The sequence below is a fragment of the Ruditapes philippinarum genome, unplaced genomic scaffold, assembly GCF_026571515.1.
Source record: "Ruditapes philippinarum isolate M1 unplaced genomic scaffold, ASM2657151v2 ctg4142_1_1_1_1, whole genome shotgun sequence".
NCBI classification, from domain to species: Eukaryota; Metazoa; Mollusca; class Bivalvia; order Venerida; family Veneridae; genus Ruditapes; species Ruditapes philippinarum.
In genome coordinates, this window is record NW_026857850.1 from 124,908 (window position 1) to 181,740 (window position 56,833).

At 32.2% G+C, this 56,833-nt stretch overlaps 1 protein-coding gene across 1 annotated transcript; it reads right to left on the minus strand.

The window, feature by feature from the left end:
* Positions 1-18,833: 18,833 nt before the first annotated feature.
* LOC132751244 (C-type mannose receptor 2-like) lies at positions 18,834-54,561 on the minus strand (the record flags this gene model as incomplete). Its single annotated transcript, XM_060741404.1, has 7 exons — positions 18,834-19,078; positions 22,969-23,056; positions 40,985-41,067; positions 41,592-41,699; positions 47,065-47,286; positions 48,951-49,038; positions 54,445-54,561. Coding segments are annotated over 7 exons (885 nt in total), but the record flags the coding sequence as incomplete, so codon positions are not given.
* Between the last annotated feature and the right edge of the window lie 2,272 nt (positions 54,562-56,833).

Here is a 56,833-nt window from a genome sequence, read left to right on the forward strand (position 1 = left end):
TAAAGTTTAATGTATCGAAATTGTGTCGACTGAATTTTAACACATTTTTTTGCGTTTTGAGTGGACCCTCTGGTAAATAAAGCAGATATATATGTGAACCATATCAAGCTTTGGTTTTATGTAAACCCCCGATCTGCTAGATTTATAATTGTAGTTATATTGACAAAAAATGATAAAGTCTCATCTACTTCATATATAATTTGTAACATAAAAAATTATGTTAATCTTCAAAATGTTTTATTACATCTCACATTTCATATACGCATTTTTTTCTCATAATTGAGTGGAATATTGCCATAATAAGCTTCAAAAGCAATATTTTTGACAATAACAAGTTAAGAAATTATTAAATATCTTAAAGACGATACAACAACAACAACAACAACAACAACAACAACAACACATCTTTTATTCACTCAAACATGCATACAACATGTAATATGAGGATAATGTCAAAATGTTTAACCAGGCATTTATACAAATTGAGATCAGACTATAATTACTAAACAATATCAACATATCTATTACATATTATTTAATTATATGCATATTTTGCCTTAGAAACAATTTAACTTCTTAAGAAAGTGCAAACCTGAATTTTACAACATATAAATATTGCTTGAACAGAATGTAAGATATTTATTACTAGAAGAAAGTAGCTATAAAAGTGATATAATTTGTCATACAAGTTGTAAAATAAATAAAGTAGTATTTTAACTTCCATACAAAATACTATTTACTATACTTGTATTTATTTATACAAAAACAAATATTGAAATGAAAGATGATTCATGTAATAAACCAGTGATTAATCGTTTAATACTATAAAAGTACAGCAAAAACTTAGTCTTATGAGAAATGAAAATAAAAGTATATATGAGGCATAAAGGACCTTTGTTGTATAGTATGAAAGTGGTAAGTGAATAACATTAAAACAAAAATATATCTCAGAACAATACAAAATAACAACTGACTTTAAAATGAAAACATAAATATTTGATTACATTTTTACATTTCTTATAATTATCATTAAGAATTTGCATAGTTTATAAAATGCAGGCGAATCTTTCATTGTAAAAAGTTGTTCTAATTTATACATATTAGGACGTCTATAAAAATAAGGTTTTATAAATTGTCTTCTTTCATTAGAAAATATATTACATTAAAAAAGATAATGAAACTCATCACCGATTATATTTCTACAAAAAATGCACATTCTTTCATTAACAGGCATATTTGACCAATTTCCAGTTTCAACTGGTAATCTATGGTTTCTTGTTCTGAATTTGACATAATTAAAAATCATTGCATTTTGGGAGTATGAAAGATAAGGTTCAATTTCAAAAGACTTTTTAAAAATTTTGTAAAAAGAACTATTGCTCGATTCATTTATCTTTGAATACCATTCATTTAAGAAAATATCTTTTAGCTTATGTTTTACTGTTAATTTCAACCATTTGGTACCGGGAAAATTATGATCAATCCAAACATTGTTGATTCTGCATTTTATTAGTATTGATTTTAAATTATAAATCCACGGATAATTACGTTCAAAATCATTGTTATTATTATCTACTGTATTTCTTAGCATATGAAGATATACAACGTATGATAATTTATTTGGTATTAAACCATTTTCGTTCTGAAGGAGACGCGCCCAAAATGAAACTATTATTTCCCCGATATCTACAGACAAGGGCATGCATCCCGTTTCACCGTATATGAAATAACTGGCCGTCGAACGTTTAAGTTTAAGGATATGTTTTAAAAATTTGAGTTGTACGCGTTCAATAACGTCAAGATTACCGTATCCCCAGATTTCAGAACCATAAAGTAATATTGGTTTAACAGTTTTATTAAAAAGTTCAATTTGTAAGTCATTGGTAAATTTAATCTATTTGAATTTCTTATCAGGCTTACATCGATCTTGTAGCTTGTTCTGCAATAAGTGTCTTAGTTTTAGCGAAAGAACCACTTCTATTAAAAATATGCCGAGGTATTTATATTCATTTACTATTTCAATTTGTTCATTTTTATAAGTGAAATGATAATTTCTTTGTCTCCCTTTTGAAAATACAACTATCTTTATTTTAGAAATATTGACTGTAAGTTTCCAAATATCGCAATATCTTTCATATGTATTAAGCGCTTTTTTTAAGTCATTTGCTGTCTCGGCCATAATAACAGTGTCATCTGCATATAACAGAATAAAGATTTGTAAAAAATTGTAAAGCTCGTTTATATTCTGATCATTATGAAGCAAAATTCCACGTGTATTACTATTATTTTGAAAGAAATCTTTAAGATCATTTAAATACATCAATAAGAGTAAGGGAGAGAAATTTTCTCCTTGGCGAACAACTATATTACATGAGAAAAAGTTAGATAGTTGAGAATTTACCTTCACACATGATTTAATTCCTTTGTACATATTTTGTAAAACTTGCAGACATTTTCCTTGTATATTAGCATTAATTAATTTTTCCCATAGATCGTTTCTCCATACAGTATCAAATGCCTGTTTTAAATCAATAAATGAGCAAAATAGTTTTTTTCCGGTATTATTTAAATATTGAATGATATGGTGTAGAATGAATATATTATCTGAGGTTGAGAAACCTTTTCTAAATCCTGCTTGTGTGTTATTAACAACATCATTTGACTCTACATAATCAGTGATTCTTTTATTTAATATGCTTGTGAAAACTTTGCCTAGGCAACTTAATAATGTAATTGGTCTATAATTTTCTGGTTTAACAAGATCACCCTTGATTTTATAGAATGGATTGATGATTCCAACTGTCCAGTGGTCTGGAATTGGACCCGTATCAAGCACTACGTTGAATGATTTGACATAAACATGTTTCATCAAAGAGAGAGAGGCCTTAATCTGTTCATTTACTATGTTATCATCACCACTCGCTTTGTTATTTTTAAGATTATTAACTGCTTTAACGACTTCATTGATATCAATAGGCATATTAAGTAAGTTATTATTATTATCATTATCATTATTATTGTTATTATTATTAATATTTTTTTATTATTATTACTATTATTATTGGCACCTACATTGTTTTCACCTGTACTATAGTTTACTCCTTTGAAATAATTGGATAAATCTGTTATATTTGCTTCAGTTTTTTTTTTCCTTTTTGCCTTTTAGAATTTTCCAATATTTTCTAGAGTCATTGCCTTTTATTTTCCTTAACTTGTAAACATCAGAATATTTGTTTTTGTCATGGAATTTCTTCATTGTATTTTTGTATATATTTGCTTTTCTTCTAAGATTTTCTTTTGTTTCATTGTTTTTCCGAAGTTTATATAAGTATTTAGCAGTATGAAAATTTCTTCGAGCTTTCTTACATTTGGGTCCGAACCATGAGGGATTTAATTTATTGCTTTGTGTATCATTTGTATTATTATAATTTAATTTATAGGCAAACGCTGTACGTGATGTATCGATGAAAAGAGTTGATATTTCGTTAACTGACATATTTAGATCATTTTGACTGATGTCGTCACTTAATATAATGTTATCAAGACTGCTGTTTGACATTTGTATTTTATTTTGATCAATGATATTGATAAAGTTATCAGCCCTTTTTTTGATCCCAAAGCTTTACAGTCGGAGACTCGTCGCACTGTGTTTTGATTAGATTATTTAGCTTAAATGACAATTTCAGTTCAACCGAACTATGGACGTCTGAAAATAATGGGCAAAAATCACATACCTGTAGGGATGTGACATACTTGAATATTTTCGAGTTACAAATAAAATAATCAACTGTACCCAGGCCTTTACAAGTAACTTTCCCAGGCATGTCATTAGTAGTACGGCCATTAAGTATATATAAGTTATTAAGATTTAAAATATCAATAAGCTTACTTCCATATGCATTCAAAGTTTTGTCGCAATTTACCCGCAACTTATGTACGTATAAAGAACTATCAAATGTGCTCATTTCTAATTCATATTCGTCGGCGATATCATCTAAATGCTGACTTTCGAAAAGTTCGGTATCAAGCGTGATATAAATTTTTTAGACTTTTAGTTCGAGAATTGAAATCTCCAAACAAGCATATTAAATCATAACTTCTAGAGAATACGTTTAATTCTTCTTGAATTTCTATTTAAGGCTCATCTACAGCATAAATAGAATTATATGGTGGTATATAGACTACTGCGAATAACATGTCTGTTTCTAGATAACATAATTCTTTCAATATGGTAAACCATAGTGCCAATTTACTTTATGATTCTTTTATGTTAAAATATTTAGAGATATCATTTCTTACAAGCAGAGCAATTCCTCCACTTTTTTATTCATGATAGGCTTCCTATTTTTCATAATAACGTCAAAACCGGGAATGCTAACGTAACTCAAATCATCACATTTAGTTTCTTGTACTGCTACTAAACAATATTTATTAATATGGTCAATAAATTCTGGATACTTTAGTCGTGACATTATTCTCCCACGTTCATTGTAAGGATATTGATACAGTTATCATTATTAAACGTACGTTGGTCAGGCGTAACTTCCAAAAAATTATCCAATCGAAGTAATGGATTATCAAACTGAAAATTGCCGCTTCTAGGCATATCAGATGAATAAACATTTCGATACACTCTATTATAGTAGGATTTGACCGTAATTTCATAATAATTTTTATGTATAGGATATCGACCGAGTACGAGGTCTTTCTTAAACAGAAAGATCGAGTACGAGGCCGATATCCAACTTACACACCGTTAAACTATATTAGCTTGAGCAATGGCTTATTCGGAACATTTGATGAAATGCACTAATATTATTTTTAAGACAACGCATATACAGGTAAGCTTTTATCAACGTTCTGCTTAAATACAATATATATTTTGCATTTAAATTTGCTTTCCCCATTTAAATAAAAAAAGCTAAATGTGCATTTTGTCAATCATAAAGAGAGTAGTTCTATAATAGAAGGTATGTTAAAGAATGAATAATTATGTTGATAGTATTTCGTATCAGACAATGCAGACTCTAGGACATTTGCCTCCGGACAATTGCCCCATTTTTGCCGTACTAATTCAAATGTCACTTGTCATTTCGTGTATAGTTTTTTTTTTGTATGCCAATGGAAACATTTAAGTTTATTTATTTATGGATGCTATTTTGACTTTCACAAATTTGCACGGGAGTTTTTGTGTATTTAAGCACAATGAAGTTTCGACAATAGGCGATGAATTGTGGTAGCAAACAATTCAACAATAAAATATTTTTTAAAACAGGGAGGGGGCAAATGTCCGTCCCTTCCAAAGATATGAAGGGACCGCCACTGCAAAAAGGGGGCAAACTTCCAAGGGGGCAACTGTCCGAAGGGCAATGTCCGAATACCCAGCAGGCCACAAAAGACTTACATATGTATATTGGTGGCAAGTGTGAGATATATGAACCAAAACTATATTTTATACAGCAGATTATAAAGTGTTCTAGAATAAAATATGATCGTTCATCATAATTTTTTATACTAAATCACTTATAACTTTTAAAATCGGAATAAGTATGCTGTCATGTCTGCTATATAATTTAATTGAAGCGTCCATTTTGTTATATTAGGAACTTAATGACAGAATTACTATTACTTTAAAAAATTACGCTACTAAATACATGTTAAATGCTGTCTTCTCATGATCAGTTCATCCTAACTTTGATATGCTATCCATTATTTTGTTCAAAGAATTAATAAAGGTTATGCTGGAATAATTGCTTAGTTAAAAGGGTTTAAATTTTGGATTGCATTTCATGTTTTCTTTGTCTGCGCATAGGCAGGTCTATTTTTTCACGTGTATTTCATGACCGGGTCTGTCTGACTAGAACAGACCTGTGCACGTGCAAAAGATAGACCTCATAACGGCATTTCTTTTGTTTAAACAGGTCTATCTGAAAAATATAGACCTGTCACAAACAATAGAGGAGGTGTGTAAAGGTTAATATGAAAGAAATTAGTTGTACAACGCATAATTGTAGCTTCATAAAAACATGTATCTCTGCAGGCTATAAGGTATTAAAATAACATTAAACAGGTTTCGATAAGAATTCATGAAAAACGTTTGAAAATAAAGTAGAACGTACCATGATTTAATAAGTCCGATATACAAATAAAATAGTCCGTTACTATACCCATTGTCATGCACAAACGAGTCACAGTTAATATTTAAAATCCAGTTATAATACACTAAATGAAAGTTTTTTAGTAATATATAGCAGTATTCATACGGTAAATTTACCGAATGTCTATTGAAATCATACGCATACAAATTGTCTTGTCTAGTAATATGGGTCATTGTCTACTGTCTGGGGCCCCGCATAGGGGTCACTGGTCTACTCTGTGATTCGTCTTGTTCGTCAGCACTGGACGTCGGCAAAACGTTTGATTGGTAATTTTCACAATCGACGTCGTAAGTATCCGTATTTTGTCTTTTGTGTTCATCACTTTCAAGTGGAGAAGTATACGAACGTTTCTGGTTGGGTCGGTCAAAATCATCGCGAGCTAGTGCGCTAAATCGATTGGGTGTATGTGTTGATGATCTGTATGTTGACTGATGTGTATGTTTACTGGATTGGGTTGAACGGTTGATTTCATTTGAGTATTGATAGGGTTCACTATTATCACGTGAATAACGTCTGTCAATTAATCTGTATTCAGCATCATGGTGACCACGCGGATCGTATTGTGGTGAGTTCGGGTAGATGTGACATTGGCGACCGTACTTATCAGTATAGACACCTGTATTTATGTCATACAATTTGTTGTTTATGAAGAATCTATCTGTGACAAGTGATACCTTTTCTCCGTTATCACTCAGACGACGGACTATTGGATATAACGTCTTCCGTCACTCTTCAATTTCTTTAGGGAAATGTTCATAGATTTTCATTGACTTTGACACAGCATTGAGTTGGATACCTGCCTTGCGGACTGTATCTCTATCACTTATATTCTCGAAATGCGCTATGATTGGGCGCGGTCTGCCTGTATATTTTGCTTTTGCAGGGTTTCTAACACGATACGCACTGGCAAATTTCAGATTGTCACTTGTAACGCCAGTCCCCTTAATGTCTCCATTTTCAATAAGTTTTTCATTTAGGTTTTTAGTCAGAACAGTTTCTGTATTTTCAGGGATCCTGCTGTTCCTCTTAATCATATAATCTAAATGGTGTGAAAACGTTTGCCAAATAAAAATCAGAAACGTGTCATTGGTAATTAATTATCGGTACTTAACACCCGTAAATTAATTGGTGTTGTTGTGTCAAATAAAAAGTAGCTGCATTTGATTTTAACGGGGTTTTCTGATTAGGAATTGAATTGTTTTACGTAACATTCAATTTAATTATTTTATTAAAATATATTAACTTATTACATATTCATAGGCATACATTCAAAGGCGGCGGACAGACATGATAAGAGCATGACCAATGATATATCGATATCATGCATATTAAATACTATATAATATCATTAAATTAAAATGTATCTAATACAAATGTCACATGAAAAATGAATGAAGACGGAAAAATTAAGAGCAAAAACCAACACTTGTTGATGCGAAACAACGGTGAAAAATAAAGATGATCAAGTTTATCGTTGGTACATTAATATTGTACTGGTATTACTGATATTATGATTTTGCTTGTGCCTTCAGTGCCAGATAAGAATTTTTTAAATTTTTTTTAAATTTTAACATTACTTATTGTTTGGCAATATTGACCTAAGTCTGTATTAATTTTCGGAAGTTTTTTTGTTACTTTTCGTTATTTGATACGATTTACTTTTTGATTTGTAACGATAGAAAAGTTCTCGATACTAAAATTAATTTCATACTAACGTCCTCGGAAATATATTTTTATTTCATGTATAACAACACACGTACATGTTCTTTTCATTAAAATATAGTATTTAAAGAACCAATAAGCGTACGATTTCCTGATATTAGTAGTTCGATTGACACTATTTGCTTAGAAAAATGTGAATCAAATACTAAGCTGAAATGTTTTAATTCTCTATATTGGTGTCCTGCTACTCCGCTTTAAATTTGGAATGGATAAATAACTGGTTGGTGTTCCCCGTTCGTCTAATAACAAAAGCTATGAAACATTTGATTACCTGTAAAGCACAATCATGGTACACTTGTAGTATCAAATTTGGAGTCAGCAGTGTTTTGGCCTTTTATTATAAAACCTCATAATGGACCGTTTAAATATTTTATCAAGGATTTTGTAGAATACCAGAAGCCGACGAATTTTTTCACGGGGGGGGGGGGGCTTCCGCTAAAGACAGTTTTTTTACCGTTCCTCCATTTGTTAGGAATGTTCTTAAGATAAATGCAAGGCAGTTGTAGAGATATGTTGATTTAAATTATCAATATTATTCAAATATGTTAATATGTTAATTGTTGGGAAGTTGCATGTTACCTGTGGTGATTACTGCATTTCTTTAGCGACGACTGTTCGCTACCTGATTTTTTGTTAAAGCAAAAACTGTATTCGCAAATAGCATGATAAGCGAAAATTGTATTCGCTTTGTTTTTAAATTATTGTCAGGTCAAATCTTAATTATATGAATTTTGTGGAAGCGGTAAGTTATTAACATTTTGGTTCAGAAATTTGTCCGAAAAGAGCGATAGATGTGTTCGCTTTTTCATACTTTACGTATATGTATGCAAAGGGTGTGATAATTTGCATATAGCATTCGATGTTGTAAAAATCGAATTATTTTGCTATTCGCATATTATTTCAATTAAATAGAACAAATTCCCATGTCCAACTATTCTTTGATTGATTGGTATTTTGTTTTTTTTATAATTAAATTATAATGTATATACCATAAAACAGCAGCAAAAAAGATACCGGAAATTACAATTATCACGATTTAATGTTGGTTTCAAACAATCTGTGTGACAGCAAAATTGTGAAATGAATTTATACAGGTTCTAGAAGTTTGTCTTGTCAATCTGTTATTTAAAAGTCACCAGTGATGGTTGAAATTCGAGAAGTACGACTGAGATAGTACTTAATCACTTGAATCAAAGTGCTGAAGGCACTGCAGATGGGACGTACTAACCATTTTTTACTATTTCGGGGGCAGATAATACAATGAGTGAAGGTTGTTGCCGGTTGCACAATTCAGTTAATGAACAGTAGTTGACACAATTATTCTATGACATACATGTTCAAATATAATACATTTGTATTTAGGTAACATATACATGAAAGTCCATCACAAACCGTTATTGGCCCTTTTTGACAAAAGCAACAAGTGAAATAAGAGCTACCAGAGGAAACTGCAAGCTGGACCTTTTTTAACAAATGACATAATAAAGGGAGACAAACTCAAACCAACCAATATTGTAAATGTTGATGTATTATAAGAAATGATAATTGTAAAATTAAGCTAGGAACAATTATGGTACGTTGAAAATACACTTCCTTTCACTTGAATGTTTTCGCTGTGTAAAATTTTAATCAAATTCCATCAACTTTTTTCAAGTATTTCTCTTGGCAAGCAAAATTAAGTAAATGTATTATAAAGGGAGATAATAAAAAAAAACTAAGGAATGCAGTTATGGTTCTTTGACACTTTGGCAAATTCGAGTCTGTACAACTGGGTGTAGTTTCAGTGATAGTTTTTAACTTAAGGGAGATAATTAAAACATGAAGCAAGGTAGAGTTTTGTTTCTTGAACACTGCACTTCCTCTCAAAAGTCTTTGTGAAGTTTACATAAAATCCCTTCAATACGTATCTAGTTATATTCATATTCAGGACAAGAATGTGAAGGACGGATGTCTATCTAAGTTCACAATGTGGTTTTTTTTCTTTAATCATCTAAAATCTCAAAAACACTATAAGAAACATATTTTCCTCACATGACTTCCCCACAAACTTGTACAAGTTCCCCACAAGTACAAGTATGTATAGAATGAACACGGATATTTATCTATAATATCAATAGAGTCCATACAGACAGATGGTAAAGACTGCAACTGTATTCTCTCCCTTTTGGAGAGCATAAACTATGATAACATGCTAAATCTCTGTATGGTTCTATATCAGATACCAGTACGATGAACCTTGCTTTTGTACCTTTTGAGTAATATCAGAATTCAGATTTCATTGACATACAGAAAGGGGCCAGCCTTTAGTTCCCTTTTGGTGATAACAGAAGGGGACTAATAACAACAATTTATTCTAGTTTCAATTTTCAGGCCTAGTACTTTTCATTAAACCAAGCAAGCTTAGATACATGTTATAACTTATGAAGTATGCTAGCTCTGAATGTATTTACACAACATTGCTCAACATTAAACAATATTTTAATAAATTTTGGAATGTGCAGTCATATGTTACACAAGTCCCAGGAGCTTGAATTCATGGAAACTTTTTGGGAAAACAGTCAAAACATCACATTTAATTTATCACTGCTGGGTAAGTGTCATGGTTTTGTTTGAAGCCAAAACAACTAGATTTAACATTTTCCTTCAACACAATGTTCATGACTGGCCCTTTACTATTGACAGGGGATTCAACTGAAGTGCTAACTCAGACTACCCCTCTAAAATAGTCCAACAAGTCCCAAGTGTTCATATTGGTGCCTATACAGTTATGATTACTACATCTGGAAACTGGAGATTCCCTAAAGACTGTGGTGCTAATCTTCATTTGCTTGACAGTGACACATGTCCACCTTAAAAAAAAATGCAATAACAATAATATGAAGTGCAATAATTTGCAAAAAATGCTTATCTTATTTGTCTCTTCTTACATTTATAATACAAAGCACTAGATGTGTGTGTCTGTGATACAAAATGACTTTTTCTGGTCCTTCGGGATCATTGATGCCAGCAACATTAAGTGTTGAGAATTGAGTACCGCTCAAGCCGGTGCTAGGGGGCGTGAGGGATGTTGCGCTTATTCAGTATTCCTCATGTACAGACTCAATCAAACCGAGTCTGCAATGCTCTTGTTATTTTGCTGTGATTAATGCTTTCGAAGGATCACTTTGTTTCCAGATTTTTTTTTTCAATAACACTATTTAAATATATTTGTAATACAATTTCTTTAATAAATACTCATTGTAATACTGATTTCCTTTTTGTGATATTTTCTCTGTCACAAATGTTCAAACAGTATACAGTTAATTTGTTTAGACGGCATACAATTTAAAGGTATAATTATTTATTGGCTACAAATAAATGTTAATTATGGTTAGTTTGATAACCAATATGAATGTTTCAAAGATTATCCCTTCAAACTTCAAAAACAGCCTGTCAATTAAGAAGATCTTAGCAATAAGGCACACTAAGCAGAAAAAAAGTCAATAAAAGGGTAGGGAAACATTTTTATACATATTTAAATCATTGATGGGGAAACAATCACTTCACAGCTGCGCTTTGCTATTGAATATTTTCATTTGTTTCAATCTTGAATAATCAAATTGTAAACAATGTTCATAAGGATGAACTGTTTGTAAATTTTGCATAAATATTGAGGTCTTGATCAAGGCAACAAAACAGTATTGTAAATTTTGCAGTTCCTTGTAATGTTCTGTTGGATTGATTTGTACTACCTTAAAATAGACAAATACAGAATCCCTAAAGAAAGCCCAACACGGCAAAATTGAAAATGTTGCAGGCTCGGTTTGATTGAGCCTGTTCATGGACGGTACTGGAAAGTGCAAGTGACCGTCCACGCCCCCTAGCACCGGCTTGAGCAGAATTCAACATTTAAACGTGAAATAGTAAAATTTTGAATTTAGAAACATCCGTAGATGTGTTCATACGGCGGTTATCATGGAACCTTCAATGTGACACTTCCGTGCCATTCCATGAAAAGCGGCGTATGGTCCCCAAGTAATAAAAAGCGTGTGCCCTAAACGAGAAAACAATGGGCGGAACTAAATAAAATGGAATTTTGAAAGGGGATCAGAGGTTATGAAGCCTGCGTATCACAGATAAGACGTCAAAAGACAAATTTAAAAAGCAGGCAACATATCCTTAGGGTGATTCAACATTATTCAAGTAGGAATATTGGAACCACCCAACTAGAAAATGCCGAAAAGTTGAAACTAAAAAAACCACAAGCACAACGATAATGTCGTGCTGAACGATCTTCAAGGATCGAAAATATAACATCATTGATTAAATGTACGGGGAGACTTTTTACAGCCGCCACACGGCACAAATAACATAAATCACCATACTATGATATTTTATGTAAGTGATCATTTTCAGCATAGGAAAAAGACTGTCATAGGCAGTATCCTAATGCAAATTGAAAGAAAGTTTGAAGTATGTTCTTAACTAACACTATAATAAACTGTGAGCATGCACTGACACTCTTTTACTTTAGGCGGTACTATATATAAACAAGGCTCAATCAAACCGAGCCTGCAACATTTTCAATTGTGCCGTGTTGGGCTTTCTTTAGGGAATCTGTATTTATCTATTTTTTGGACTATTTCAGTACGTAGATTAGAAATGCAATCTAAACAATTTCAGTTTCAAGCCTTTTCCTAGACATTTTGGGAAAAATTTCCTAGCACAGGTTAGGAAATTTTGCATCTTAATTGGGAAAAATATTCAGTACCATGTACAAAGTTGTTAATCCAACAAATTGTATATCATTCAAAGCATAAAAATACATAAAAAATTGACAATGAAATGTGTTTTTGAACATCATCTGTCTGGTACCATATTGGATTGAAATGGAATGAAGAAAAATTGTCAGCTTTGATAACGGGAATTTTGACTCGATTATGATTTTTTTCTAAACTTGGAAAAAATAAGCATATTTGGCATTATTTGCCACTGGGAATGGGTCTGGTAATCTGGCCCGTGGTGACACTGGTAAAAAGGCATATGTTTTCATGAATAATTTTTGGAAAACAGTTTGATTTGTGAAATATACATCAAATATTATACAAGTACCTGTTGTTTGTGATAATCTTCTTGTCTTTCTTTAATCTTATACTTTTTTCTAGCTACATGTACCAGCCTTTCAAGTGAATATTGGAGTAAATGATCTTTTATGTCCCTGAAAATATCAATTTAGAGATTTCATCTTCAAAATTATCTAATTATACTCGCTTAGTGTGTGTATATACAATGTATATATGTGTATATACAATGTATATATATGTGTACACTATGATATGATTGTGTACAGCATGTAATGACAGAAAATTTGAAAATTTATGATAATAATATTTCATCATATTACTCCGCAATTTTACCACTAAAATAGAAAATGTTCTTATCATTTTATTATGATATTTATTTATTACATGCAGATATGTGAATAAAATGTGAATATCAGTGTTATCAAAATTTTTTAAATGTCTAATTAACACTGATTAAATTACTTCAACCATGTAGATAAAACAGGTATAGATCATTTCCAACAGCCTTGCTGTTGTGTTGGCATTTTCGCAACATGGTTGTGTGTCTGCCTTGTAATCAAGAAGTCTGGGTTCAAATCCCTTTCAGTGCCTGAAGATTTTTCAGGTAAACAATTATCATGATGGCAGTGTTTTTTTTCAATTTTCAAAACAACCTGTGGCTTTCTGAATGGTAAAATATAGCTTGATAAATCAGAAAAGAGGAAAGTCGAATTCCAACCACTGAGAATTGAATTTACCAATACATTAAAAAAAAACAATTTTATTTCAATTTAAAGGGATTCCACTGAGGTTTTTTGACATGATGGGACTGAAAATACTTTTTCCAGATAAATATACCATTTGATGTAAGTTTAGACCACTAATCTTTGTGCAAACTTTCAATTCATTCACGAACTTCGTTTTTCCAGAACAATAATTCAAATTGTAAAAAAATGATGCAAAATGAAAAGCTTTTAAACGCTTTTCCCTCAAATTGGGCTAAAAAAGCTGAAAAATATGTTCAATTTATTTCAAAGTATATTTCTTAACTATCTTTGCATATATTTCTGTTTAAAGTGCCCCAGCTCATTTATGTAAAAAATCAAATGTTATGTTTTTAGGCTTTTAAAGTTCAGTGGGGTTCCTTTAACATGCATGGTAATAGCAGAGGCTATCTATATAGGGACAGCTTTCTGTCTTATAGCTGATGTTAAGTCATCCTTCTAGTGAATAATGTGCACAGGGGTTTTAGGGGAAAATATTAGCATTTTCAGGGGAAAATATACCTATTTTGGGTTACTGGTTAAACAGCCTTTAAAAAGGGGGAAATCACTACGTGGTAAGGGTTAAATAAAAAAATGACAATAATGCTCGTTTGTCATTTGTGGGTATGAAGAATCAATTAGCAATCAATAAGAGTTTAGTCAGAAATAATAGGACAGTGCTTCTACCTCTAATATTGTCTGAATTACATAAGACCCTGCAGTATTTGCAGGGGCTAAATTTAACAGCTAAATGGGTCATATTGAGGGTTAAATCATTTTTCTAATCTTTCATAGGATTCCTTTATTCATTAAATAAATTTATAACTTAATGAATGTATAAACATGAAAGATAAAATAAAATTATTCTGAAATATTTAAGAATGTGCCCCATTTTGCAGACGTTACGGCCGTGACAAGACCAACAAATTGTAGGTGTATATGCCGGTTTCCCCTGTAAAGGCAGACATCTGTGTAAAATCAATTTGTAAAATCTGTCGGTTATGCAGTCTAAAATTGAGACTAGGCTATGGTAGGGTCGAAATGTCTTGGGGACGATAGACTCGAGATCTCCCAAATTACTTCGAAATTATTTACGAAAGTTTTAGTCCTCGGGAACGAACTGACATCAACAAAAAAACTTACTATTATTATTCATAAGATTCATAACATATTTTGCTTTTAAACTTACCATATGGGTAAACAGGCCGATATGCTTGTCAAGTAGGTCATAAAGTAAACCGGAAGTTGTCGGATTCATTCATAGAATTACTATGAACCAATTACTATTCCATTCATAGAATTAATCGACCTTTCAAATTATATCTGCTACATTTCTAATACCGTAATTCAAGCTCAATTGCACTTGATTTTCAAAAAATAAATTTCTTCTATTCACAATAAAAGTTTTCAGAAATACAGAGCACTATTTTTCACTCGCGGCGGTTATGCGTCGGTCATGGGCGTATGATCATTATGAATTCAACTTCCTTGAAAAATGTTAGAATACAATATAGCATATGTAGTGGTGATGAAACGTCACTGCAGTGGGCGTTCCCTGTATGGTTGGAAATGTCGGGTTTGTAAGTACACTAATTGGGACTACGTCCCAACTAAAAAGCGTAGAATTTGTACTATATGCATTCTTGGATTTTCAGGATTTATTAGATATGATGAAATAAGCCATCTTAAAATGAATCATTTATCTTTTAACAATACACTTGCCAGTGTTAAAGTTTCAAATAGCAAATCAGATCAGAAAAAAACTAGGTTCTGAAGTCATTAACGCAAAATTACAACAAAAGCTCTGTCCGGTATCTTGGCTTTTAAAGTATATTGCTTCTGTCTGGCTCAATTTTCATTCCGAAGAATTTTTATTTACTAAGTTGAGATATTTAAATAAAACTAGTTGGTACGGTATAGTAGATTCTAGCACTCCACTTTCGTACACTAGAGCTAGAGAAATGTTCAGATACGTTTTAGATAGTATAGGGGAAGACAAATTTAAATTTAGTGTCCAACGTTATTTGACATCCAATAAAAACGCTGTATTTATTAAAAATTCCGTGCGTGAATTTTCATAAAGGAACACAGGTCAGTACTCTATCGAATACCGTTCATATTCGATTTCTATTTTTCATTGTGTTTCATAGAACTGCGTTTGTTAAAATAGTCATTTGCATAAATTTGCACATGCGTGTTCGTGGGACGCTTTTGAATATTAATTAATGAAAAAGGACCTCAAAAAGTCAACCTACATTAATTTAAACGCTTTACATGCAGTTCAGATACTGCACGTGTAAAAGTAAAAACCAATACTAAAAGTCAATTAATATTTTTTGTTACGAATGTAAGAAATGTTTAAATTAATATGTAATTAAGAGAAGTCACATGTGTCTATTCACTTTTTATTTTTATTCGGTAGACAGAAAGTAAAAGTACATACTGTTTTTGGAAAATACGTTTCGTGACCTCATGTTGACACATGCCATTTAGTGTATTTATGTATAAATCATATCAGGTATTAGCTACTGAGAATCAGTTGTCTAACTCATTAAACATGTTTGTTGAAAATAAATATTTCCATATCGAGCAAATGAAAACTCGCATCAGCCATATTATGCCGTCCTCCATATTCCCAACTGAAACAAAACTTCATGCTTAGTGACGTAAATCTTGCATATTTATAAGGTCAAATTTAAACTCAACATTCAAGTAATTGTTTTATAAAGCGGAATGGTAGTGACGTTACAAAGTGATTATTAATGAGGCCAAATTAAGTTTGACACTAAATATGTTAACTAGTATTCATCCGTAGCTGTCGCTATCGCTCCCGTCGAAGTTTCTAATTTACGTAGAACAGCACGGATGAACACTAATATATACTTGGGTTACTCAGTCTATGAAGTGGACGCACTTCCGCCTTGGCTAACAGTTCACCCCGGTAGGATTGAAAATGTTATAAAAAAAAACATGGTAGATAGAAATCAGATTCCGCATCTGACGGTTTAGTCCATTATAATTTAGAAAAAAGACTTTTTAAGTTTCTTAATATTAGGATCTTAATACTAAAATACTTCTTTGCACTCGATCAGTTACGCACTGCATTCTGTAAACGTCAAACGTTTTGTTTTCTTTTACCAATTACCTAATTAAGAAATACATTATTTTCGGACAAGCGTAGCGAGAAGAAAATGTACACGTGTGTTGACTATATAATTTTGTTCTTTTTTTAATTCGAGTAATAAAATAATCGTTAACAAAAGATATCATGAAAACGAAAGTGATATAGCGTTTATCTGATATTCTCCTGCGCATCGGTCCGCTATCTCTCAAGAAGTAACATGAGTGTGATGCGCTGCGAAGTTGAGAAACTGGTCTCAATCAAATGTAACGATATTTATCATTTAAATTGAGTGAAATCAAACATATATTAGACAGTCCAAATGTCTAACAGGCATATCGTACATATTCACTTGTGATATTTTCTGTGGTTTTGAAAAAAGGTTTATCATACCATTTCTTACCTAATTGTAAAGCTTGTAACTTATTTAATTGGCTGATATGTCTTATATTCTTATTACATGTTAGTGTAAGGTCTAATTAAAGCTTTCCATGTTTTTCTTTTTTTTTATAGTGTAGTGTATTTGAGCCGAGCGGTTAATTTTTATACATTGACTCTAACCTCAGACCATAGATATGAGATTTACCTATATCTCAGGGCATGAAGATATATGAAGCAATTTTCCTTGATCCACTTAGCTGTTGATTTGTTTAAAATAAAATATATTAAAAATTTTCCTTAAGCTATCTGGCTTATTGATTTTGACAAATACTTAGGACAATGATTCAGCTTATAAACAAATTATCTTTAAACAAATTAAATCTAAATCAAACTATCGGACGCCACAAGTTTTATATTTATCCTTCCTGAAACTTTATAATATAATACACTGTGGTACTGTTTATTAACTGTTACATAAGTCTCAATTCCGTCTCAATATTTTGCTCGTATAGATACCACGACCCGTAACACATAGAAAAATGTCTTCGAGTATGTAGTGAGGCTCAGGTCTGATGCCTTTCTGAGATAGATTTACAACTAAGAACCACACGAGCATATCTTAGACAGTGGGTTTTCTTTAAGTAAGGATGATACTTAATTAGCAAGCTATAAGTATTTTCACTGTAGAAGGATTCCCTATATTATGTCTCTCTCTGTTAATAAATCCAATACCTTTTAATAATTACTACTTCTATTTATATTTCGATCTTCACATTCCGGCCTCCTACAACAAAGCTGATTTTTTATATGTGTGTATTTGCATTTATTTATACTCGCCACCGATTGCTCTTATGGGCAAGTCCTCCAGAAGAGTATTAGTCATATATTTTTTGAAGATAGTGCAAGATACAGAAAGATGCCCCAATTTCAGAAACTTCTCCTGGTTCTTTTACGTGCTAAATGTTTCAGCATTCATACACAGGACCTGATTGAAAGTCTTATCAGAAAAACTGATTAGAAAATTTAGATGGCCAGTCCGGATATCGAACTTACAATGTCGAGATTACAAGTCTCGCGCTCAGACCGATTGAGCTATGCGGGCTGGCTGATTTTCTGAGCTCGATTTGCCGTATTTATGTACTGTTTCGCAATATCTCTTACCTCGGTAATAATTCGAACATTTCCATAGATAATAATATTTTCGTACCTTAATCAATTCCTCTAACTAAATTAAACATATCATTTATACAAACTTTCAACTAGTATTGCAATTTAATCGTTATACATCATTTATATGGAGACTATTCGTTGCCAAAAATCCAGCATTTGAAACCTGACAATGCATCCTGCGGTTCTACTTAACAGATTAGTAAAAATCAAATTGTCGATCCGAGAGTTACATACTGCACTGGTATTAAGCGTTTTGATTATCTCGATTTGATAAAATAGAAGCTGTTTATGTGCAACTTAGATCAATTGCATACTGTATTATATATATATTCCGGTCTGTACCGGCAGCCGGTGTAAAATTCTTATAGTCTTTTCCTTAACCTTGATTGCGATTGATTCAAATTACATAAGCTACACCTTAAAAGACTGTTTACATAAATGATATTTAAATTTAATATTTTTTTCTTACTTGTAAGAGAACGTTCACAAAAAAAGCTTATTTCATTACTGCAGAGGTTGTCATTCCATTTTTTATTGGCTTTCATTTCAACACAATTTTCGTCTGCAATTCTTGCGCCATCGTCTGTAAATCTTGCGCCATTATTCGGTTCATTTGTTCTCCAATTTGTATATGTGGCAAGTTGTTGCGAGTCGTCCCATTTGAATGTATTTTCGTTTCAGCATCACCCAATCCGATCCAAGCTTCTTCGGTTTCATGTCCTTAAAATTGTTTAAAAGAACATAACACGTTCTGTTATACATTTATATCTTATGTAACAGATGTGACAGAATAAATAAACTGATTGAATTTATTGATAAAGGCACATTATGCCTCAGAAATAAACACATTTTACTTTTTAGAAAGAGCAAATATGATTTTATATATCTTATATAAAATAATGATTTAAGAGAATGTAAAATGCTCGTTACCTGAAGTAAGAAGCGATTAATGTGACATTTATTGTCATAAATGGAGCAAAATGTAAACAAATGAGAGAAATAAGAATTCCTAAATAATGTCCAAAACGACAAAATTGAAAGTGTTACAGGCGGCTCGGTTTAATTGAGCATGTTCGTGAAAGGTACTGTCATGTGCAAACTATCGTCCGCGCCCCTAGCACTGGCTTAAGCAGAATTCTCATTTGAAAATAGAATGCAAAACTTATGAACAGAAGTGTTCATACAGCGGTTATCATGAAACCTTCAATGTGACATTTCCGTGCCATTCTATGAAAAGCGGCGTACGGTAATATTAAAGGGGAAAGCAATGGGCTGAACTAAACGAAATGGAATTTTGAAAGGGAGTCAGAGGTTATGAAGCCTGCCAATCAAAGATAAGACGTCAAAAGAATAGTTAAAGAACAGGCGACATATTCTGAGGCTGATTCAGCATTATGCAAGTAGGAATATTGGTACAACCCAATCGAAAAATACCACAACACATAAATAATGTCGTGTTGAACGATCTTTATGGATCGAAAATATAAAATCGCTAATTTAATGTACGGGGCGACTTTTGGTCTAAACCCGGTACAGAATTAGACCAAACCCGTTGTAGTCTAGAAAGTAGTTCTTAAAAGTTTGAAGCTCTAGTTAGATTTGTCATAATTAAAGGATTATTCTTCACATTTTATTGAAATAATACTGAAATTTAAATTTTGTTTAAAGCAGTTAATACATTGATAAATTTTATTTTTCCACCTTGTGTTTAGCAATTTACTAGATATATAGCTTATTTTTTTTTAGATTTATATAGCAAATAGTAGTTGTTAGAGAAATGCATCTTAAATTATGGATAAATGGATGAGCCTTGCATTGCAAGGAATTGGGGAGTGGTGTTTTCCGACTGGTTACATTGGTAAAAAAAGTAATTGGCAAGCTCATTCCAGAAGTCTTAGGGGCCCAAGAAGCACCGGTCATGGGATTCGAACAAGCACCATAGTAGCCTATTGCTTATATGGACCACACATTTTATGCACTGATGTTTCAGCAAAGTATTGATGCTGTAATAATCAGATTGTAAATATTCACTATTGTCTTGTATTTCAATGAAGCAGAACTGACAATTGAACAGAACAAATATGATTTACATGTTGGAAAAAGGTATTTTCAGTGTAGTGAAACTTGATGTTTTGCTGTGTTGCAGAATGTATTTGCTAATATATGCACAACAGAGATTTTCTAGCCATTAAACAGTGTAGTTTATGGATAATTGGCTCATTTAGAACAACAAAGTTGATGTTATTGTTGTTGTTGTAGCTGCTATAGCAGTTTGATGAGATTAGGTTTATAATGTCTATTATACATTCTATTTTCATGCAGGAATGCACATAACATTTAAGCCCTCCTATGTGAATTAAGCCATTGATTGATTAAGACATTCTTTCCTTTCTTTTTTAGATATCAGAATTACAGCATAAATGCCTCTTTTAATTTCCTTCGAAATGTACTAGTGTTGCATATTTTTTCAGACCATGCTGTTATTAAAGCCGAAGTTTGAGTGCAGGACCTTACCTTATACTGGGTAAGATCTATGGAAGAACACCATCAGCTCAGTTTGGCAGCAGCTTTGTCAGGACACGTTGAGTAGGTTATGACTTATATCTAGTTTGAAACTTCAGCTATTGACGGTAACGACTCCCAATGCTCAGGCAATATTTCGATGTATATCAGGAGAAAATTTCTCTAATTTTGATTATATTAAGACTTCTCAATGATTTAAAGTGGGAGACAGTATGTGCAATCATTTTTAAGCCTTATTTGTATGTGTGTTGGCTAATCTTACTTTGTCAGAAGACATAGCCCATGGTGATATGGTAACCTCTTTGCTAACCTTAAGATTACCTCTGTTTCTCTTTATTGATGTCTTAAACAGACAGTGTAGAGTATATATCTTGGTTCTTTTCCATGGTATAATGGTAAAAACCATAATCAGTAAGTTTTATTACAATATTGAAAGAAAACTTTATGTAAAGAACACATTTAATTGTGATTTCTTGTATTTTAACCCAAAATGTCATGCTCTCACGACCCATTTAAAGAAATGGAGTTTATATTACAATTTTAAAGCAATAAGGGCTTATTCTTTCATAAAAATAACTATTTGACATTAGCCGGTAACATTAAACTTTATTCGACAGAATCAAAATATATGACAGAATGTTTAATATTAATATTTGTGTAAAATTCTTTTGGCCGAGGCTGATTTTTCGTATGAAGGTTCATATTTAAGAAATTGAACTGCATTAATGTTATTTGTCAAACCTATATGATTGTACTAATATAACACTTAATTACTAAGAAATGAGCATAAATTTTGCTCAACTTAAATTTTGGATTTATTTAGGTCTCAACCCTGTACGGAATTCGACCCAAGTGGCCCAATTTAAGTCATCTCTAGTTAGATTGGTCATAACTAAAGTGTAATTATTGCATGTGTAGTTTTTGTGTGTAATATAAGGACTTTCAAAGTTTGTTTTAGTGTAATCTCCAGGAACTAATTTGTTTGCGAAAGGATGAAAGATGTACTACCCTCCAGCAGTAAGGAGTTTTTTAAGTGGTGAATTTTAACAGTGTTACATCATCAGAATGAAGATTTCAAAAAAAAGTAGATGGCTAACCTATTATATTTTGGGACTCATTTGACTAAGATAGTATTGATGTTTAAAGTTGAAGACAGTATATAATTCATCAAGAACAATGGAATCCAGAATTAACCCTAAATGTGACTGATTTACTATAGAACAAAGCATACGAAAATTCACCAGACCGAGACCTTTTTACAACCTTCACTAGGCACAAACAACGCTGATGCGGCGGTAGAATATGGAAAATAAGACTCCCTAGAGAAAGTCCAAAACGGAAAAAAATTAAAAATGTTGTAGGTTCGGTTTGTTTGAGCCTGTTCATGAACGGTACTATCAAGTGTAAATTACCAATAGTATTTTACTTCCATACAAAATACTTATTTAATTGTACTTATAGCAAAAAAAAAACAACAGATGTAAAAAGATGGTTCCAGTAATTATAGCCAATGAGTAGAATTTTGGATACAGTAATAGTACACAAAAATTAAAATATGAAAAACAAGATCAACAAGGAAAGGCGGCGTTCAATGAACGCAACCCCCACACGACCCAGCAACAAGAACCAATGGCAAGGAGCCCAGGCGGACCCCAAAAAGCTTTTGAAAAAAAAACATTAAAAGCATTTCTGAGGCATAATGGGTAAGGTCAGGTATGACAATTATCCAGTTTTAAAATTAAATCTAATTTTCCTTATTGTATACTGAAGTTTTATATCGAAATTTTGATTAAAATACTAAAAGTAAATAAAGAAAAGACACCACGTAGCGGTGCCGATGCTTTCTAAAGTTAAACTTACCGGAAAATGTAAAAGGGTTGTATGTAAAAGAATTCATTTAAATAGTTCATCAAAGTAATAAGCTTACCATAGAATCATCACAAAAATATTAAGTAAGCAAAATTTCTTGACTTACATTTTAGAAGTCATGTGTTCACAACTTTTTAAATGAAATTGTTCGCACTAGAGTTATGTAGATATCTTTTCTTTATTATTTATAATATCTGAGTTATGAGTTATCATCTCACCTTCGTTACTCCTCAATGTGTACAGATAGTCGTTGACGGCTTCGCTATCGATTTGCACAAGAGTTCCACCCTCTAGGGCACATTTGCTCTAGAAAATAAATAATTGAAAAAATTTCCCTTAATAAATTTTGAGGTAAGTATCATTAAAAACGAAATATTATTTCCAGTATGTCGCACTCACAAAACCGTCATGTTAAACATATTAAAAGCAACAAGAACTTTACATGCACACTACAAACAATTGCCTGGCTTGTTTACGAGGGACGGTCAGAAAATATCCACATGCAGCTATATACACATATTATATATTGGTGAAAACTACATTTATTCGCCAATAACGTGGTCAGTTTATTTTCAATGTTAGTTGTGTATACACAGTATTTTGCCCTCTGATTTATGATAGGTGTTTCGTCTAATATGGACTCTTTGTTAGAGAAACAACGCTCTGTAATAAACTTTCTGGTTGCAGAAGGTGAAAAGCCCTGCCACATCTTTAAGATGCTTAAAAAAAGATTTTCTGATAACTTGTGGGTGCGCATGCGTGAAAATGGTGGTCAGAAAATTTTAAATTGGGAGAAAAATATAGATAAACTGGAATTATTATGTTGATGATGGACTAAAATTGTGATTTTTATTGTCAATAAACAAAAGAGTACGTGGATTTATACTATGTGTAGGATTTAAATGGGTAAAAAGTCAGAGAAGAAGAATGCTTGACGTTCAAGTTCACAAAAGAGATCTGTTTCGCAAATATCACCAAACCAACTGAGCGAAACTCACGAGGTAAAAAGATTTGCTAAGTGCGAAGTTTCACCCAATACTAAAATGTCTCAACAGGGATATGTACAACAACTAATGAACGCTAATACACATCAGGCAAATATTAACTGTAGTCCCCAAAATTTAAACATGAAACAATGGGTATATGCAACGAACAATAGCCCGGGGATGAACAGTAGTCTACAAAATCAGTCGTATCACGAGCCTTCACATTATTCGTTCACAACACCTGCTCAAACAACCAATACACAATACACCAGTACCCCCTAGTTATAACCAAAATGATAATGGATAAGCTGGGAATCAATGGATCAACGGTTGAGAAAATTAGACAATATTGAAAACACGGGTGACGCGTATTGACGAAAAAGTTGGGTCTTTGGATAGACGAATATAGAAGTAGCTTGGAATCCGATTTGAATGAGTCAATCGGCGCAAGGGTTAAATGAAAAGAAGCAAGTCGTAATTATCGATTCACAAATTTTGTTGACAACTCTTAAACCAAAAACAAGAACCAAATTGACAAAAACGATAACGAAGAAGGGGGCAAAATCCAAAATGGCAAAGTGTTGTTGTAAAACTATATGAAACTCTAACCAATAACGAAATCAGCGCCTTTAAATGATGAAGGGGTCGATTTGGCAAGCAAGGTCAATGGAGAACAATTTGCTTTTCTTCGGATTCCCGGAGAAAATCACAATTGAAGAGCGAAGGTTAGAAAATTGTTCGCAAATTATAGAGTTTTTTTAAAACAAAGCTTCAAATTTAACAATGTCGCCAGAAACCCATTAAACTTGAGTTAGAAACACATCGCCAGGCAAAAAAAAGCAGGGCCCAAAAAAAAAACCTATAGTTTCGAAGTTCAAAATTCTATCCCGGGCAAAAATTTTTCCTTTTTAAAACCCTGTATGCAAAAAAGGGTTTAAAAACTAAAAGGTCAAATGCCAGTTTCCCAAGGCTTTTACCCCGGGAAAAACCCCCGCCGCGAATTCCCGGGAAATTTAAAGAAAGCCAAAACGCGAAGGCCCTTTTGCGAAACCTTTTTATATTCCGCATTGTCAAAAAAGGGACGACGATCAAACACAAGGGTAAAGAAAAAGCTGTAAAAACCCGAAAGGAACCAAATCTAGGAAATAACGAAAAGTGAAAAAAGTTTTTCCCACAAAGGAATAAAACAAGGCTTGTGTAAAAAAATTAAAAGAAAGAGGAATTTTTTAATTTTTATATCGAATTATTTAAAATCTTTAACTTTTTTGAAACAAAGGAAAAATTTTAGTATTTCAAATATAAGCATAAATGGGTACACTACCTTTAACTGTCCGAGGCCGAAAACCAATAAAAAAGCGAAACGTTATAGTGGCGGATTAATAACCTATGTAAGAGATTCACTTAACTGTAATATCGATCAGGTTAAAATTAATCGTAACGGGATAATGTGGATTAAACTTAAGTGCATCCAAGCAAACGAGGAGAAAGATCTTTACATATGCGCGTGCTACATCCCGCCTGAAGAGTCGTCAGTATACAGAAATAACCAGTCTTGTCTGTTTGATTACGATTTTTTTCGATGCATTAAGCGATGACATAAATACTATATAGTGCATTAGGGGAAGTATTTTTTGTGCGGTGACTTTAATAGTCGTACAGGGGATGCGTTAGACTTTGTCGAAAATATTAACCTTGATAGATTTCTAGACTTGCCACAATTTTATTTCGTCCCAAAACCAACGGAAATCTAAAGACACAGTTATAAATTCCTTCGGACATAAGCTAATTAGCATGTGTAAAGAGCATGACTTATTAATTGCTAACGGACGGTTAGAAAAGGGAGACTTTACATACCACTGTGTAAACAGGAATAGACCTGGTGCAAGTGTTGTTGACTATTTAATTACAAAATATAATAATTTCGAATATATATCAGACATGTCTGTTTTAGACATGACCGAGTTCTCGGATCATTGTCCAATTTCATTTAAAATTGTCTGTCAAAATAATGTACATAAACCATGATGCAAAATACGAAATATGATAAATTGTTTTGGGGATTCTACTAGATCACGTGACTTATTAGATGTATTAGAATCTAAGAGATCTATGTTTGTTAAAAAAACTAACGATATATTAAACAACCAAGGTGATTTAGATTCAAACATAACAGGTTTTTCAGAAATTATGTATGAGTGCTCTTTTTCTGTATTTGGAAAAACAGTGTCAGTGAAAAATAATGTCAAAAAGCGAAAAAATCCCGGTTTGATGACGCATGTAGAAACTGCAAAAGCTAGATTTTTTTATGAAAAACGAAAATTTAACCAAAACCCTTGTATAGAGAATAGAATGTCATTTTTAGAGAGTAGAAGGCATTTTTGTAATATTAAAACGTAGGACTAAATTTAAAAATTTCAATAAGGAGAAACAAAGCTTATTTGAATTGAGTCAGAAATCACCAAAACAATTCTGGAGGAAAATTAATAGGTATAGGAGCACTAAAAAGTACAAATAGTAATCATATCGATGAAGCTCAGTTTTTCTGCATATTTTGCTGATATTTTAAATAAGCCAGCACATGATGATGCAATGTTAAATGACTTATCCCATGATAATTTTCTAAATATTGTAAATAGATGTTTTAAGATAAAAACCTTCGCCTGAAAATAAGATTTGTAATTGCCCATTTCCTCGTTATCTCGAAATAAGGGCCTGGTCATTAAAATTTGGTAATTTCAAATTTTTTCAAATTTATGCCAAAAAATTTAAACACTCCATTTTAAATACAATTTTTTTAAAAAAAAATATTTTAGTGAAGGTTTATCCTTTAATTGGGCAAAGGGCCCTCCTCCCTTCTATTAATAAAAAAAGGGGTAAAAGTGATCCCAATAATTTCGAGGAAATTTTACTTATAAATACCCTGGCTTAAAATATTTTTTTTATGTTTAAGAAATCGATTTTGACAAAATGGTGGGGAAAAAACATCAGTTTTTAATGAATGCAATTTCCCGGAATTTTTGTTGCAACAGAAGCACGGTAGATTGCGTTTATATTCTGCATAGCTTAATTCAAAAATTGCTGTCAGAAAATAAATCTCTTTATTGTGCTTTTATTGATTACGAAAAAAGCATTCGATACGGTTGTTCGAGATGCACTGTGGTACAAGTTATTTGAAATTGGTGTTAGCAGCAAAATGGTGAATATGTTAAAGGCTATTTATTACAGAGTCTCAGCTTGTGTTAAGACACATACAAACTTAATCTGATTTTTTTGATGTTTCGTTTGGATTAAAGCAAGGGGAACCACTCTCGCCCATACTTTTTATATTGTTTTTCGTGAATGATGTTACCGTAAACCTTGATTTTAATGCGCTGTCAGAAGCAGATTTAAATTATCTGAATATTTATATGTTACTATTTGCAGACGATATGGTGGTATTTACTACAAAATGCACAAAGTCTCCAAGCGCAGCTAGATAGTTTATACGTATATTCTGTTAAATGGAGTCTGAAAATAAATGTTAAGAAAACAAATATTTGTGTATTTAGAAAAAGAAAAAAAAAATGATAATAATTGGTTTATTAATGGTGAGAAAATAATAGTTGTAGAAACATTTTGTTACCTTGGAGTTAACTTTAAGTATAATGGGTCTATGAATGATGCAATGAAATCTTTATCAGAGCACGCATTAAAAGCTGTAAACAGCCTGTATTCAATCTTCTCAAGAATAAAGTTTGATGTTAAGACTAAACTGTTGCTCTTTGACAGGATGGTAGAACCAATACTACTATATTGTGCTGAAGTCTTTGGTATTTACAATACAGATGTTCTAGATAGAATTCAAATGAAGTTCTGTAAAAAGATTCTAGGTGTTAAAATGTTTACACAAAATATGGCTGTACTTGGAGAATTGGGAAGATATCCGATATCTATCTTATGTAAAGAGAGAGTTTTGAACTATTGGGTGAAATTAAACAGAAATAAAGTTCGCTTATTTATAACATTTTTCAACTGCAATATCAAGAAACATACAATCAAAATTGCATATTATGGGCAAAACATGTTAAATCTCTTCTAGATTCTCTCGGGTACGGCTATATTTGGTACAATTTCAACGACGATATTTCTATGAGTATCTTAAAATGCAGATTAAGAGATCAGTTTAAACAAGAATGGAGTGGTTCTATTCGTAGTATGTCCAAACTTGATTATTATGTAAAATTTAAGAAAGAATTTGGTTATGAAAAATATCTTGATTTTATTGAAAATGACTATTTGAGAAAACTATTTACATGTTTCAGATTATCAGCGCACTCGCTAGCTATCGAAACTGGGAGATATATAGGAACTGATAGAATAAATAGAATTTGTAGATATTGCAATTGTAATGTCATTGAGTCAGAGTACCACTTTCTTATGACCTGCCAAAAATATTCAAATATTCGTACCAATTAACATGCCACATATTTCGTGGCCAAATCTTAATTTGTTCAACCGTATGATGGTTCAAATAAAAAGAAAACTGTATTGAATATGTGTAAATATCTTAAAGAAGCATATACTGTTAGAAACGATGTCTTAATAAATGTACACTTTTTCTGATCACTATGAATATATATGTATATGTGTTGATAAATATTGTTTCATATAAAATTGCTTTATATGTTTGTATATATGATCAATATTTGAAGTATTTTTTCTGTTCATTAGCCAAAGGCAAGTTTTTGTCGATATTTGCTAATAAAAGTTGTTGTTGTTGTTGTTGTTATGATAGGTGTTTCGTCTAATATGGACTCTTTGTTAGAGAAACAACGCTCTGTAATAAACTTTCTGGTTGCAGAAGGTGAAAAGCCCTGCCACATCTTTAAGATGCTTAAAAAAATATTTTCTGATAACTGTGTATCACGTTCAACCTTCTACAACTGGGTTTCTCAGTTTCGTGAAAGCAGAACAAATGTTTGTGACAGGCCTAGGACTGGGCGGCCGGCTGAGGCGGTGACGACAACAATGGTAGCAAATGTTAAGCTTTTGTCAACAAAAATCGTCGAGTAACTTTGGAGGAGGTAGCCAACAAGTTTAGCATCGGTAAGGCATCGCACACAAAATTTTACACGAACACCTAGGCATGAGTAAGATAAGTGCCAGGTGGGTGCCTTAACAGCTGTCCGCAGATCAAAGGCAACCAGAGTAACCAATGCAAAAGAACATTTAAGTCGTTTTAATCGTGAAGGAGATAAGTGTTGAACCGCATTATCACTGGAGATGAGATGTGGGTTCATTATTCCGAACCTGAGACAAAAGCTCAGTCAAAGCAGTGGAAACGAGCTGGTTCCCCACCTCCTAAAACGTTTAGGTGTATCCTTCGTCTGGCACAGTCATGCTTGTTGCCTTTAGGGATTCACGAGGAATGATACTTACTCATTTCATGCCAAAAGGTCAAACTGTCACCGCCAAGTACTATTCGGAAGTAATTCTGAGAAAAAAATCTCAGAGAAAAGCTGAAGCAAATGCGTCACAGGTTAGCACAGAAAAATGTCCTCCTTCTTCACGATAACGCCCCCTCCCATACCGCCGCAGCTACAGAAAGAGGTTTGTTGTCTCACCCTCCTTATGCTAGCCCAGACCTCACTCCCTGTGACTTTTATTTGTTTCCAGAACTGAACAAATTTCTTGCTGTAAAGAAATATAAGACCAGGGCGGCTTTGATATCTGCTGTTACACAGTACCTAAAACATAGGTCTACGTCATGGTTCACAACGGGCAAATGTTAAAGCTTTTGTCAACAAAAATCGTCGAGTAACTTTGGAGGAAGTAGCCAACAAGTTTAGCATCGGTAAGGCATCGGCACACAAGATTTTACACGATCACCAAAGCATGAGTAAGATAAGTGCCAGGTGGGTGCCTAAACAGCTGTCCGCAGATCAAAAGGCAACCAGAGTAACCAATGCAAAAGAACATTTAAGTTCGTTTTAATCGTGAAGGAGATAAGTGTTGAACCGCATTATCACTGGAGATGAGATGTGGGTTCATTATTCCGAACCTGAGACAAAAGCTCAGTCAAGCAGTGGAAACGAGCTGTGTTCCCCACCTCCTAAAACGTTTTAGGTGTATCCTTCGTCTGGCAAAGTCATGCTTGTTGCCTTTAGGGATTCACGAGGAATGATACTTACTCATTTCATGCCAAAAAGGTCAAACTGTCACCGCCAAGTACTATTCGGAAGTAATTCTGAAAAATCTCAGAAAAAAGCTGAAGCAAAATGCGTCACAGGTTAGCACAGAAAAATGGTCCTCCTTCTTCACGATAACGCCCCTCCCATACGCGCCGCAGCTACAGAAGAGTTGTTGTCTCACCCTCCATATAGCCCAGACCTCACTCCCTGTGACTTTTATTTTGTTTCCAGAACTGAACAAATTTCTTGCTGTAAAGAAATATAAGACCAGGGCGGCTTTGATATCTGCTGTTACACAGTACCTAAAACATAGGTCTACGTCATGGTTCACAACGGGAATACAAAAGCTCCCACGAAGATGGCAAAAGTGCGTAGACGTAGGTGGAGAATATTTTGAAAAAGAGTAGAAAGATTTTTTGTTAAATATTGAATGGTTTTCGAGAACGAGTCAAAATTCCGGATATTTTCCCTCGTACCTCCTTACAGACAATATTGTGTATGCCAACACACTAAAATTTAAAAACATTCTATGATCATCATTGTTTAAAATATTTAATAAATAATAACAGAAATTTATTGAAATTTATAAATTCTTACTATATATGTCTTATTTGAATAAAAGAATAAAAAATATGTATATATAATGACAAGGTGTATGAATAAATTCAATTATTTAATTTTACCCATGAAATATGGTGCTATATCAGTCAAATATATTTCATATTTTTTAAAAATAAATATGAAATATAAATATGAAAGTGGGCGGAGTCAAAACTCATATTTATTTTAAGGGACTTCTTTCGCCGTTTTGTTTGAAAAATCTGATGAATAACAAAACAGCTTTTTTCATGAATTTTGTTTTGAAAACTATCTAGCATGATAGAAAAAATGGTCTAACTAAGAAAATTAATCCGAACACCAATATCTTTAATTCAGTAATTAACGCTGTACAGACGTTTAAAAGAGTTGTTTACATGACGTCACAATTGTAGCGCCAAACAGCGCGTGCTTACGCATAAATTACTGCGCGCTGTACAATTGCAGTTGGTAGCAAGCAAGGGGATTGTTACCATTTTTTCTTTTGATAATGAAATTAAATAAAAAAGGTTATTTTTTTCGTTTTTCGTGAAATATGGTATATATTTCCACTCAACATGATAAAATGCCACATATTTTCACTCGCCGTACCGGCTCGTGAAAATATGTGGCATTTTATCATGTTTCGTGAAAATATATTCCATATTTCACGCAAACGAAAAAATATCCTCTTAATATTTGAATAAATCTGCTGAGCAACAATGCTTTTGATAACATATTTTAACAAATGACAAAGTTCATTTACAATAGAATTGTTAGATTATAAAGTTACATAGTAACGCGTACATTATAACTTTCATAATTATAACATACATGACTTTTTAAATATATCAAAGTTATGTATAAAATATCTGTAACTATAACTATAAAAAGATATAAAAAGTATGTTAATAAGCTATCAGTTTCAATTAAATAATTCAAATTATTTATCTGGAATTTCAAGATTCCCCTCCACTCAATTAACAAGAAATTTTTAAAATTTTTGAGTGCAAGATAAGAACAGAAGACTCACTATTTATACTGTATACCCAAAATATGTTGTCAGACTGTCACCTGTAATGTTTATCAACTGAGTATTTGGTCAGAGGAATGAAATGTACATAACAATTGATTAATTTATATCATTTTTAGTCTGGCAACACTCTTACCATCTTACGTAACTAAACGTTACTTAACTTATAGTATTATCAGCTGCCTTTTATTTGATTTGTAAATTGTCCAGTCTTGTTAGAAAGCTAAGTGTATGTAATGACAAATAAGACTTGAAGTAACATTATACATACAATTAAATATGATTTCACAACATTAAAATATGATTCTACAAGCTTGTTCTTGTGTATTATCTCTGTGACAACTTCCCCTCATTTGAAGAAATAATGCTCCTGCATGTTAGAATAATAAGTATATACATAATGTTTAAGAGAAAAGAAAAATATTGTCATATTAAAGTAAAATAAAATAGTTTATAATGAATATATTATGTACATAAAAGAACACAGTAAAACACAGTAATACAGTCAGAATTTCTGATAGATTCTTATAATATTTCATTATTTACAGTTCCTAGATTACACATCTAATTGTTTTATGTCTTGTTGTGTGTTACCGTTTGTAGTATCCGTCTGTTGCAGTTGCCATCTTTTTGATAAGTATGTTGCGTTGCATTTGTCAGCATAAATGTGTTGCAGCATCCAGTGGAACATGATGGTTTACCGACCCAAATGAGATTTTGGCAGTTTGAACTTGAGTAAAATGACCTGAGGGAGTGGACAGTGTTGTGACAATGGAGAATTTATGTGAGAAGTTTTGGGGATAGTATTGGACTGCTTTTATCTTCTAACTTAGGGGCATGAGGCTTAATTCTGAAATTCATTTCATAAGGCACACCAATGTTGTGGTGCAAATCCCAGGATTGTAAGAAACTTTATTCTGGATTTCTCAGAAGTCGCTTAAAAAGGAAGGCTGATTATGGGTTTAAATATACAGTGAAACTTCTGAATTCCGGAACTTCTAAAATCCGGAAACTTCTGAAATCCGAACAATATTTAGGTTATATCAATTAAAATTTACTTCGAAAATCCGGAAATTAAAGAAGATGTAAAGAAATATTATACTTGTAATTGAAAAACCATCAAAATGTCAGTATCATCCAATTAACAGTACCCATCAATCCTGACACCTATTAGATTAACAACCTGTCAAGCATAACACTTGTTTTAAGTGTGTAAATGAAGAATTTGAGAAAAATAATGTGATGAAATGAATAAAAATATAGGTAAATAGCAGGTACTACATGTATGTGAAATATACTAAAGGATAGATTGTGATTACTAACAATATGCTATTGTATTAGCAAATTCAATTAGAGGTGATAATTAAATTTAAAATGGTAAAAGTCCAATAATTTTGCTTTTTTTAAAATTTAACCAGCTTCATATAGTTTTCATCATGTCTTACTATAAAACAGTTGATGTTAATAATTGTACTTGTTCAGATAATTCCAAACTTCTGAATTCCGAAAACTTCCAAATTACGAACTTTTTGGCTAGTCCCACAGGTGTTCGGTTTTTAGAAGTTACACTGTATAAAGTTTGGAAGTTTGACATTGGATGGGAAGGTTGTTTGAATTTCAAATGGGTTTCACTGAATTTCAAGTTTAGAAATTAGTCCAATTGTGAGTGTTTATGCTGGAAATTTACCATTAGATGTAAACTGCAAGACCTGACATAAATTGGTAGTTTGATAATAGGATATATAGCACATTGTTTGCCATTTGATAATTCAAGGTAAAGTTTAGGTTCATATGCCTATATACAATATACAAGAGGACAGCTATAGCTATAGCAAGAAATGCATAGGTATCAAACTGCGTAAAATTTATGTGAAAATCATTTAACGTAAAGATGGTGTAGTTGTGGTTGACTGTTTCTATATAGTGAAATCAGGGAAGACTCGTTGATGATGCAGGAGAGGCTGCTTTATTAAAAGCAGTGATGCTATTAATTTGGTATGTTTGCGATATATGCATACGACTGCTGTTAATGATCCTAGTGACAGGATAATTGCTGATATTGATAGTACAAGGTTTGTGTGGTCTTGTTATGTTTGAGTATTGCTGTTTAGCATTGCTTCTGCTAGATTTTGATAAATAAATTCATCTTCTTTAGCGACAGCAACTATTTTTCAAGGTTCATTTCAGATTTTTCATCTTTAGCTGTTAGTGACTGAAATGTAATTTGTGATTATACAATTTGAAGGGTTCTGAAAATGTGCTTTTCGCTTGAATTACATTTGTTTCTCGGTCACTAAAGAAGTGTTGAAGAAGTGAAAAATTTACAGGGTGATGTGTGGTTATTTCAACTTTCTTACTACAGCCATGGCTTTGTTTTGGCAAGTAGAGATTATTGGTCTCTACTGTGCAAACACATAGTATTTGTAAAATGCAGAATTGACATGACTTGATAGTTTCTGTTGTTTTATCACATTTAAGTCGAATGTTAGAATTTTTACTGCCAAGATGTGTGTTGCATTTAATTGCCTGAAAGATGGTTTGATTAAATTGAGTCCAAATTTAAAGTTGCAGTTTCGCATGATAGAGGACGAATTGCCCAAGGAAATAGACCAAGGACATGTTTAATGGATATGTTTGTGTAGCTAAAAATTTTCACGACATTTAATGTATTTTTCATTGTGTTCACAAGATGACAAACTATTTGCTTGCAGATTGTATAATATGCTTCTGACAAAGCAAGGTATTTTGGAAGATTTTATACAAATCTAACATGTAACGAGGCCGGTGCTGGGGGCGTGAGGGATGTTGCACTTATTCATTATCCGTCATGTGCGGGCTTAATCAAACCGAGTCTGCAATGCTTATGTTATTTTGTTGTGATTAATGTTTCCGAGGGATCACTTTGTTTCCAGAATTTTGTACTTCACAACAGCAGGTGTCAAGTGCCGTGTGGCAGCCGTAAAAAGTTGCCCCGTACTTCACTTCAGTGTTGTTATATTTTCTGGTCCTTCGGGATCATTGATACCAACACTATAAAGTGTTGAGAAATGAGTACCGCTCAGGCCGGTGCTGGGGGCGTGAGGGATGTTGCACTTATTCATTATCCCTTATGTGCGGGCTCAATCAAACCGAGTCTGCAATTCTTATGTTATTTTGTTGTGATTAATGCTTCCGAGGGATTACTTTGTTTCCAGAATTTTGATAAACTGGCAATGGATAGCTCAGTATTTAAAATAATGTATCAGTACAATCCATGCTACAATATATCAAAGATATTCTTTCATTATTCAATCCAATAAAAATGATATATACTAAACAGGATATGTCCTGCAAATAGCAAAAGTATAATAAGGACGAGAAATAACCTATAAGGATCAGAATGTTTTTCATGAGTTTAACTTATTAGTTATATTAATACATTTTGATGTTTGATAAACATTTACTTTTTTGTGCCTATACTGATAAGTATTGAGTGTAGTTTATTTGACTCTATTTTATTGCCACATTCGTGTTATTTGTGCCGTGTGGCGGCTGTAAAAAGTCTCCCCGTACACTTATCCAATGATGTTATATTTTCGATCCTTGAAGATCGTTCAGCATGACATTGTTGTCGTGAATGCATGTTATATTGTACTTTTTGTTTCTTCTATTTGGCCATTTTTCAACTTGGGTGGTTCCAGTATTCCTACTTGAATATTGTATAATCACCCTAAGGAGATGTTGCCTGCTTCTTAAATTTGTCTTTTGACGTCTTGTCTTTGATACGCAGGCTTCATAACCTCAGATCCCCTTACAAATTCCATTTTATTAAGTTCCGTCCATTCCTTTCTCGTTTAGGGCACATGTTTTCTTTTATTTGGGGACAATAAGCTGCTTTACACGGAATGGCACTACTGTGTCACATTGAAGGTTCAATGATAACCGCCGTATGAACACATCTTCGGATGTTTCTAAATTCAAAATTTCACTATTTTCGTGTTAAATATTGAATTAAACCGGTGCTAGGGAGCGTGGACGGTAAATTGCACTTTCCAATACCGTCCATGATTAGGCTCAATCAAACCGAGCCTGCAACATTTTCAATTATGTTGTGTTGGGCTTTCTTTAGGGGTTCTGTTTTACTCTATTTTCGTCTTGTCAAGTAAAGTTACTGACAGCTTACTTCTAAGAGATACATAAATTAACATGGCCTTTTTTTGAATAAGTGATGCGACAGGCTTAAAGTTTGCTTTTATATAAACCTTGGACTGTAATAACATTAATAGTAGAACTTCACCTTTTTGTTTGTTTATTTACTTTTAAGTATTTTTCCCTTATACTTTCATATAAATACACATACTATATTTTCTTTTGTTTTTGTTAAGTACTTATACCTATTATTTTTCCTAGCTTTTCTTTTACTAGTATACCTAACCTTTGAGCTGTAAAATATACCATAGAGTGGTAATAAAACATTTTAGTTTTAAATAATTATTTTAACGATTTCATCATGATTCAATTCCGTTTGATTTGACTCTTGATACTGTATATTTGAAGGTGACTGTTTGTTATCTGCAATTGGTTCCTGTAAATTCTCTGTATGCTGAATGAGTGAGGCTGTGGTTTACTGTAACCATTTAACCTACTTGCATTAATAAGACTTTTTTTCACTTCCCTCAATTTTTATCAAGCAGTTTATATGTATTGTTTGGTCCTATTTCTATGATCTCATATGGAGCTTTGTATTTTAGTGTAAGCTTCTTTGATAGCCCCGTTTCTGTTTGCTCAATTTTAAGCATGACTTCTTGACCTAGTCTATTACTAATTTGCTTAGCAGTGTTGTCATGGCGCTCTTTTTGTTTGACTTGAGCTGCTAGCCTATTGCTTTTAACTGTTAAATGCAACTGAGCAATGAAGTTCATCATATACTCAACATTTGAGGGTAATTAAACATGGTTAATAATCATAATGAATGGCTGCAAATATATTTTAATTTTGCACTTGAGCTGTTCTGCCTTTATTTAGAATTTATGGTGCAAATTCTTGCACTGATTGTAACGGCCTTGTTTCATTAAAAAGAGGTCAGCAAGAGCATGTGGGCGTATTAATTGATTAGCAAAGCGTTTCAAAAATTGAGAATTACGTTCCACATAATTGGATTTAACAGAATCTCGCAGAGCCAAAATCCAGTCTGCTGCTGTGCCTTTTAAAAACTAAATGAAGAATTATGTAAGTTCAGGGTCCAAGTGTCGCATAAACCTTCCCAGGATCAAGCTTGTTTAATAACTCAATTTCAATAGTCGGCTCACTTTTTCTTCCTGTCTGTTCCTGCGGCATTACTTTTTATTCTGCTTGGATCCCTTCTGTCGAACTTCCTTGTTGACTAGAACGCAATGACGGTGTCCAATATTAATTCCTGTTGACTTTGATTGTGGCATGTGATCACCTATTCCACCAGCTTTCAAAGGGGTCTACGGTGTGATTCGGACCCTCTGGTTGACTCACTGGAGTTTGATTACAGTGTTCTGTCTTTCTACTTGAATTTAAAGATTCTTCTACATTCAATAAACAGTAAAACTGCTGAGCAACAATGCTTTTGATATCTTATTTTAACAAATGACAAAGTTTCTGTCCATAGAATTGTTAGACTATAAAGTTACATAAGAACACTTACGTTACTACTTTCATAATTATAACATACATGAATTCTTTTTAAATATATCAAAGATATGTATCAAATATCGTGTCACTATTGTTTAGCATATTTTGTGATTTGACTGTAACTATAAAAAGATTACAAAGGTATGATAATAAGCTATACGTTTCAATTAAATAATATAAATTATTTACCAGTAATTTAAAGATTCCTCTCCACTCACCAAACAAGTAACAGCATTTATGCTTCTAAAATGTGTGTGGGGAGATCAAAACAGAAGGCTCTCTATTTCTACTGTATACCCAAAATCTTGGCAGACGCGTTATGTTTATCAAGTATTTGGTCAGAAGAATGAAATGTACAAAAAATTGATTAATTTACATCATTTTCAGTCTGGCTTCACCCTTACCATCACAAGTATCTAAACATTACTTAACTTATAGTATAATCAATTGCCTTTTATTTGATTTGTAAATTGTCCTGTCTGGTTATAAAGCTAAGTGAATATACATGGTAAAGCTAAGTGTATATACGTGGTTAATAAGTGACATTATACATAACAATTTAATATGATTCCACAAAATAATAATATGATTCTACAAGCTTGTGCTAGTATATCATCTCTGTGACAGGAGTCACAATTTTCTATTTTTTATTTACAAAGAAACTGGGTCACAATTATCGATATTTTCTAAAACATATATATCTTAAACTGCAAAAGATGAAGTAAAAAGTAGAACATGGGGTCAAAAACTGTAACTCCGTTTATTGTTCCTGTCTTAGGTAAAATATGGCTAAGGATCTGTAACTTTTTTTCTTATAGGTATTTACTTTAGTATTTTAACAAGCATAATATGCATACATAGTAACATACGGAAAAATATGACAATTTTGAAAAAAAAATACTTATGTTCAATAAATGGTTAACAAGATATAACAGTTATAAGGAAATATCTGTTGTTCTTTCTTATATAAAATTATGTATTAATAATGTCGTCAGCATAATAAGTAATAAATGAGAAACTCATGAGATTGGGGTAAGCAATGACATAAATAAATGTGCAGATATTGAAACAACTAATGGCTTCTTCATTGTGTCACTCACAAAAATATTAAATTACATATAGATCACACGGTTATTTTATTTATTTTTCTATTTTTTCACATAATTATTTGTAAGATCTTAATATTAAATTTCGTTGGCTTAATTCTACAAACCCGTATGTCATTTTTTGTCATTTTTAGAAAATCGCATTTGAAAGTTTGAACTGCAATAACTTTTTAATGATAAACCGTATAAAGATAGAGTTTTCTGTGAATTAAGGAATCTGTATGATATACATATATACCAAATTGTATTACTGTGCATACAATTTTAAAGCTTAAATCTCTAATAAATTATTTCAATTTTTCATAATAAATAAGAAAACACATACATATTCTGATTCTCAAACCACATTCAGGAGATACTGGGTTATAAGCAACACATTCAGGTCATTTCTACACCATTAAAGCGACATACGGGGTTCTTAGTGAAACATTTGAAGCAAAATTGAATAAGTGTAATAATATTCGGCTAGAAACATAGCAACACTTCAAGTAAAAATATCATTAACTTCTCCTACTGTGTAAAATATTACATGTTTGTTTGGAATATATACAAAATCAATGCTACTATCAAATGATATTTACATCAATTTCTCAAAAGTATGCACTTGTTATCAACCGTTGGTATCCGACGATGCGCTTCTGCCACATACCTATGTTGCTATAATGTTTCGATTTTTGATTAAAAGTGTACATCAAGTAGATGCTTTTCGTGCTTTAGAAAACAGCGTTGAACCTGAAACAATTTGTCCTGATAGCATCTAGATGTAGACAAAGTGGTATTTTGTCTTCCATTCAAGAATATCTAATAACTATGACTTCATATCAAAATGCAAATACAAAAACGGGTTCAGCTATATAGCCGATGACTAGCCTTAGAAAAAATGTAAAAACTTGAATATAAGATACTTTAGGGAAACAATAAAAAATAGTACTCATAGAGGCCGTCCGAAATAGTATTCATCCGAATGAATGTAGTATTTACATATTTATCTATTCAAGACATCTACTATATAATTCAAAATTGTGCTAGAGCTATAAAAACTTAATCAATATACGAATATATCTTACAATCAGGTAATATACTATAATTATCTTTAAATAAATCACTAAAGGTTTTTGAAATATTTGGTTGTGATAAATTAGGCAGCCATTACAGATGTGTATTGTATCACACGGTACAAAATCAGAATGTTTGATTGGACAAGAAGTTATTGGAGTCAAGAATTAAAGTTTGATGTAAATAAGCGAGTTACGGGTTTGTGGAATTGGAAATAAACATATTTATGTTAGTTCTACAACTACTTTAGTATGTTCACTGTGAAGATCTCACTGAGACGAAAAAAAATGATATAAAAATCTCAATTTTGCCAAAAATCGAGTAACGGGGTTGTAGAATTAAGCCGACATAATGCTCATATCATATCTTTCATATTATATTATTATGGTGCCAGTCTGTAGAATGAAAAAAAGGGATTGTGGATGCATCCTATCTTGTGGACACATTTCTAGTTTTTTCAAGATACATTTCCTAACACATAGTATTAAAAAATGTTTAAACTTCTACAAAAATCTGGAAACTACAGTGATCCCTCGGAAGAATTAAATATATTTTACCCACAAAACATTCTATGTCGATGTTTTATAACTCTTACCAAGATTATGACCACTTGAATGGCCCAGCTCCAAGTGAAATTATTTCACGCATATGATGTAGTTGGTCTTACTTTTCTTTAAAGTCATTGCGATGAGTTATTGTTCATTTTAAATTTCTATCGTTATCTTTTAAATCGTTTTATTCCTTAAAAATTACTTGATACGAATATTTATTACTCTTCCTTAGAATTCAAGAGTATTTTATTTCAGCCATGTCATTGCATTGTAAAATAGTTGTCAATGCAATCAAACATGTGACTTCTTGAAAGATTTTATGTTTCTCTTCATCAAAAGAATGTTTCCTCTCCTATAAAAATTGATACATGACTAAGTGTTAAAGGCCCATTATGCCTCAGAACTTCTTTTTTACAAAGGGCAAATATGAGTTTTCTAACGTTTAAGTAAAGGTTTTAGAGGATGTTAATACTAATCACCCGATGAGAGAATATCTGAATGTAAATTCTCCGTCATAAAAGTAGAAAATATAAACGAAGTAGTATTTAGATTTCCGTACAAAATACTTAATCACTGTAATTGTAAATGTTGTCAATAAGCAACATAAGTAAAAGATGGTACATACAAATCGTCAATGAGTAACAATTTGGAAATAATAACTTGACATCAAAAATAAAAAGCTTTTAGGAAATAAAGATAAAAGCATTTCAGAGGCACAATGGAACTTAAAAATTTATGCAAACAGAGGATAATAGTCTTGACAATGTATCGTGGAATTATTAAAGATATTATAACCTACTGTAGTGATATGAAATTAAGTTATCATTCATCATAAACAATAGAGTTTATCTTAATCTACAACATGTATTTGTTTCTACAAGCCTGTCTAGGTTTTTCTTAAACACACTGTGCTTAATGCATTAATACGAAAGAAGAATATAAGTATAAACATGAAGTATAGAGTTTAAGCTGATAAAGTATAGACGTTATAACGGTATAAACTACTCCATTTATGTATTCATCGATCACACATACGAAAGACAGTAGCTTATAGATCTACACGATCTTGTAGTTTTGAAGCAATGAAAATTGCATTATAAATTATTTATTTGTTACCTTTGCGGTAGACCAGTTCACTGACGCACGTTTGAATATATAACAACGACCACTTGACAAGCTCCAACCACTAGGACATGATTCTACAACGAGGAGGGAAACAAATCTTAAGATTAGTGTTTAATATTTATTTGCCCTATTTGTATCAGATTTTTGAACATTCTTATTGAACACTTGCATTGTAAAATGTTTCCTACATTTGAAGATAATTACACGATTTCATGCTACTAAATGACGATCAGCCGCTATTTTCATGCAAGAAAAAATTCTTGAACATATCAATTCATATCAAATGTATTTAACATTTCTGACGTTTTTCATTACAGGCAGGGGAATACTAAGAGTAACCATAAATACATATGTAAAATAAAAGGCAAATTTTGTTTTTCAATCTTTGAACAAAGAAGTCACTCAAAGGTACACCGCAACCTCCCTGTCTATGTCTCTCTCTATCTTGCTCGGCCTTGTTTAGCAAACTAGTTGGCTCATTGATGTATAATTTAATACCAAAATACCATTCGGTGTATTATTTGTTACTGAGGATTTCTTTCATGTAATGTCCGTAAATCAGATAATTAATTGCTGTAGACTTTATAATAATACTTACGCTCACATCTCTTTCCTGCAAATTGGCTAGTACAGGTACATGCATAACTGCCAGATTGACTTGTGCACGTGCCTCCGTTCTTGCAAGAGCTTTCTATGCAGGGATCATCTGTGATGGGTAATATAAGAAAAAAACCACCATGTTTTTCAGATAATGAAACAAACGTTTATTTGGCACTTTTTTGCATATTTAAATGATCGAAGACTTGTTACGAAATACATATTACGAGATACCGGTGACATGACGTCACTTCGATAATATAACTTCACATTAATGCTTTGTTATATATGTTTTTACACGTTCATATTATTATATGTTTTTATGTGTTATATAACCGTATTTATCACATGATGCCTTCTTGTTTATAATCACAATACATAATGATGACCCTTTGATGTTAAGCCTAGACATGCTTTTTCCTAAAAATGTTCAGATAGTAAGACAATCAATCTATATGGTTAATATATAACTGAAAGATTGACGGATGATTACGCATACAAATTGTAGTATTGGATAAAAGCAGCTTGGTTGTGTTACAGCAGTTAAAAGAAAGTGTATAGGTTTTAGTCATATTTAAGTAATTTTTAACAATTAGCAAATTGATCACAATGCTTTTTTGAAACAAATTTGTATTGCTATAAACATGGTATAGAAAGCTTAAACAAATCAAACATATTGATACCGGAAGAAAGCATTTTTAAATTTAACGTATGTATCGAGATTTTATATGCCGCTTGATGATCTTAAATCTGCAAAAGTTGTTCCCCTTTATAAAAAGAACGACAAATTGTCTGTTTGTTATTACCGGCCTGTGTCCATCTTAAATGTTGTATCTTTAATCATTGAAAAGGTGGTTTATGACCAGGTTTAAGCTTATCTTAAGGATAAAGATCTGCTGTATAAATTTCAATCAGGTTTCAGGGGTGGCTTCTCTACTGATACTTGTCTGATTCACCTTACAGACTTTATCAGGTATGAAAACGATAAAGGTAATGTTGTTGGTATGGTGCTGCTGGATTTGCAGAAAGCGTTTGACACAGTCGACCATTTCATTCTTTTAATGAAACTGCAAGCATCAGGTATTAGTATTGACGTCCTAAATTGGTTCAAATCATACTTATCAGATAGAAGCAGCTTGTAGATGTCTCTGGTACTTATTCTTCCAATTCCAAATGAACATGTTGTGTTCATCAAGGCTCAATCATTGGACCCCTTCTCTTTTAAATTTATGTAAATGATATGCCAGCTGTGGTCAAATAAATATCCTTTATATCCTGATTTTGGTATCCTTGTATCTGGTAAAAGTTTATCTGTTGTTTAAAAGGCATTGACAGATGATATGGAATTGGTCAGCCAATGGTTAGTGGACAATAAGTTGTCATTGCACTTGGGTAAAACCGAGTCAATTTTATTTGGGTCCAGGCTAAAACTTAGGTCACAATTTAACCTGCATATAACCTGTTCTGGTATATCCATTGAATCAATTTCATCTATCAAGTATCTTGGGATTACTATAGACCAAAATATGTCATTTTGCTCCATGGCGGAGTCTGTTCTTAAGAAGGCCAACTGTCGGTAAAATTTCTTTACCGCAAGAAAGAGTTTCATACTCAGCATACCAAGAAACTTCTGGTAATGTCTCTTATTCAGTGTCACTATGATTATGCATGCTCTGTTTGGTATAAAAGCTTGACACAGTCTTTAAAAAATAAGTTACAAATTTGTCAATAAAATAATGAGATTAGTACTTGACTTGGATTCCAGAGCCCATATTGACCCATCCCACTTTAAGTCCCTTAGCTGGTTACCGGTCCACAGAAGAGTTGAACAGATAATGTTGTGTCATGTTTTTAAGATAAAAAACGGCCTGTCTCCGGATAAAATGTCTGAGCACTTTATTTCGCAAGATTTCGTACATAATAATAGTACAAGACTTAGTCAAAAGGGTGGGCATTGTCTACCTAAGGTCAAAGGTCATGGTTCTTAATCCATTGCTTTTTCTGGAACTAAATTATGGAATGAGTTACCTGTAGAGTTAACGGAGATTTAGTTCCAGAAAAAGCAATGGATTAAGAACCATGACCTTTGACCTTAGGTAGACAATCTACCTAAGGTCAAAGGTCATGGTTCTTAATCCATTGCTTTTTCTGGAACTAAATTATGGAATGATTTACCTGTAGAGTTAACGGAGATCAACAGGTTACAAAGTTTTAAGGATGCCATCAAAGGTCATCTTTTGAATAGTATTTGATTTTATTTTTTTACTATGTTTTTACATATTTCGGCTCAGGATTTTAAATTGTCTGCTAATTATCTTTTTACAATTTTAGAAATGTGTTTTAAATCCTAGCTGTAAACAGGAGTGTCATTAACTCAAGATATGACTGTGATTTACATTTGTTATAGTGGCAGTTTTAAATAAGATTCGTTCGGACTTATAGCGATCACAATTTGGCCGTTATAAGGAACATATATTCTGTGGGTTTGTAGTTGGGATGTAAATATAGTCAAGACAATTTTATGAATTAACCAATTTATTAAGGCCAATGTATTTCAACACTATCTATATTTATTTACAAGACAATTAATCAAATTATTTAAAGAAAAGATTTTCTAAATAATTGGCTAAATTGTATTGATTGACAAGGCAGTCGACTTAAATTTACACTTTGTAGTGTTTGATTCAAGACAGAAGTCTTTAGTTAAATTTCAAGGCTTGAGCCTTATTGTACTGACCAAAGTGGTGCAGCACCCAACTACGTGTCAATAGTTAAGCTCGGCAATTTATTCATTCGACAAACAATAGAATTACAATTGATTGGATAACGATAAGTAATAAAATATAGAAACCGATTCGTTAATTATTATCAATATTAATATTGACCAATCAAATCACTTCTTTTATTTAACGCTTGGTAAGCGATAGAAAATGGATGCCTCCATGAAGGAAAATATGAGAACGAATTATAAAGTAATTTGTAGAAAAGTAAGTTAATAAAAAGTCATTCTATTACACATTTTTATGATTTATTAGTATTTCAAACATGATTATATTTAGGTCTGCCTCTCTATGTCATGCCGCCAATACAAAGAACCACAATGAAAATAAGAGCTTTTTTGCCATTTTTTGTGTTATCCTTGGTGTTGGTGAGTATGTCATAGTTTTCTCGTATGTGATATAGTATTTATTAATGCTGATTATTTTATCCTATGTTATGTTGTCAACTATGTATTTGCTTCCTATGCCGTGGATAACGATAAGTAATAAAATATAGAAACCGATTCGTTAATTACTATCAATATTAATATTGACCAATCAAATCACTTCTTTTATTTAACGCTTGGTAAGCGATGCAAAATGGATGCCTCCATGAAGGAAAATATGAGAACGAATTATAAAGTAATTTGTAGAAAAGTAAGTTAATAAAAAGTCATCCTATTACACATTTTTATGATTTATTAGTATTTAAAACATGATTTTATTTAGGTCTGCCTCTCTATGTCATGCCGCCAATACAAAGAACATCAATGAAAATAAGAGCTTTTTTTGCCATTTTTTGTGTTATCCTTGGTGTTGGTGAGCATGTCATAGTTTTCTCGTATGTGATATAGTATTTATTAATGCTGATTATTTTATCCTATGTTATGTTGTCAACTATGTTTTTGCTTCCTATGCCGTAATAAATCTATCTAAATCTTTCTATCTAAAGTTTAAACCTTTATCTGGTGTCGAAGTTAATGAAAGTTAACAGTGCAAGCAAGTTTTTTTATATTTTCAGCTTCTATTTAAGTATTTTTACAATTTAAAGTATCGTATATGCCCAAATACTTCTTATTAAAACTGAATTATAATATAAATAATTGGAAAGTTCGGATTTTGTTTAATTGATTTTTTTCTGAATCTAATTTAAGAATGTGTTAAAAATAGATATGAACTATGCACAGCGGTTAGATTACTTGATGAAACAAAAAATGAAATTCCAATGTTTATTACTTCAAACTGGATATAACTCTGATATACTTTCAAATAACTTTGTGTATCAGTCGTTGTGTGTATATAAACATTCTCTGCAAAATAAATGTCTGTAATAAGCCAGACATTAAGTAAAACAAAACCCGTCAAGACCGTGGCATCCAGACAGAGCCAAACATGAGGCCATAATATCCGTTTGAGTATCAGTGAAATATTCAACATTTAAATGTTACATCTTAATGAACACACTATTGATATTCACATCTTATTTAAAAAGGTAACGAAGAGGTATGGAAACCTTTACATTTTTATTCTCAAACTGTGCACGAGGTATTTTCTCTTGGCTAGAAGTGACTGTCTTTAAAAAAGTTGTCATATTTAACACTTATATATGACATCCTTTTATTTAATAGCTAACACCGCTAAATTATTACAGCTAATGCAGCTAATAGTAATAAAAGACTGTTTCCTTTCCTTTTTTTAACTGTCTCCCAAAATATGAACATCAAAATCAATACATTCTAAATTCACTCACTTGAAATATATGAAAGATAACTTAAATGAAATATGTATTTTAGAAAATCTCCAAAAACATCTATGTTGATACATGTATCAAAATTTACAAACAAGTGTATTTGTTGTTACACATTATGATGTTAAAAGTTAGGAATGAAGAAATCACTTACTACAATTATGTTCATCTTCACCAAAAGGACAGTCTCTATGACCATCACACAAAGACCATAGCTTTTATACATTAGAAGAAATGGCCAGGACAAAAATAAAGTATGAAAATTAACAAAGGGCAATAATTCAAATAATAAGAAATGCAGAGTACCGGTTCTTGTGCAATGCACTTGTCCGTAATAAATTCAATCATCCTAAGAAGTTTCATGTTCCATTTTAGGAGAAATGGCCTGGACAAAAATAAAGTATGAAATAAGAAATACGGAGTACCGGTTCTTGTGCACTGCACTTCTTCTTATTGAGATCCATCATCCTATGAAGTTTCAAGTCCATAGCTTTTATACTTTAGGAGAAATGGCCTAGACTAAAATAAAGTATGAAAATTAACAAAGGGCAATAACTCAAAAATCAAGAGCTGCAGAGTACCGATTCTTGTACACTGCACTTTGAGTCATTATAAGAAGCATGTATACCAAGTTTGAAGTCAATCCGACTTGTAATGACTGACTTATGCATTGCATTCATATTGTCGCATTAGGACGTAACTGAAAATAACAAAAAACAATATTTAAAATAAAAAAACTCAAAGCAGAATCCCTAAAGAAAGCCCAACACAACAAAAAATTGAAATGTTGCAGGCTTGGTTTGATTGACCTTGTTGGGCCGTACACGTCCACTAGCACCGGCTTATGCATAATTCAACATTTAACATGGACATAACTTGTCTTTTCCTTAACCTTGATTGAGATTGATTCATATCACATTAGTAACACCTTTAAACATTGTTAACGTGAATGATACTCTTTATCTTACTTGAAAGAGGACGTTCACAGAAATAGTTTATTGTACTTTTGCAGTTGTAGTCATTCCATTTTTCAGTAGGAGGTGCTATTGCAACACAATCTTCTTCTTTCGATTCTGCGCCGCCATTATTCGGTTCATTTGTGTCCCAATTTGTATATGTGGCAAGTTGTTGCGAGCCCTCCCATTTGAATGTATTTTCCGATTCAGCATCACCTAATCCGATCCAAGCTCCTTTATATTGTTTAAAAGAACATAACACCTTCTGTTATACATTTGTAGTTCTTGTAACATATGCGACGGAATATATAAACTGATTGAATCGATTGATTAAGGCACATTATGCCCCAAAAACAAATTTTACATTTTTAGAAAGGGCAAATATGATTTTATATATCTAATATAAAATAATGATTTAAGAGAGTGTTAGATGTTCGTAACCTGAATTAAGTAGCAATAAATGTAATATAATTTGTCATAAGAGGATCTAAATGTAAACAAATTAGAGAAATAAGAACCCCTAAAGAAAGTCAAAAACGGCAAAATTGAAAATGTTGCAGGCTACGTTTGATTGAGCATGTTCATGAAAGGTACTGCCAACCGCAAACTATCGTCCGCGTTCCCTAGAACCGGCTTAACCAGAATTCAACATTTAAAAATGAAATGGAAAAAAATTATGAATATAGAGAAATAGAGAAAGTTAGACTCCTTAAAGAAAGTCCAAAAACGGAAAAACATGAGAATGTTGCAGGCTCGGTTTGATTGAGCCTGTTCATGAACAGTTCTATCAAATGCAAACTACCAATAGTATATTTACTTCCGTATTAAATACTAATACCAATGTACTTATTGCCAAAAAGCAACAAATGAAAAAAAGATTGTTCCAGTAATAAGCCAATGAGTAGATTTGTAGATACAATAAGAGTACACGAAAATTATAAAAGCTTTTGAGAAATAACAATAAAGCATTTCAGAGGCATAATGGGTAAGGTTAGGTATGTCAATCATCTAGCCTTAATTTTAAAGCTTATTTTTCTGATTGTATACTACAGTTTTAATATCGAAACTTTGATTAAAATACTGAAACTAAATTAACAAAAACCACCACTTAGCGGTGCCCATGCTTTTTAAAGCTAAACACACCGGAAAATAGAAAGGGTAGTATGTAAAAGAATCCATTTAAATAGTTCATCACAGTAATTAGCTTATCACAAATTGATCAATATAATTAGTGAGCAAAACGTATTTACTTTACATCCTAGAGGTCATTTGTCAACAACTTTTTAAATTAAATCGTATGCACTGTTAGTTATGAAGATATATTTTCTTTATAATGTATAATTATTCTGAGTTATCACCTCACCGTTTCCACCCATCAATATCCATCGGAACCATCTCCCTCGGGCAAGGGCAAGAGGCAAGTCTTTGCTGTATTCCATGGCGACTTGCGCAAGATAAAATAAGAGTACACGAAAATTAAAAAAAGCTTTTGAAAAAATAACAATAAAAGCATTTCTGAGGCATAATGGGTAAGGTAAGGTGTGTCAATCATCCAGCCTTAATTTTAAAGCTTATTTTACTGATTGTATACTACAGTTTTTATATCGAAACTTTGATTAAAATACTGAAACTAAATTAACAAAAACCACCACGTAGCGGTGCCCATGCTTTTTAAAGTTAAACAACCCGGGAAATATGAAAGGGTAGTATGTAAAAGAATTCATTTAAATAGTTCATCACAGTAATTAGCTTATTACAAATTGATCAATACAAATAGTGAGCAAAACGTATTTACTTACATCCTAGAAGTCATTTGTCAACAACTTTTTAAATTAAATCGTACGCACTTGAGTTATGTAGATATATTTTCGTTATAATGTATAATGTTATCACCTCACCTGTGTTTACCATCAATGTGTAGAGATAGTTGTTGACGGCTTCGCTGTCGACTTGAGCAAGAGTCCCACCCTCAAGGGAGCATTTCATCTAGAAAATAAAAAATTGAAAATAAATACATCAATAAATGTTTAGGTAAATATCATATATTATAAACGAAATATTGTTTCCAGTATGTCACAATCAATTAACCGTCATGTTAAACATATAACATGCAACAGGAACTTCACACAAATGCCTTGCTTGTTGACGTCATTACAGACAAAAATGTTTATGCCAACACACTCAAGATATACTATGCTCATATGTATAACATATTTAAATAACAGAAATTAATTGAATTTTATAAAATTCTTACTTAATATGTCTAATTTGAATAAAATAATGAATAAACTATGTATGGCACCCTTTCTATTTGTGTATCCTTTAGATCCTAGTATTTGGAACAAGAAATTAACAAAAGGCAATCACTCAAAAAATTTAAAAAAAATTGTCATCCTTGTGCACTGTACATAAAGAGTTTCAAGTTGATATATTAAATAAAGCAAATGAAAAAATGCAAACATATTTAAAGCATATATAAACATAAATTAAACAGTCGTTGATCTATATACAGTTTCACGACATATATGGAAAATATAATGTAAAGAAAGCAGGTTTTATTATTTATAACTCAAATTAAATATCAAGTATTCTAAACTTGTTTTTATTATCTACCATAACATAATCTGACATTTTCTGTTTGTGTTCTGATTATACTGACCAAAAGGCGATGGTGCGATGGTGAAAACGCGATGGTATGATGGTGAAAGCGCGATACTACGGTAATGAAAGCGCGATGGTACGATGGTGGAAAAGCGATGGCACGATCGTAAAGGCGCGAAAGTACGATGGTGAAAAGGCGATGGCACGATGGCGAAAACGCGATGGCACGATGATGAAAACACGATGAAGCAATGGTGCGATGATACGATGGTGAAAACGCGATGGTACGATGGTAAAATCTCGATAGTACGATGGTTAAAACGTGATGTAATATCGCGTTTTCACCATCGTACAATCGCGCTATCCCGATTTCACCATTTAACCATCGCGTTTTCATCATCGTAACATCGTGTTTCACCATCGTACCATCGTGCCATCGCGTTTTTCCCATCGTTCCATCGTGCATTACGGGTACAGACTAAATAAAAAGTCACGATTGTCAAAACGCAACAACATCCACTACAGATTTATATGTGACCACCTATTACTCGTAGAGTTTTCCTAATGGTATATTTTGTTTATGTGAAGTCACAATTTTTTATTGTATATTTTCAAGACACTGTGTAGCAATTATCGATATTTTCTGGAACATTTATCTTAGACTGCGAATGATAAAGTAAAACGCAGAACATGCAGCCAAAAAATGCAACTCCGTTTATTGTTCCCGTCATATGTAAAATATGGCTAAGGATCTACAATTTTTTACCTTATAAGTATTTACTTTAGTATTTGAACAACCATAATAATGCATACATGGTAACATACGGAAAAAATCCGACAATTTTGAAAGAATAATTGAAAATACTGATTTAATTAATGGTTAACAGTATATAATGTATATATATCAAATATCTGTTTTTGTTTCTTATATGAAAATGTTATATAAATTATGTCGTCAGCACAATAAGTAATACATGAAAACGCTTTCGGTAAGCAATGGCATAAATACATGTGCATATATCGAAAAAACTAATGGCTTCTTTATTGTGTCACTTTCAAATTATTAAATTACATAGAGGATATTTGTTTGATTTGCATGTACGATTGAAAATATAATTTCACTGAGTGAACACAAGATGCAATATTTTCACGAGTGGCGTAGCCACGAGTGAAAATATAATAGCTGGTGTTCACGAATGAAATATATTTCAATCTTATATGTAAAACAAATAAATGTTCTTTTTATTTCATGCTTTTAAGTGAGTTTAAGTATTTTGTACTGATTTTGCCGCGTAACGTCGCGCAATCTCCTTTGTGACGTCATCACATCATGACGTCTCATCATCAATTTTGAAATATAGTTCTGTCAAATTTCTTTAATTTTGTTACATTTTTAATATGATATATGGGGACATCGACTTTCTTTTCCTAAAGAAGCAAAATTTACGTATGACGGCATTTAAAATCGTTTTATTCTTTTAAAATTACTTGATACGAATATTTATTTCTTTTCCTTAGAATAAAAGAGTATTTTTATTTCAGCCAATTGTCCATGAAATCAAACATGTGACTTCTTGAAAGATTTTATGTTTCTCTTCATCAAAAGAATGATTCCTCTCCTATAATCATTGATACATTACTTAGTGTCTAAGGCTCATTATGCCTCAGAAACGATTTTTGTCCCTTCATTTTTAGAAAGAGTAAATATAATGGTTTTAGAGGCTGTTAAATGCTTATCATGATGACAGAATCTCTGAATGTAAAATCTCCGTCATAAAAGTGAAAATTATAAACAAAATAGTGTATTGATTTCCGTACAAAATACAAAATAACTGTAGTTGTTGTCAATAAGCAACATAAGCAAAAGATGTTGCAATGGGTAACATTTTGGAAACACTAACTTTACATCAAAAATAAAAAGCCTGAAGGAAATAAAGATAATAGCATTTCAGGGGCACATTGGTCCTTAAAATTTTATGCAAAAAGAAGATAATAGTCTTTGCAATGTTTCGTTTATATCAAATGAAATTATCAAAGATATGATAACCTAATGAAGTGATATGAAATTAACATATCATTCATCATAAACAATAGAGTTAATCTTAATCTATTTGATTCTACCAGCCTGTCCGGGTATTACTTAAACACACTGTGTTTAATGCATTAATACTAAAGAAAAATATTAGTATAGACGTAAAGTTTAGACTTCAAGCTGATATAGTATAGACTTTATTAACGGCATGTTTTTGCCACTCACATATACGAAAGACAGTAGCTAATACATATGCGCGATCCTGTAGTTTAGAAGCAAATAACATTGCCATATAGATTATTTATTTGTTACCTTTGCGGTAGACCAGTTCACTGACGCACGTTTGAATATATAACAACGACCACTTAACACGCTCCAACCACTAGGACATGATTCTACATTGAGGAGAAAAACAAATCATAAGATTAGTGTTTAATAACTATTTGCCCTATTTGTATCAGTTTTTTTTCTTAAATGTATTAGATTTTTGTTCATGCTTATTGAAAACTAGCATTGTAAAATGTTTCCTATATTTGAAGATAATTACACGATTCCATGTTACTAAAAGATTCCATGTTACTAAATGACGATCAGTCGCTATTTTCCCGCATGATAAAATTCTTCAAAATATTAATTAATATTGTGGGACCCATGATGTCATCACAAAGACAATAAATGATAAATTTTGATCAAATTTCTTATACAGTCCGAAACCAGCCCTATCCGAAAATATGGCATGCAAGCTGTCAGTCACAGAAATTTTATCGTAATTACTTGGTTCTACATTAAAGTACATGTTTAATTCAATCAATTACCGGTCATTGAAGATACCTGGGGTGTAATTGTACACTGTCAACATTTAGAAATTATGTTTTATCTGTGTAACTAATATTCATCACCCTTCGTAAGATTTGCGGGTGTCTTGGTTGAAATTGATGTAGTTTACGACATTCCGTTAGTTAAATACCCCTTCCGGGAATCGGTAAAGCTTATCATGCAGGCTATAAATATTATTTATACATTGTCTATTGTTACTTTTGCTATATATAAGTAGGAAGATTTATTTTAGATACAGCGACATGGTATTTGAGTAATGTACATGCAATTTTAATTTAAATTATGCTAATTAAAGTTTTATTTAGGAATGGCGGAACAGCGACCTTCCAGTATTCAACGATTCCTGCAGAGCTTTCCTGCAATTCGAGCATCGTATGATATAAAAGCTCGAGCGCGCCCTTGATCGACCTCTTGCACCCCTAAAAATTGTTAGGGTTAATCCACGAGAGTGATTTCTAGAATTTTCAGACTTATTTTGTTGATTCTTGACTGTTTGTGTGACCGGATACAGACGAAAGTGAAAGTAAGGATGGTGTTCGATGTTTGGATTCACCAGTTGGAAGTTCCATGGTTCAGTTAAGTTGTTTCTTGTTCATTTTTATTTTGTTTTAGAAGAAGATGCTGACGGACGCTAAAGATTGCCGATGACCTTCATATTTTCTTAGAAGTTTTGGGACTATAGGGACTATTTTTTTGTGTAATGCGGCTGACCAATCAGAATTCAGGGTGTGGATGACGTTTGTTATTGTTTATATTTTGCACGTGTTATATTTTTTTATGAAGATAGAGAGAAGAATGTACATGCAGAAAGGAAAGAGTTGGACAAGAAGCCATTTTAGTCAAGAAATCTGTTACAGTTTGACAGTTCAGTTGATGTTCATGCTGAAAATTAGATAAAACTTCATAAGATGTATTATCTAAATATATATTAGGGTTTTTGGAATGAAAATCATTCATGGGTTATGCTCATGTTTCAGTCCTTCCTGTAATTTATAAGTCTACTTGAAAAATGTTATATTTGTTACTGAAATCAAGAAGAGATTTATGCTTGTGTTCCTGCTTAAAGTTGCTTTTAATATGTGAGCAGTGGTATATAAGTGTCTCACTTATCTCACTCTCACTATGTATGTCTCTGCATGGCTTTTATAGTAAGAGCAGTGGTGTATGAGTTTATATATCTCATCTCGCTCTCTTTGCATGTGCTTATGTTCGAGCAGTGATATATGAGTATTTTACTCATCACACTCTCATGTCTGCGCAGTTTATGCTTATCTATGTGCTTATATATATTTTATCCAGTATACTGATGACCTAGATCTTGACCAACATATATGAAGCTGATGTCTATAAGAAGTCACAGATTACAGACACAGATATAAACGATTTATGAAATTCATATGTACACATATTTTTGAAGATATTTTTCAATTATATTGTTGAAACTTAACATGATATGGCTATAATTTCATCCTTCATGGCCCTCATTTATCATATTTAGCCTATAAGGGTATCGGGGTCTGGCTCCATAAGCTTGATTGCTTAAGACGCCTTGCATGGACTAGGATTCGAACCATATTTGAAGTTATTTCTTAGTGCCGGCCCCACTAGACTCTGACAATGTATTTAACATTTCTGACGTTTTTTCATTACACGCAGGGGAATATTAAGAATATCCAGAAATACATATGTAAAATAAAAGGCATATTTAGTTTTTCAATCTTTGGACAAAGAAGTCACTCTCAAATGTACACCGCAACCTCCCTGTGCCTATCTCTCCCTTGTTTAGCAAACTAGTTGCCTCACTATTTTATAATTTAACACCAAAAGACCATTCGAAACATGGTGTATTATTGTAACCGAACATTTCTTTAGTGCTCGTCAATCAGATAATAAAATGTTTTATTTCTTATAATAATACTTACGCTCACATTTAGTTCCTGTAAATTGGCTAGAACAGATACATTTATAACTGCCAGAATAAAATGTGCAGGTGCCTCCGTTCTTGCAAGGGCTTTCCGTGCAGGGTTTATCCGTGATGGCTAATATTAGAAAAAAAAACCATGTTTTTCAGACAATTGTTTGTTACCACACTTGATTAAAATTCTACATATGTATATAATTATGCTTCTAAAACAAGTTTTAAACATCAAAGAATATAACAAATAATCCTTTTCATTTCAGTGTAACAGTTGGTTGATTCAGGAATAAATAAAGATTTCTGATGGTGTCTCAGTTAATTATATTCTATTGTTTGTAGGTTCCAATTAAAAAAGGGTGTGCTACAAAATACAAAAAACATAAATATGCTAAATAATAAAAGCAAAATAAAAAGCATACATAAGCAAGCACAAATAAACAAAAGCAAATTAATTGTAATTAATTTCATATTTAGATAAATGTTTAATTATGAAGTTATATTTAAAAATATAAAAACTCAATTCAGCTGAGAAACAGCTCATTCAGAATGGTATTGAAAACATCTGGATTAAAATTAATTTGATAATTATTTTACATAACCAATTAAAAAGGACAAAGGACAGGACAGGGACAACCTGGGATTTACCTATCTGTAAAAAAATGATAAACTTTATTCTGTTAAGGTTGGTTGGAAACCATCCTTCATCAACAATTTCCCTGACCGAAGTGAATACTTTTTACAAATCCCGCCAAACGTGAAAACTTTGAGATAGAACAGTCCCTGGGGACCGTTTGTGTGCAAAAATGCAAAAAAAGGTCCATGGATAAATGTTATACCAATGTAAAGCTTAATATTTGAAGTTTACAAAAAAATTGGTAGACATGTTAAATCATGGTACGTTTTGAGAAATCCAAAATGGCTGCCAAGATGGCCGCCAAATTATTGAAATAAGTTCTTTTTGTATTTATTTTAGTACATGTGATCTAAAAGCTTCACATCCTATTGGAACAATATGAAAATGGGTCCTTTTCCATTTTCTTATACATATGCTCTTCTTTTCATAGGGAAATTTTGCTAAAAAAGCATGAAAAAGTATCAAAAATCGACACGGGGCTGACATTTTTTCCTACCAGCTAAGGCATACCACATATTACAAAGACCTGATCAACATCTTACTTATTGTACCCTTATTTGCATTTTTATTGTGTGAGAATATGAATTCGGACAATCCTAAATTGGGTGGGGTACGTCCCAATTTCTAGTGAATTGATATACATGTATTACAATTATTAAGACTAAAAATAACGGACAAGATTACATTTTGATATGTTCTTAAGTCTATATGTTTTACAGGTATATTTCCATTCTAACAACATTAATTGGTTATGTTGCCATGGCAACAAAATGATAAAATAAAAGACACCCGGAAAACAAATAAGTCTTGCAGTTACATCATTTTAAGCATGATGTATAATTTAATGTCATGATTATGCATTACAGAATTCAGAATTGGATACATTTACACTGTTGTAATTGAAATGTAACAAAATCTTCTCGAATTTAACAACATTTACTTTCCATGAAGAACACAAATTTGAATAATAACATCAGTAACATTTTGCTGAATCGTTACAGTAAAAATAAAAATTGTTAAAGTTTTTACAGGCAAATGATAATAATGAAATCTACCCAAGAATTCTACAGACAAAAATTGGTGATCATCCATCAGTTAATTCTGTAGAAGAAGATATCTAAAGGTTTTTCTATTTTTAGCTCTAGAGACCCCTAAAAAAGGCCAATCAAATTAATATGAGCAAACTTGATAAAAGACAACCCAAGATGCTACAGACAAAGTTTGGTGATTATCCATCAATTAGTTCTGTAGAAATAGACATTTAAAGGTATTTCTATTTTTAACTTTTGCAACCCCTGAAAGAGGCCAATCAAAATAATATTGACAAACTTGATAAAAAACTACCCAAGAATGTTACAGACAAAGTTTGGTGATCATCCATACATTAGTTCTTTAGAAATAGACATTTAAAGGTATTTCTATTTTTAGCTTTAGAAGCCCCTAAATGGGGCCAGTCAAATCAATTTGAGCAAACTTGATACAACACTACCCGAGAATGTAACGGACAAAGTTTGGTTATCATCCATCAATTAGTTCTGTAGAAGAATATGTTTAAAGGTTTTTCTATTTTTAGCTTTAGCGGCCCCTACAAGGGGCCAATCAAATTCATATGAGCAAACTTGATAAAATACTACCGTAGATTGCTACAGACAAAGTTTGGTGATCATCTATCCATTAGTTTTGTAGAAGAAGATGTCTTAAGGTTTTTATAACCATTCAAATATAACATGTTGTATCACTTTTTTTGTATAGAACATGT